Raw genomic sequence first — 64,399 nt, 5'->3', positions numbered from 1 at the left:
AAATGCACGGGATTAGAAACCTCTCAGTAAAACCAGTTGAGTGAACTTTAAACTATGGAAAGCAACTCTGATAATAAATAAGTAACATTACAAACGTAAAACAAAATATATGGAAAGTAAGCATTGACGTAAATTGTGTCACTTACGAAAAGATGATTTCGTGCATTATGACATTCGTTTTTGTTTTGCGAAATCATTCCAAAATTTATCCTCAGATCTAATTGGCTACAGAACGCATGGAAAAGGATAAGATATGATAGGATAGAATTTAACTTATGTATTTCTATCATACATCGTACATCCTCTATTCCATCCTATCCTGTCATTGTCAACATTCAGAATTACAGAACTGTATGAAAAACATATTTACTTAAGCAAATATTTATCTTTATTATTGTTAACTTTAATCCGGATACTTTTTTTAAACAAGTACCATTGTCTTGTTTATTAAAAACTTATTTTTTGCAGTTTATTAACACAAAAATAATTTCGAATTCATTTTACAACAGAATGTGCTGCATGGAGTAAGTTTTGGTTCAAGGTCGATGTTTGCAGTTAATGTTGTATCTGGATCCATGGTTTACTCACGAACTTTCCTATCCGCACAACCGTTTGCAATAACAGTGTATGATACCGAGTCATTGGAGTCCTTAACCGGTAACTGACTCAAGTCTGATAATTTTAAATGAAACTGCTATTTTACTTCTTGTACGTTATTTACTTCAACTAAACATTGCAATTTAAGTGAGGTTCAAAAGGTTATTTCGTTTGTTCCCTGTTTGAAAAGGAAGTGACCGAATGTAAATGATAATAATATAGCACATTTGTTGTGATTACCAGTAACAAAATGGTGTAACAAAACTAATCAAAGTTTATTTTGGAACATTGGTGAATCTAGTTATATTCAAAATTGCATTCCTTTTACAGACCCATGTTTAACCCTTAATTGCCAACACATCTGTGTCAATGAACGATCAGGACCCAAGTGCATATGTTATGAAGGATTTATATTGGGTAGCAATAACATTACATGTATAGGTATTGGTTTTTATGTATTTCTTTGTCTTGCACATAATACTGATAAAGGAAAATCATATGAGGTTATTTGTTTCTAAATTAACATCCATCTCCACCATATCTGTGTTTTAAGAATTGTTTTTATTGAAAGAAAGAATTTATTTCAGACAAATCCTGGATTTTTGAGAGGGGCTTTATCGTAAGCAACGGCTCTATGTTTGCCATGCATGAAGTCCCTTCAGCTAGTAGCGATGCAAATAAATATAATTACAGACGAATTCCTAACAACATTATTGAGACGTTTGCTGTTGACGCCATTTCTGACATCATCTACTTCGTAGACAGTAGTAGTGGTTCGTTAAAGAAACACGACATTATTTCACGGAAAACAAGCACCATTGCATCTGTTTCATCCGCCAGAGGTAACCTAGTCCCTAGAGTACATGACAACATCCTAATACAACCATCTTAATATGGTATCGAAACGAAACAAATGGTGTCATTTTCACATCGATCCTGGACAGGCATTTATATATACCACTTTATATGTTAATTTAATTTTTTTTAAGGGCTGAATTCTTTATAAATTTGAATTAAATTTTTAGATGAAAGGTATTTACAGCCTCAAAATGGTTTGTTATGAATACTTTGGGTTTTTTTTCCATGTTTTATTTCTATTATTACCAATCAATACAATAGTTTTATATATAAGGACAAACACTCCAAAAAGACAGAACACAAACTTTCACTCTCACACTCATTCTAAATGTACAGTTACCACGGTTACTAAGGGGTTATATGATGCATGTCATAGTTACATGAATACTTTGGGGTTTTTTTCCATGTTTTATTTCTATTATTACCAATCAATACAATAGTTTTATATATAAGGACAAACACTCCAAAAAGACAGAACACAAACTTTCACTCTCACACTCATTCTAAATGTACAGTTACCACGGTTACTAAGGGGTTATATGATGCATGTCATAGTTACATGTTGATATAGATATATGTGTAATGCCCATTATAGCAAGTAAGCACATGGAGATGATTAAAAATAATTAAACATGAATGTTTGCAATAAAATTCTCAATAGTTTTCCATCTAATAATAAATTCATCACATCTCATTTTTATTGCAAACAACTTTCTCTCTACCAAATAATATACCAATATGATTTCAATAATTCGCTAATATGCAGATCAGAACTTTTCCTTGATTTGTAAAAAATATATTGTTTTGTTAATAATATCAATATATTAGCAATATCATTTTTTTTCTCGTGTATAGCCAAATATTACTTCACTTAATGAGAATTTTATATCAAAATGACAATAAAATGACAAAAAATGCTCTTATTGCACCCATAATTGTTCACTTTTATGACAATAAAAAAACAAATGTTCAATTGACTCAGGTTCTTTTGTACAAAGATTGCATTTGTTATTGCATGTAATTTTGCAATTATATAAATATTTGTTTGTTCCTAGAATTCTATGGAATATCCTATATTCCAACCATAATAGCTTACAGTCTTTTGTACAATTAAAAAGTGCATTATACTTTGATATCCAACTAAATGTATCATCTAACTCAAGTAAAGTTTCCCATTTATGTTCATGTTTAGCACAAAAATGGATAGCACAAACATGGAAATTTTGTCATAAATTTTAAGAATGAAAAAAATCATTTTAAATGTTTTTCAATCACAGACTTAAAGTTCGATTGGATTGCAAAAATTGTTGGATGGATAGAACCCTCAACGTCGAGTATAAGATCTTTCTCACTTAATTCCCAAACCAGTGCCATGATATATACCAGCCAGTATCAACCAGCTTCTCTGACCATAGATCCCCATAATGGGTAAGCAATAATTGTCTTTATTTCAATTTTTAAACAGATATATAACTATTTGCCTTTTTTTCTTTGTTTTGCGTAATGATATCTGATACTGCTTTTCTAAAAAAGATTTCAATTTTCCAACATTAGCTAAAAAAATCCATGTAATCTAAGTTAAAATAAAATAAAGTTAAATTAAATATATGTTTACTTATAATAGTCTGTCGTGCAAGAAGACAAAAACGGAACACATTCTAAAATAAAAAAAATAATAAAATAAGATTCTTCAGTTTGAAGCAGACAATGGCATTAACTTACCACTGCTTTCATAAACTTTATTTAAGCGCCCTGTACTGGATAACAGGGTTATCAGATAGGTCAATAGTTCGTGGATCCTGGACTAGAGTTACACCAACAGTTCTAATATCGGCGGCAAACCTTAACAATCCAAGTTCTTTACAATATGACGTTACAAGTCACAGGTACCTTTTTATCTTCCTTTTTCTTTCTTTACAATCATGCTGGTTTTAATTTATCTATATACCTTGCAATATCATTTTTTAAAGACTCTACTGGTTAGACCAAACGTTGATCAAAAGCTCGAAGACAAATGGTTCTGATATAAAAAGTCACATCATCACAAATGGAGCTACAAGGGCGTTTGTATATAAGGTCATTTTATTTATTTCAAACACTTGATCAGTTTTTTCAGTATAATTTTTTTCTATAAATTTACTATTTTTTCCAGGATTTCTTCGGATGGATAAACGGAGATAAACTGTTTTTTTGGAAGGAAGACCGATATTAGTGCAACATATGAATTAAACACGTTAAAAACTTTAAAAGATGTCGCTGTGTTTGATTCCTCTCTGGAAAAGGACAAACGAGGTTTTTACAAAGAAACAAAACGATGTCTAATATGATGCACTACATTCTTTAAATGACTCCGTCTTTCTGTCTGTCTGTCTGTCTGTCTCTCTCTCTCTCTCTCTCTCTCTCTCTCTCTCTCTCTCAGCCCTTATTCTTCCATTTTATATGTGCATTATTTATATCTTTTAAAAGTTGCAAACAGATTCGGGATCATGATTTTGGGGTGCTTTGGTGACGTTTTATGAAACATTTAAATTTGATTTAATGACTTCAGGTACCTGCCAAATCTTGAATGGTGGGTGTGGAGAATTATGCGTTCCAGAAGAAAATGGTCGCAGATGTGAATGCGATATTGGCCTACAGCTACAACCAGATCAGAGTTGTGACAGTGGTGGGTACTCATCATTTATTATCAAACTGTACATATGTTTACATTTTACACAATAAATATTGTATATTTTATCATCACGCCATATGTTTACATTAAACTATACAGTGTAGTTTAAAAAACCTTTAATAAAATGCCTTTCTTTTTCACGTCCTTGATGGTGTTTTAATAGTACAGTTTTTAAGTAGAAAAAACAATAAATTAGGTATATTAACACGTGTTTGTTGACTTTTGTTTCCGAAATTCTGATATGTTGACATGTGTATAGACTCAAGTTAGTTCTCTTAAGGCGCTTCCTGTTTCAACAATATTGAATATTGAAATCCGAGATATGTTACATAATGCGTTTTTTATACAAACGTGATATTTTTGGTGTTTTTTTTAGCTATTCTCAGCCGACTTTTTCTTGAATTTGCATATGAAAAATTGAATTATCATGGAGCCCCCCCCCCCCCCCCCATCCACACACACACACACTTTATATGGAATATGTAAAAAAAAATTGAAATGAAATTAAGGAAATAAAGAGACCACGATGGTCGTGGTCAGTTCAAGAAGAATAATGTATATAAAGATATATGAAAATACCAAAATTTAAAAGGAAAAATATATGGATTTTTTTCTTTTCTGAATAATAAATATGCAATTTGAAGCTAGACAATTCATTACTGAGAATTTAAGGTAGATCTGATGGTAAATTTGTTGACCCCTTGCCTCCTTAGGAGTGAAATTAAAGTTATAGGAATACTACGCTACCCCCTCTTCACCCCTTCCACCCAAGGATAAGGATTTTTGACGATTTTAGAAAGTTGTCTTTTTTTCTTTTTGCTTGTCAAGATTTGTTGTCTGGCTCCCCCCTCTCATATACTTTCATAAACGATGATACGTGCCTGTTTTCGTAGTTAAGTGCCTCATAAGACTTAATGCAAACACTACCGACATTGCACACCTCCAAAAAGGAATAGCAATTGTAAGATAAACTATACTTTGACAGAATAGCTCCGAAACGATTTTTGAGAAAATGAAGCTGCATTGAAAATAACCGCCAAATTATTCATAACAAACCATTTTGAGACTGTAAATACCTTTCATCTAAAAATAAATTCTTCACCAACGTACACGTATTTTCTTTGCTACAGAGACTAAACACGGAACGCATTCCTTTTTTTACTCGCTTCAAATTTACACACCGCGTTGACATTCGGAACTTTCGGGATTTTTCATATTAAATGCACTGATTTAGAGCTATCTCCCGTATTTTCTTTGATGAACAGAAAATATAGCGAATTTTCAATGAAAATTTACACGTATTTGTATTATCGTTTTTGAGTTTATTCATGCAAATGTGATATTGTGGAAACATAACCTAAAGAGCCTCCGGTGATTTAGCGTGAATGTAATGCACATGCGCAAGATTGTAAAATAAAAAAAAACAGATGATTTTCGGATTTTTAAAAAGAATTTTCGTTGATTATTAATTAGTGAAGCTTCATAGAGAAAAAATAAAAACAAATTGCTCATCTTTAAGTATCAATGTTTAGATTATATAAAACAAAAGACAGTACTCTTCCGATTTCTCGGTATTAAAGCCCAAAAATTCGAGTCTATTATTATAATAAAGTAGTATAGATGACTACTTTATCTCGGCAAGACAATATTGTCTCATTAGTTAAATGTATGTACCTTATGATAGATATATCATAACACCCTTCTCCAATCATTTGGACTTTGTATCATTATTGTGGATTTTTCAGTAAAATAGGCATATTCCTAGTTAGCTCTTAGTAATCTGAGCTAGTGCTTTTTTGTCCTAGACAGACGTACGGTTTGGTGTACGTGAGTTAGTTGTACCTATCCCGCAGGTGGTTAAGAACAATGCATACATCTTGACATCTGGTAGTGACTCGAGATACTAGCCTTTTCTTGATATCTGGAACACGCCGTTTAAGTTGAATTTTGGCCAGATCTTTTGGATTGTCAATGTTGCCGACAAAAATGTAAAAAAAAAATTTATACAGATCGCCAAATATTTAGAACATTATCAAGGACAAAATAAAGGGTAGATTAAAAGTGATTACAAATTGTCGGAAGAACACTCCATACACCTTCCTTTATTTATATTAATAAGAAGGGTCTTCTCGTTATTAGACATACTTCTTATATTAAGAAATTCATGAAATTTTGACATAGTCAAACAGATTATATAACCTAATGATTCTATTAGTTAAATCAAATTTTACCTTCTTGTTTACGCATAAACGTCAGGTCAAGGTCCCTATCATTTCCCTCAACTTAAAGGACGATAAAATTAAATGTAGTTATCTGCAGTTATGTAGACACCTCTTTAAACCATGAAGTTTCTATTCTTCAATAAAATGATAAAAAATTAAAATGACTATCAGCTGGTGCTACTAAAGCGAAATAAATATTTAAACTTAAATTGATATTGCTTAGCCCGCATTTCCTCTAATGTTCTAATATTTTGAAGATACTTTGATTATTTTTTATGCTTCAAATATTAAAATATTTCCGATATTTACATATTTTGCAGACGTTATATAAATCTATAAATTGACAAAAAAGCATGACTATTGACCATTTAATAAGAGAGAAAATCCGATTTTAGCACTTTTTTGCATGAATTTATTTATGGAATAAGCGTTAAAAAAGCTAATAAAAATGTAATTTGATTGGCAACTCATATTCTAAAAACATACTCTAAAACCCAAGTATCTTATCGTTAGTTCACATTAGTTGAAAAAAATCCAAAATTAATGTTATTGTTTTAAAAATGCTGAATAGACTCCTAAATCTACAACAATTATGAATTGCAAAAACGTGATATTTGCCTACGCAAACGTTCTGCCAAAAATATAGTCATTGCTAGATTCAAAACTTTGATTACTATTTCTATGCAAAGTTTTATGATAGTAAACAAGAAAGAAAAATATGGTATTTTGATTTTCTTTCATCTTGATTTATTGAACATTTAATGAAAGTAACAAGTCGAAAACCAGAAAAGACCCTTTCCTTAACAAACATCCCATGCCAAACTTAATCACACGGTTTATCAAATCTATACTGGTGAAACAGTGTGCATCTTAAAAAGCAAATTCAAGCTCATAAATTGCACATACACGTACCAGAAATTTGCAAGGCTAAAATTAACGAATACCTTGACCTGTAATAAAGCAAATCATTAAAGTTTTTCAATGCCATAATCTTTATACATCTTATACTATTCGTATTTACCCACAATAAAGACCGATTGCATTTGTTAAAGTAAAATTGAATGTCTTTAATGATAGATAGATAGATAGATAGATAGATAGATAGATAGATAGATAGATAGAAGAAAGCACTAAAAATAACCAACGACACGAACAATACGCAAAATATTGTCATATTTTCGGGGCAACCTGTCCCTTCGTCTGGACAACAAAATAAAATTACATATGAAAGGAGAAAAACATCTACAGAACTAAAATACTAAATCCGTAGTATGTAGATTATGTAGTTTTTATTAGTTTTTTTTAGTTTTTGTAATTTTTCTGTAGTTTATGTAGTTTCTAATTCTGACGTTCTGAAAAAGGGACGAGTTGTCGCGAAAATTGGACAATATTTCACTTTAATGTTCGTGTTGTTAGTTATTTTTAGTGCTTTCTTTAATTTCATCTCATAACCGTGTATCTTTTTGATCCAACACTATAGATAACGAGTGTTGTTGATTGTTAGTGCTTGATATATATATATATATATATATATATATATATATATATATATATAAAATCACCGAATATTATTATGACAAAAATGCAAACATTACCCTATCTTTAAGTACTCAGTCATAAATAACTTTAGATAATATATACGTGTTCTCAAATAGGCATTGCATGGTTATATTAAGTATTTGTTATATTTGTAGATGTTTTAACAACAGGCTTCATTATTGTGTCAGATTACACACATGGTCGAATAATTCAGATTGATCTTCATACAGGCAGGGTTGTAAAAGTACCTTTATCAATAAACAAACCTCCTGGAATAGCGTTTGATAAAACAACAAGGACGCTATTTTTCTCTGATTTGTCCACGAATACCATAATGACTACATCGCTGCATGGAACAAACAAAACATTATTCTACACAACAGGTATATATAAAATTTTACAGGTAAAAGTTGTCTATGTGTGTACCATTATGTTTCCTTATTGTTTAGTTTCTGTATCAATGTTTCTGTGTTCGGCTCCACTGATCAAAGTTCTGTCCTTATGAGGCATCTGGCAAACTTCATTATTTGCGAACACATTACGCTTCGCACGAAGAATGACTGCACTTAAGGACATGCGATATTTTCAAGAAAATAAACTTTTAAAAGAAGATTTTTTCTTTCAATTGCAGAAATGGTCAACATCTAAACTGCAACTTTACGTAATTAGGTTAAATGAAAGTATGTTGTTACCAAGTACGAATTTGTTTTCATAGGCGGGGGTCATCACGATTTCTTCAATCTCCATACGATATTGAGGATGCAAACTTTTATACTGACTTCTTACACAGTCAGCGCATGTCTATTGTTCTCCGTTTAACAGAATTTGTATATTTGCATTATTAAAGTTTTGTCAAAGGGAGATTAATAGACAAACATGCGCTCATAGTTTAAATTAGAAAATACTGCTTATTCTTACTTTCGCTTTCCCTTGTTGTAACCAAGGGGTGATGGGTGTTGAATATTATAATTCACCACGTGATTTATCACCACAGGTAACTTTGTGAATACAAAATTTTTATCACGTGACGTGTAAGGTATCATGTTATGTGCTAACTAGGACAATGTTTTCGAACACGTTAAATTGTCAAGCATTGATTTAAAGTCTTCTGTGCTAACATGGTTGTGGTCTAATTGTTGAAGCGATAGTTAATAGCATATTTGTACCATATAGAATAGATGGGGTTATGGTGAAATTAAATAAATAAATTTTATACATGGCATTGTTATTCATGCTAATATAATTTTAGTACTATTCTGATAATGTCAGCTCCACCTCTCATGCATATTGATATCAATCTTATGTTTGATCAAGGGCAGATAAGCGAAATTTCTACTTTTTTGTAAACTACATGAAAACTACAACTTAAGGAAAGGGGGACACTGTTTCAATTCTTTCTATCAAGAATATTTTTCCCCAGAGAAAAATGCATATCGTTATTTCTGTATATGATGATATGACAGAGAATTTGTTCATTTCTTCAAGTAATTGGTAAATATTATGTCAATATATTTGACGGTAAATAGAGAATTCACGTAGTTTTATTTCTAGGTTTTGCGTATGCTGACTGTCTGGCGATCGACTACTCAACGGGTAATCTGTACTATACGGCTGTAGGTCCTACTACATCCCAGAGTTATATTGGAGTAGTTCACAGATCCACATCTCTCCATAAAACGCTGATATATAACCTCCATAGTCCTAGAGATATAGCACTCTATCCTTCCAAAGGGTATTCAAATAAATAATTCTATCCAGTTTGGTTTTGCCGGATATAATAAACAGCTTATTTTTTCTACACGTTAAGTTTTATTGTGTTTTGTATTGTTTTGTTTTGTTTGTTTGGTTGTTTGTTTGTTTGTTTGTTTGTTTGTTTGTTTGTTTGTTTTCTTTGTCTGGCTTTTTTTTTTATTATTTATTTATTATTATATTTTTTTTGTTTAAATGTAAAGTGTTTGCAGTTTGAAGAAAATAAACCTCCATTCTTTTAGATATATGTTTTGGACAGAACTCGGAATCATAACTGAAATAGGCAGAACGAATATGGACGGAACATCCAAAATCTACATTGCAACAACACAGATTGGCTGGCCTAACGGACTGACTATTGATTTTACATGTAAATAATGCATTACACTTACTTGTTTTGTCATATTTGTGATTTTTTAAAATTACTGATACTAAACTTGTAATACATTTACACATTTCTACCATACAGCGAACAGATTGTACTGGACAGATGGGAAAAGAAATCGCATTGAATCCTCTAACCTCAACGGTGGAAATCGTAGGGTTATATCGACTGATAATGATGCCCATTTAATGAGTATTGTGAGCCATGGACAGTATCTCTTCTACACGGCATGGAATAGACAGTTAGTTTGTTATATCAATGCTACGCCAGATAACTGGACGCCTCAGTTTACGGACGATTTTATTTGGGAATTTTTAGTTTTATGCGTTTTCTGTTCTTTTTTCTCTCATTTAACCGGAAATCCGCGTTACGGATTCAAACGGCTAGTTAAACTAAAAAAAATTTTTTAACTATTTAACCGGAGAGTAATACATGTATTTAATGATACCGTACTGAATACGATTGAAAGATTACGCCTATCAATTGAGTTTTACACATTTGTACGTGCTAGACGTGATAAGAAGTAACATCACTTTTTTTCAAAGGAAGAATGAGCTATATAAACAAGCATTCTGAGAGTATTGCATAAGCAATACACGTCCCCTACCGGTTTGTATTATTCTATGAAAGTTTCCAAGCACACAACTATTTCAGAGCTATTGTAAACGAGATGTCATGCTTTAATCAGAGATAAAAGAACAGAGGAAAATCAAACTATATAGTTGATATAGAAATTAAATACAAAATAGGAAAAATAATACTCTTTATTTCATCTCCTGTAATTTCGCCAAGTCTATTCTGTATTCGCTGGTAAAAATTTGTGAAAACAATGCACTGTTATGCACAATATCATTTCTTACCGTCTTCTGTACCCCGAATCAAACCAAACAGTTAAACAGCCAAACCCGACAACGAACCCGATTGTATTGATACAAAAAAAAACCTGCCGATTAAATTTACAACACAATGCTTGACACTATTTTACAGAATTTATACCGAGCGCAGCGGGAGGCGGGCGAAGCCCGCCTCGCGAAGCGAGGATTAATGGTAACACGTATATATAAGACAATCAGGGAAAAATGAAAGTTGAATCAGAGGTTCTAAGGCCAAAAAAATTTTCTTCCAGCCCTGGGCGCCGCCATATTGGCAGCCATTTTGTTTTCAAAAAGTTAGTTCAATTATTGATTGAATGGTACTTATCGATGTTTATCGCCCCTAGACTCGATTAAATAAGTTCTAGTGTTTCAATAGAAGGTGATTTGAATTAAAGAAATTAAAAAGGAAACCAGATAAGTTTCAAAAGTGTTTTAATCAAGAAACACGACTTGTTCTATGTATGTCTTATCAAATTATCAGATGGAAAATAAAAACATTAACGTCAAGGAACTGATCTCTTAGATACTTGATAAGGTAGGCCTATTCAATTTTATTACAGCGGCATTCCGATGAATTAAATTGATGAACAACGAAAAAAGAAATAAAAAAAAGTTCGGAATAACGTAAATCTCTTCGGCTATTTCCGAAGACAAAACTTGAACGTTTTACGTCTGAAATATGACGTCATAATGTAGACTGAGCACGCGACGTTTAGTTTAACTTTGATGAATGATTTGAGTAGGCAACCATGCAGGAGGATCCTACTGTGTGCGTTTTAAATAGATTTTATCAAACAAAAATCAAAATGCACTGTGTTAAATCTGCGCTCGGTCCAACGGTCACACCGTTTACATATTATGTTGGTTAGAAATGATAAAAGGAATGGTACAAGTAACGCACGATATTATTACTGACTACATACTGGCCTCGTTTATTCAATACACACCGAACCCGATAACGAACCCGAACATTAACAAATTTGAATATAAAAATTTATTTTCTCGAAAATATGTCAATCAGACGCTACAAAAGTGTAAACTTGATCTGTAGTTTGACATTTTGAAGCTGTTCAGCAAGTCTCATATTATTCCTCAAATGCTTAAAGAAAAAAAGTGTGGAAAACTGAAGTGGGACAGACAGACGGACGGACGGACAGACCGACGGACGGACTGACGGACGCAGAGGAAAGCTATAGTCCCCTCCGGTGAAACTGGTAGGGGACTAAAAAGAGCTTTGAAGGGTTTTTTTCATAGCTTTGTGGTTAATCCATTCAAAAAGTTATTTTAAATAAAACGAGTTGTTTCACGAATGCCTTGTTCAATTATATAAAAACCGGAAGTACAAGAAGAAAACAAAAATGCAAGCATCTCAACTCATTTAAAATGTATTAGTGGATCTTCCAAAAGTTTTGTTTCTAAACGTTTGTGTATGAAAAAAAAATAACATGAAAGTTTGATTCTTTTTCCTGACTATAGAGTTTCACCAAAAAGTTGCAGATTACTTAGGGAAAGGCTACAGTTGTTTGACCAGTTCCGAATTTTGACCAGTTCCGAATAGTTCGGGGAATTAAAAGCTGATAATTGATAAAGAAAAACATATAAAAATAAATTGATACCTATACTATGTAGGCATATAAATATTCTTCCGATTGATATATAATTATGATTTTTTTCCCGATCAATTTGAGTGCGATATTGGCACTTATTTAATCGACCTACTTTCACTATGCGGCGAATCCTGGTTACAGCGACGCTTTAGAGCGCAGAAAATCGTCTGCACACACATCAGATCTTGTCGAGCAGCAACATTACGGCTATCAGAAGTAAGTATGATATCTATTCTTACAGATACAAAAAGGTTTCGGACAATAAAATTGTAGGTCCCTAATGAATTTTATAAGTTCCACCCGGTGTCATTTTACCAGTTCCGAATAGCAGAAATAAACACTGTGGGAAAACAGCACCACGTGATACATGATTTACATATGTTCCTGTCAATCCTGTGCATGAGTACAGTGTTTCATTAATTGACGATGCCAGTAGTAAATGATTAATTAATGTTTTATTTTATGATATCAGCCATAAATATTTGAAAATAGTAATTAAACTTGCTTTAGCTTTAGAGGTAAAATAATTGGGGAGGGGGTGGTAAGTAATACATGTAATTGTGCATGCAGGGTTAAATTAGCACTCATTAGATTATTCAAGCATTATAGTTAGGCCTATCTGATGATGTAAAATACAACTGCTGCAAATATAATTGATGTCAATTTTTAGTATCAGTTATAGAAATATATGTGATAATTATTTAATTATTTCACTTTTAAGGATAATTATCGGTGATGGGGAAAGTAAAGAGAAAGAAGAATATTAGTACTGACACCCGTAGTCCTGTTGTTCTCACAGCATCAAAAGTAAAGAGAAAGTATAGGAGAGGATTTCCCAAATCCCCATCAAAGGAGTCCAGAGCGAAAAAGGCTCTTTTCGAGGTACGGTCAGGGGAGAGTATAAATAAAACTGCAGAAAAATACAAATTATCTTTCAGCTACCTTCAAAGGAGAGTAAGTGGCACTGTGTCTGTTGAAAGAAGGAATGGTCCTCCCCCTGTGTTAACAACTGAAGAAGAGAATGCTATTGCTAATTATGTATGTGAAATGGCACTAAGGGGGATGGGATTGGGACCATCTGATATCCTGAATCTGGTTCAGAGCTTCTTGAAAAAAGACAAAAGAAAAAATCCATTTAAGGACAGCAGGCCAAGCTATCCTTGGTACTATGGATTTATGGCTAGGCATTCAGATATATTAGAAAAAAGGAAAGAAACGCTTCTTGAAGCCTCTCGCTCCAAAGTCACTAAAGAGATTGTAGATGATTGGTTTCAGAAGTACCAAGCATTTCTTTCAGAGAGAAACTTGTTGGATAAACCACATAAAATTTACAATGCAGATGAAACTGGTTTCACTATGGGGAGTAAAGCTGGAGTGGTTGTAGGACCAACCAGACAGAGATACACAGATGACATTCCACATTTATCAGGTGGGTCAACAAAACAACGCATGACAGTCATGTATTGTGCCAGTGCAGAAGGAATTGTTTTACCCCCCTTTTATGTGTATCCTTCACCAAAACCTACAGCATATGATCCTTTGTTAGGTGCAACAAGAGGCTCAGTTATTCATTACACACCAAAAGGATGGATGGATTCAAATGCTTTTTCTGCATTCATAGACCATTTCGATAACAATGTAGACAAGAATGACAGACCAGTTGTACTTTTGATTGACAGTGTAAGTTCACATATCAACATGGACATATTTACAAAAGCAGGTAGTAGAGGAATTGAAATTTACAGGCTAGTACCAAATGCTACCCACTTAATGCAGCCATTAGACAAAGGTGTGTTTGGGCCGCTGAAAAAAGAGTGGTACAAAACAGTGCGTAAAAACACTCGTGAAAATCCGGGCAAGCCTATTGACAAGAAGAACTTTGCCTTGAAGTTGCATGAAACGTACATCGCATTTCGTAAACCAAGCATTGTCATAGGAGCATTCAAAGGCTCTGGTATTTATCCTGTGAGAAGGTCTGCAATTTCAAATGACAAACTTAAGCCATCCCATACTTTCACTGATACAGAGGAAGTTCATGAGACAGGGGTTTCAACTGTAACCAGGGTTGATGAAAATGATGGGTCAACAGCAGCCAGTAAGGCTTTCCAACTTTACAGTGATACTATAGGAACACCAAGACAAAGATATGAGCGTCGACTGGAGGAGGGTTGGGATATTGAAGGGCTATCTCCTGGCTTTACAGTGTACAAGAAACTGAAAGAGAAAGCTCATCCTTATGCTCTAGATGCTGTGAATCAGGAGACTCATACACATGCATCAATTCAGCATTCCATTCAGAATGTTGAGCAAGGCAGTGAGAAAACTTCATCTACCCCAGGATTGTATTTATTAGCTTGTGCAGCTTTAAATGATAAGGAGCAAGAAGATCATTTAAGCAATGACATAACTCTTTCATCTAATAAACCAGAATCGAGTAAGTTATCACCTGCTCTTGAAGAAGTAATCAGATTACCAAAACTAACAACTACCTGTAGTAAACCAAAACCTAAAAAACTTATAAGTTCTTTGCCATACAGTTTGACATCAGCAGACTCCATTAGACAAATGGCTTTGCAAAAACTGAATTTAGCAAGAAAAAAGGCAGAAAAAGAAAAGGCAGCAAAGATACGTTATCTAAAGAAGAAAGAAAAAGAAGGGAAAGCAAAACCCTCTGCAAAGGAACCTCGAAAGAAACAATCCAATTCAAAGACATCATCAACAACAGCAAAGACTACTAGAAAAGACAAGAGTCCATTCATCATGTGAAACAATATGCCCAGTCTGCTTAGGCAGCTTTGAAGATGAAAATGAGCTTGAATTGGGAACAATGTGGGTAGAATGTGATCACTGTCATAAATGGATGCACCATGATTGTATTCCATTAGGATATTCCAGCGAGAAAACTTTTGAACCAAGTGATGAGTTTGTTTGCCATTTTTGTGCAGAAGAAATTGAATGAGTGTAATAATGTTTTAATTAAACAATATCTCATTTTTATCATTAACAAGATTTTTTTTAACTTGAATGTTGAAAAACATCTACATATACAATGTATTGCATGGTGTATTGCCAAATGCTTCAGAAAATTAAACAAGATATTCATTTATTTTAAATTAGTAAAACCAGTACTGTTCATCAAAACTAGCAGTTTATGTTATGTTTTCTATCCTATGTATATTTATATAGTTGCAATTATTTTTTTTTTACAAATTGTGTATTGTTTCAGAAATCCCTCCATACCAGTGCTGAAGTGTGGATAAAGAATTCTGTGATAAAGGGGTATCACGTATATGAAATACGGCCTCCGATGAATCTTACAGACTCTCCAACAAGATTACCTGTCGATCTCGAGTATACCAATATAACTGACCAACATGCATCTCTGGTTTGGATTCCAGAGTTAACATATTTTCCAACAGATTTACACAATGTTACAACAGATGAAAAGGAATTTAAAACTAAGTGACATTGCTGGTTTGCCAGTTGGCCATGCCCCTAGAGGTCTAAGTTTTGCATTTCGTCAATTGATAGAAAATAACTGCCAAATACATGCCATGACAATAGGAGAACCTTGCCCAAGTTTTCCTCCCTAGCCCCCTGTTATGGAAAAGGGAGGGGGAGTAGTTATTCCCTGTGATTATGTAATCACATGTTCACCAGACATCATCAATTATGCCAAAGAAATAATTTCAAATGCAATAGGACAAATGCCTGAGAGGAATGCCATGGCATTGGAGGTTACATAAAAAAATGAACAATTGTATGTATAGTTAAATGCCAAATTATGGTTTTTTTCCCAATTTATTAAAATTATTAATTGAGAAAATTTCCATCATGTCCATTTTCATTTTACAAGTTTTCAAGACTCATTTTACCTCCTGGTAATTCATTATTCTTTCAGTTAGTACATGTACTATTCTATGAATGATCACATATTCATTTTATTGCTGTTACTTTTATTTATTTACATACACTCATTTGTTTACATTAAATGGAGCACAGGAATGTATTAAGTAATTTTAGTACAATGTTTTTGTTTAGATAGAAAATAAAATTATTGTTCCCTGCTTTTCTCGGTTTATGACTTTGTTGGTTTTTCATATCCTATTTTGCCATTTTTTTCAGTAGAAACACCAGTATCTGGAATGGTTTTATTTTTTATATCTTCTGACAGGTCTATTAATTACGTCCTGGGTCCAAATGTTTAGTCTGGGGTCGAATTGTATGGGAACCGCTAAGGTATTCGGAACTCATCGACTTATTCGTAACCGGTTAAATGACAAGCGAAAAGTTTTAAAATTATTAACAACTTTCCATGCAGTGATGAACTTTATCAAGGGTTCATTTTAAATTGCAGGCATCTGGGCTACTTTGACAAAGAATGCTGATTTCAAAATATCGCTCAAGTATGTGACCAGCACAGCCGATTCGTAACCCTATTCGGAACTGGTCAAACGACTGTACAACAAATTGTTCACTCTTGTTCTCACACTTGTGTTTCGTAGAATGGTAGATGTAATTTTAGTAGCGCAGAGGACCGAATGCTTCGAACCATTTGCAAATATATTTTGGTAAATAATCGTAAAAAGTCATTCGGAGATGACCATTTGATTCGATTACTTTAGATATTCGTTTAGCGATCAACACTGTTTTTATTTTCATTTTTCATGATCTATTTTATCTTATTTGGTTCAAATAACAAGTCACTACCTAAAATCTTATGTTTCTTTTGATAAGCACATTTTCATGTTTCTAAACGTAAATGACTAATTTGCAAACGTCATGTTTTGTGCGCTTTCATAGACCATTAACAGAACCTTCATTAAATCATTAAAGTCATAATTACTTAAGTACTAATTAAAGTATTAAACACCCGCTTATGGTATCGAGATAATTGTAGCAAGTGTTTAATTCGTGTTAAACTATAGAAAATGATTCAATTATGTCTTATGAATCTTATCTATAGGTTTATATTTTTCGTTTTTCAGACGCATCACTAAAATTAACAAATTAACTGGGTTAAAGGCTGTTTTCATGTCGAATCATCCAGAGCTCGGCCGATTAGACAGCCTCGATATCTATGCCGATGAAATTCAAGACGGTAAATGTATATTAATTCCTTAATGTTTCAATGTTTTCCTTTATATAAACATACATCTATTGTTTTCCCATATATTTTTCTCTGTTAAAAGTAAGCTTAAGTTGTTCGAGCAAGAATGGATTCTGCAGTACGTTTTGTTTTCCAACCCCAACGGGAAGAACCTGTGGTTGTCAAGACAACGTTAATCTCCAAGCAGATCAATTAACTTGTCACGGAGGTAAATATTGTCATGAAATTATATGATTTAAAATTAAAGTATTTATCAAAGATATTATATTAATATGCTCTTATAAAGCTATATTATTGCTTTAGTATCTCGATGTCCAACTTTGCTGCAGAAATTGAATTTTCTCGACTGCCTACCGTTCCCCGGTCACTCATGTAGTTTTGTATGTAAAACCGGTTATCAATCAGCAATCAATACTTCTGTTTTCTGTGGGTCTTCAGGACAGTGGAATTTGCCAACAGATACGTTGTGTGAAGGTATGCATTTAATGTTCTAAATATATTTCTATAAAACATATACAATGAAGCGCAAAGTGACAATGACACACAAATTCTCCATATTAGAGGTTCATTCCCACCCCGGCCAACATTTGAACTCTACACCTGCAGAACCCACTCTCTTAGCAGGGCGCGGCAACCGCCCGAATATTTCAGCGATCTAGACAAGCCAAAGACTTGCATTTGATTACAAACACAACTAAGATTTCACACTACATGACCTTTGATATAGATGAGAAAACAGTTAAAAATTCATAAAAATGTCACCTCTGTCTCAAAGATCGCGTAGAGTGCAGCAAACACTGGCGAAAGGATAGGGGATTCAAAGCTCCATTAAGATGATCTTCTACATGATTGGTCTAAAAATATAGTAGTGATGAAAGATTATCAAAATTTGTTTGTTTAATAAGTTTAGCACTTTATTTTTTCACACCCAAAATGCAAACGTTGGTTAATAGCGAGCGCAGCGAGGCGGCGCGAAGCGCCGCTCGCGTAGCGAGCTCCATAGACAACGTGTACGAACGGAGGAAATTCGAGTTGAAATCTGCACATTGTTCAAAGAAAATTTTATGAGGCCACGTGAAAACGTTTTACTATCCCAGTGATCCTTTGCGGTGCATAGCAACATGGTGGAACAGAAAGTGTTTCTACGGAAAATTCTTACCTCTACATCGCATACATCATTTTCATTTAACAATAAAAAAAAATCCTTCTAAAACATTACAGTAAACAACACATAAGCTTACGTAAAAATACTGAACTTTTGCTGACATATGACGTCATTTCCTTCTCCGAATTTGTCCGACAATTTACGAAAACTGTCGAGCGCAAAAGAATGTAAACTATGACGTCAGAAAGATCTCGCGTTTTAATTTCCCGCGATACATTTAGAGGTGGATCAAGCATATGTACTGGATCATGTAGGAAGTACTCAGTATCAGTGTTAACGGTGACTCTTTGGCTGATTAGTTTTGTTTTGATGATTTTTTTTTTTGCTTAGTAAATACACATGCAAGTTCCATGCTAATTTTATTGTCATATTGATCCAATCATATATGCATACGTTAGGTAGGTGACAAAAAATTATTAAGAAAGAAAAGTCTAATCATTATTAGATCTACGTGCAGCCACGTCATTTTGTAATGATAGATAAATGAAAAGAATTAAACTGTTAAAATATCTACCGGTACATGTATTTGTTATATAGTTGCATATGTGGTCAAATAATATTGGATATCACACACTAAGAAAGGGGTGAGGGCACATGTCTACAACGCTTATATAGCGTACAAAAATTAAAAAGATTTAAGACAAAATTAATGTCACCGAGGAAAATAATTAAAACACGGGTTACAACAAGGAAAAAAATGAGAAATAACAAACAAAATTTATTTTTACTGATTTTAATGATCATTATTAAAAGGTAAAGAAAAGATAAAACATAATTGTATCTACATAAAAAAAAACGGCGTTGTGTTTATCAAAATATTTTAATACAATGTAAGTCTGTTTAACATTTTATTAATGCTCAGTGGTAGTTTGTTTAAGTGTTTAAGACTAGGAAGGGGCCATTGGAATAAAAGTTTGATAATTTCGGGTTCCTTGCGATGGTAAAAGTTTTCGAGACAAAGCCAAAGTTTTTTGGTTAGGGCAAGTCCACGGGTTGCATTTAACAATGATGACAGATTTGTGGTTCCTTCTGCGCTCGCCCAAACGGTCACACCGTAAAACATATTATCTTATATATTATTTAATTATTTATGATTTGGATAAACATACGATGAGTACCTTCTTTGCAAAGCAAGTTAATTTGTTGATTTGAACATATTTTTATTGTACAAAAATACAATTGGGATTGGGCACAAGTTCCATAACTTAGACCGCCCTCTCCCAAATTTAATTTGTTACTCAAAGTACAATTTTGATGACAAAACACGTTGATGATAAAACCCTTCGTCATAATCCGAACGCAATCTTGCCCATTTTAGGTTTTTTTAAGCATCCAATGCAAGTTAATATTATAATATATATTATATGATATATTACATATAATAAGTTAACTATATTTTTGTATGCCTGTCTATTATCTAAGAAGGCATGTGATTTTTAAGTCATCAAATTTTAAGAAAACACTGCTAGTTATACTGGCCTTTTATAGCGAGCGCAGCTCGCCGGCGCGCAGCGCCGGCGCGAAGCAAGCTCTACCGGCAAGGCGTGTGTGAATAGAAAATTCGGACTACTTGCACATTCATTCAACGGATTTTTTTGGCGTCAGTAAATCGGACCAGTAATGCCTTGTTTTAATCGTCCCAGTAGTTCCCTGTAATTATGGTTTCCCGTTTCACACTCTCACGAGAACAAGATAAAAGACTATGTACATGCATTGTAAATAACACAACGCCAATTTCCATTACTTTTAAGACTAACGGAGTTATCGTCCTTTCGAGTGACGTCACAATGGATTTCTTGCACATTGATCCGACAGAATTTTTCGGAGTCAGTAAATTTCGACCCACAATGCAATTCCTCAATTTCGGCCGATCTCACTAGACTGGATACCATCTCGCGAGAATCAAAGTAAAACTTTTGAGAAACAGATAAATTGTGTAATTTTCAGAACATCATGCTTTTTAAGTAAACAATCAATATTTTTCGCGTAGTTTTTTCTAGTGTGTTTTCAAAGAGACAGACTACACTAGACGGACGTGAACTTTGACGTCACAATAAGGGGAAACAACTCTAAGTAGTTATTGTAAATCTGCTGAAATATAAATACCAAAATCTTCTCAAAATCTTGCAGAGCTAACGAATCGAGACATTTCTTCAGTATGGAGGGTAATCGTGTTCAAAAATCCAGACATGTAAACTTGTAAATCCGAATATGCAATCGTGTTGATGTGTGAGCCTGAGCATGAATATGTGTAATTCTGATCGTGTAACCTATAAAACTCGGGCATAAACACGTGTAAGATTTGACTCAGCTCCTTCGCATGATGCACATTTTGCAACTTTATTGTTTACATTAGTTAATTAAACCTTCAACCTTGCACACTTTCAATCCGTAGTTTCTGCGTTTGTAACTTCAGGCTCGGCAATAGCACATCTGACATGATACAAGTTGACAAATGTAAAGTCTACAAGTTTGTCGAATTTTGACATGACCTTATATGGAAACAGTGACGTCACTGAGAGAAAAAGGCTAGCTGCATGTAAAGGCATGCCGTAATCGCCGGAATAGGGACTGAATAAATAAAAAAAAAATTTAGGTAAGCCTATAATCATATTATCTCTGGATAACAACATTTCATAGAGTATTATTTTTCGGAAAATTAAATTATGAGATTGGTGTACATTTTATCAAGAGAATGTATAAAAGATGCGAGTAAAGAATTCGATCGGCTTCAGATATCCTCTTAGAACTGAAAAAAATACATTTAATGACTTTGTTTGAATACACGTGTATAAAGATATATACGCATTTTTATTCATAGGCGTCTGAATTCGGAGGGGGCTAGGGGGGAGCCCCCCCCCCCCTCACTTTTTTGCCAAGTTAGACCTAACCATTAGGAACATAGCAACAGGGAGGAATCAACCCCCCTACTTTTTCCTCGCAACAAACAAAAGTGTTCCTTAAAAAACATTAAAGAGAATGAAATATTAATAGTGATATTGAAAATTAGAGTCATAGTAGGTATACTAGCACTCCCCCCCCCCCCCCCCACCACCACCACCACCACGGATTAGGAATTTCATGATTTTTGGGGGGGGGGGATTGGGCAGGTAAGATTGGAGTTATTGGTATACCCTCCCCCACGGATTAGAATTTTCATGATTATGGGAATTCTTGTCAATATTTTTCATGATTAGTTTAGCCCCCCCCCCTTTCAATTTGCTTCCGACGCCACTGTTATTAGAGTACATGCAACAAATTGTTAAAGTATAGGCCTCGGCTGAATTAAGAAAATATCTCCAAATGCATCCTTATCGCTACCACAAAGTTCTGACAAGGACCCCCCCCCCTCCACGCGAAAAATTACACGGGGTCCGTCAGCTGAGTTGCAAAGTTATCGATAAGAAAAACAAACTATTTAAAAACATTGGTTTTGAGATTGTGATTACCCGGTAATATGATACATAAGAAGCGACACCCTCTTTTAAAAAAATGAATAAAAATTCCAAAGATAAGGTTAACTGTCGTGAAATTAAAATGTGTATAAATTATTTTAAGAAATGTTTCTTTGCATTGTCGGCAATATATAGAAAAAAAGCCTATCATGCAGGTAAAAATTGACATTTTTTAAAAAACATTTTAAGCAATTATTACGGGATTGAGTATGACGTCCTGAATGTCGGTTCAATACAGACTCACTTTGTGAAGTTGGCTGATAAAAAATTTCTGGAGAGCTAGTATAATACAGCTTTACAGCCACTTGTGAACTAGCTGCAGGTCTGTAGCTCCCTGTCTAAAAATACAGATGGACGATCTTTGAGCTACAGTGCCTCCCATAGTAAAACTTCAATTTACGGCGCACAAAAAATATGCGCTAGTTTTTTATATCATTATTGAAGATTGTGTTATTATTTATCTTTCACTTACACAACAACAAAAGGTATAAATACATGTAAAGTAACATAAATTTTTCCGCGAAAAATTACCAAATCCTTGCAGGTAGTTTATTCTAACTAATTCAGAAAAATAACAAGAGTAAAAATGGGGTACTCTATATGCAATGTTTTTGCCCAAAAATGACTAAGTTCAACAGCTGATATTTTTATAAATAATCAGAAATCAAAATCCTAGCAATTTGCATACTTCTGATATATACGTATAAATGATCTGCAAAAGAACAACTTCCTATCTTGAAAACTGTTCGAGGAGTTATCGGTACAATAAGGGTACCTTTTTGACAGCCACTCACCCGTCTGCAATTTTTACTATTTCAATAATCGGAAACCCGGTTAAAAATTCACTCTCAAAATTCTTAGAATTCAGAAGCAATGGAGTTACATGGGACCTCACGGCGGTCTTCGAACCCCATGCCGCTCAAAATATATTTACCCCCTTAGGAAATTTCTTGATCCGTCTCATTTCTAGAAAAGAGTACGCATTTACTTATATTCCAGTTTAAATTACATGTCAATTTTTTTAGAGATATATAAGATATTAGGCATTTCCTTTTATAATTCCATGAGAATTATATTACGGAAATTAGCGCATTCGTCACATCGGCAACGATTTTTTTTCTACATGAATTTCTTTCTGTTTGGTCCAGTTTCAATCATACCTCAATTTTTTTTTCTAAAAATAATACCGGTGTTTTCGATAGAAAAGGTGTCGTTCATTAAAAGCTTATTGCAACAGTTAAGCTGAATATTATGTTAATTTTTCGTTCATTCCGGTCCGGCGGTTACGGCATGCCTTTTCCCGCAGCAAGGCAGTTGCCATATAAGGTCATGTCAAAATTCGACAAACTTGTAGACTTTACATTTGTCAACTTGTATCATGTCAGATGTGCTATTGCCGAGCCTGAAGTTACAAACGCAGAAACTACGGATTGAAAGTGTGCAAGGTTGAAGGTTTAATTAACTAATGTAAACAATAAAGTTGCAAAATGTGCATCATGCGAAGGAGCTGAGTCAAATCTTACACGTGTTTATGCCCGAGTTTTATAGGTTACACGATCAGAATTACACATATTCATGCTCAGGCTCACACATCAACACGATTGCATATTCGGATTTACAAGTTTACATGTCTGGATTTTTGAACACGATTACCCTCCATACTTCAGAGATAGGAAACAGCTGTAACTTGCTCTCATTTGGATAAATGCTCACATTTATTTTATTCACTGTATTTACGGTAATTTCCAGGAACGTTTTTTTAAATGGGGCGTGGCAACATCATTCAAAAAATCTTCACAAGCAAAAAGAAAAATAAAATTCTCAAAATCAGGAAAATTCTAATCGGGGTGAGGAATGGGGAGTGCGTGGTATGCCTTTAGCTCTTTAGCTGCTCAAAAGTGTCTTTATTTTCACTACTATTTACGGTACTACATGCTACCGGGGGATCCATTTTCCTTATGTGATCAATAAATTTTTTTATACTTAAATTTGATTTCTTTTTAAACGGGGGAGGGGGGATTCTGTGATAAGTCAATTTTTATTTGTTTAAGAAAAATGTCTGCTGCAAGAAAAGAGGAAATATTATGTTAAAACATTATGTTAAAATCTTTATTATTCAACAACATTTTTTCTGAGATGAATTCTATACTGGCGTGCGACCAGTATATAAACAATCTGATCAAAATCAGATTTTTGATCCGCTCCGACAAATTCTGATGTCGCTACACTTTGTTCAGCGACTATCAGAATTTCGGAGCGTTATTAAGATCTGATTTTAATCAGATTGGTATATAAATAAATAAAAAAATCTTATGAACTATGAATAATAAAAGTTTACTGGAAAATTGGTATATTTATTTTATTTTGCATTCTTCATTTACGTGTACTTTACGTCACTACTTTTATTTTTATTGATTTATCATAATTCATTTTTGATCACCTGCTGCGCTCGCCCCAACGGTCGCACCGTAAAACATATTAGGGAATTCTATAGTTTTAAACAGTATCCTAATAGTTCTTTATAATAAATGATTGAAATTTAAAAGTAATTATTTCTGTTTGAATTGTTATCATTTTATGTTTTTAAAACCAAATAGCGATTTGATATTTCCATCTCATTTTAAATTACCCAAACCACCTATGATATTCGCTTTTTGTCCTTGTTCAAGCATTGCTTTTCGCTTGCCAATCGTCGGTCTTAAAATCTTTTTCATAGTTTAACCTTAACTTTAACACAATAAGTATTGAAACAAAACTAATTTATAATATGTTTATTCGTTTGCGAAAAGGTAGTCAAAAATTTTGAGAATCACAATAATATTTCCAATAAATGTATATGATAATATTTTTGGTTGAAAAAAGTGTCTTTTCTCTCGATTATCAAACTAATAAATTATGTACATGATCATCGTGAACAAATAAGCTAATTCATTAAATGTGTAAACTCCTGATTACAAAAAGATTTGTTACGAAATGTTAATAAATGTTCTCTGCTTCTTGGCGTTCAACAGAATAAGTAAATGGCATATACTTACAAAAGTACTACTACTAGCATAGTTGTTTTGATATTCATAATTTAACAGTCACAGTGTTTTGAATTAAGCTAGGTCCAACTGATTATATAGTACAGCTGCTGTTGTTTCCTCTTTATCTTGTTATACGGGATATATAGGAGGGAAGCCAAGCGTGGATAGATGAGACAACTAACGCTAATGATAAAATCGCGCAAAACTGAACAATTCAATATGATAAAAAAAACTCAAAAATCTTTTGTAGAGTTTTGCTATCAACGTGACGTTTTGTAAATGGAAGTCTTCACTATATTCTTTTCTTTATTGTAAGATTCATTTCAAATCGTCACCTATAAAAACAAGTTTAAATTGACTATTTCTTTTACACAAAATAAGATTCAAAAAGCAACACATGAGATACCTTGTTGAATTAAGAGTTAAAAAAACGAACTACTCGGCTTGGAAAAAATGGTCATTGAAAATAAAATTTATCTCTTACCAAAATTTAAACCCCTGGTTTAGTATGTTTGGCGTATGAAATGCTTCAAATGTTGAAATTTTTCCGATTTTAAAGATTCTGTCAATAATAACTTTACTTTTGCAATTTTTAAAAAAAAAATTCTTTTAAATAAAATACACCGTAATATAAATCGAAATTGTTAACACTTTTAAATATTAATCAATATAAAAAAGGATATTTTTAATAACAACTGTATAAGATTCGATTGTTTCCACAGCGATATTGTGTCCGGTGTCAATGAACAGCGTTGTATTATCACCAAACTGTAGCAGGAGGATCAGAGACTCTTGCTTTTTCTCCTGTATTGATGGTTACCGTCCCACAACATCTACCAATTTGATGTGCACAGCTGACGGGACGTGGAACCGCGATACAAATACACTGTGTTCACGTGAGTTTAATAATCAATTATATAAACATTCCTATTATCAGATAAGATTCGAATGAAAGAGTTCAAGGTTATGTACATAGTAATGTTAATATGTATGACAATTAAAAGAATAAAAGTAGTTAGTAAATGATAGAAATAAATATATTCCATGATTTATCAAAACATTCCAAACATTCATCATAGAAAGAATATCGTTTATTACGACAATGATTTATAATTCTTATTATAACATAGTCATATAGCTGCAGTCAAAAGAATAAGTTTAATAATAATTAGAAAATCAACAAGATATTAATATTTATGAATTGGAACTTTAAAATACTGTTTGTTATTTACATGTAACCTGTTTCTATTAAAATGCGTTTTCTTTCTGTAGTCTCTGGATTTCTAAATCCGTTTTCTAAAATAGCACAGTTGATATGTTACAAATCGAAAAAGTCTACAAGTTTGTATAATTTTGACACGACCGTATTTGGAAACAGTGACATCACCTATAGAAAAGGCTAGTTGCAGGAAAAGGCATGCCGTATTCTCCAGAATGGGGAAAAATAAACAAAAAATATACAGATTTTATCATATGATCTCTAGATAAAAACATTTTTAGGATTTTTCAAAAAGTAAATTATGAACTCGATGCACATTGTATCAAGAGAATATCGAGAATAGGTGTGAGTAAAAAAATTGACAGGCATCAGATCATGTCAGATATCTTCTTAGATCTGGAAAATTTTACGTATCATGACTCAGTTTAAATAAATATACATATGCCCGCATTTTTCATTTTTTAATTCTCGGCTGAAAGAATAATTTAAACTATCACCAATAGCATCCTTACCGCTACCGGATGGTGGGTCAAGACACCTCCCACCCCCAATGCTTCCGAAAAAGAAAACTTACACGGAGTCGTCTGGCTGATCAATTATATGACTGAGATATCATTAAGAAAATAAACTATCTAAAAACATCAGTTTTTAAATTTTGATTTAGATGAAACATGAGTAGCGGCACCCAGCCCTTTAAAAATTAATTAAAAATTCCGAAGATAAAGTTGACTGTCGTGCAATTAAAATGTGTATAAATCATTAAAAAAAAATCATTTTGTCGGTAATATAGAAAAAAAAGTTGAAAATAATTGGCAACACTGTTTTGATTTCAAGCAATTATTGCGGGATAATAATAGCGTACCTAATGTCGATTCATTAGGTTCATCAAAATTTGCTGGAGAGCTATAAAGCTGAACAAACACTTGGAACCATGTACTTTTTACCATAAATCATCTACGTTGTTTTGTAAAAATACTCTCAATACAGTATATATCAAATAAGATTTGATAATACAAACTCTACCAGTAAATATATGATCAAATTTGTCTGACCAACCTGTTCCTGAATTTCGGAAATTTAATTTTCAAAGAAGAAATATAATTTAAAAACATTCACATACCAGTACCCCTTTTTTATTTCTTCGAAGCCTTTCAATTTTCAACAAAATTCTGTGCGTAAAATAATAATTATAAAACCTTTTTATAACAGTACCAGATTGTTTTATTACTTATCATGCATATGCACAACAACGATATTAAAAAAAAAAACATAAATACATACATGCATCTCTTCTTGTTTGGTCCAGTTACAATCAAAGCTTGATATCGTTTTCTATAATTGATTTTTTTATCCAAAAAATGGCTCATTACAGCTTATGATAACAGTTTAACTGAATATCATGTATATTTTGGTTCATTCCAGCGATTACGGCATGCCTTGTCCTGCAGCAAGCATTTGCCATATATTTGACAAACGTGTAGACATTACGTCAGATGTACTATATCCGTGCATGAAGATACAGATGCAGAAACTGTGAAGTGAAAATGTTCAAAATTGAAGGTTAAACTTATTAGCAAAAACCATGAAGCATCAAAATGTGCATCATGCGAAATAACTGAGTCAAACCCCAAAAAGTTTATGCTCGCGTTTATAGGTTACACTATTAGAATTACACAGATTTATTCTCAGACTCATACACCAACATGATTGCATATTCGGACTTACAAGTTCACAGGTCTAAATTTTTGATCACGATTACCCTTCATAATAGTATTCTTAAACATATTTCACAATTTTTATAATTGCAATGTATGTATTGAATCCAAAAATCAGCAAATAATAGAAGCAAACTACATGCAGATTCATTCTTTTATATATATATAGAGAGAGAGAGAGAGAGAGAGAGAGAGAGAGAGAGAGAGAGAGAGAGCTAACGACACAAACAATTGAAATTGTCAAATTCTCGGGAAGACCATTCCCTTTTCAGGACAAAAGAAATAATTTATTTGTGTAAAATACAAAACAAAATCTAGCACAACTAAAAATACAAAAGAAACTATAAAAAGTTTATAGTTTCTTCATTACTGTAATTTTCATGCTTAGGTAATTGTACTTTTAAGTGTATTTTAAAAGGAACAACTCCTGAAGAACAGACTGGCAATTCAGCCTATGTGTACGCTGGGCTATCAGCAGCAGGTGTCGTCGTCCTCCTCGTGACCGTTGTCATTGGAATCTACTGTTTGAAGAAAAGACGAGATAATTCAACTAGGTAAAATTACGTTTGCAAAATAATTTTTTGTTGATTTAATGCTTTTTTAATGACAAAATGTTCACTGGATAAATGTTTTCATTATGTGGTAAAGCACGCACTTCTTAGAATGTATTACTTAATAACGGAGACAAAGGTCATCGACATGAAATGAATCTAGACTTACAATGATGTACATATTTAATATAACTGGATGACGGATATAAATAGACGAACGTTAATACGATAAAGAATGTGATACGTGTATCTAGTAGTATGTTGGATAAAACATAGTAATGCAATGTTGAAGAACATTCTACTATACATGTATTTTGATTGTTATATATTTCATCTTCTATCAGAAATCCTTATGAGGGTCATCACATAAGCAATGAAAGCAGTGGTTACACAACTTTCGGAAATGGTGGATACGATGATTATAGTACAATCGAAGATATTGGCGATCCAAATATAAACAAATATCAAAATTAATACAAACTGTGTTGTGGACTTCGTTTACAAATTTATGAATCATTTTATTTTCTAAATAAGGATATGACGTAAATCTAACGACATCTAAGCCAAACTAAACAACACTGATGCATCATTCATTTATGAAAATATTATGCTTCATATTTTTTTTTTAAGAATGTAACCATTTACCCAGCTATTCTGTACTGACATCATACATTGTTGTTTACAGTTATTGTTTAACCATTATTAAACACAATCAGATTATGTTTTAAAAACATGAAATATGTTTATGTATATTGTTAACATTGAGTGGCTTAAGGGTGTTAGATGGTAATTTTTAGGCTATAAGTAACTTCATATGAAGAAGAATTCTAAACCTTTTTTAAATTCTCTTATCAAATAGTAGTGTATGGCCAAAAATATCATAACGTTAAAGGATTTACTGATAGTCAACTCGCGTTGACCACCTAGCCTCCTCAAGTCAGCTCACGTCGTCGGTCAAGCTGTCACATGGAGGATGACAAGTAACTGCTCCCTTGTCTTGTGCGGAGTATGATCATTTTATTTGATAAAATTAAGTTTTTATATCTTATTTTCTTATATCTTATATATATTATCCTGAATATTTCAATGTAACTATAATAATTGTTTTATGCAGGTTAAAAATTAAAAATGAAAGCCTTCATACCAAATATTCCCTCATTACTTGGCAATGAAACATATATAACTCTGGTTTGAAAATATTTTATTGCATAAACATATACAAATGGTTCGAACACAAGTTCTTACAACTTACAAGGTTCTTACCAAGTATAACAATTTACAACTGTATAGTAGTTTAGAATGGAAAGTACATAGAAATGGATATTACTAATATAGTTAAGTTATTGAACAAACGTACACCTATAATCAGTTCTGTTGAATTTGTTCTAGGCAGTTAAATTGAAATTACAAGAATCTGCCACAATCTCTTATAAATCTTTGAACAGCTAAAAACATATGTTGGTTTAAATTGACACTCAGAGATTCATCTCCCCACAAAAGTAAATGACATTAATAATGTTAATTTGATTGAAGTTCAAAAGGTTTGAAAACAATTCATTTCGTGCATTGGTATAATTTTTACAACCAAAAAACAAATGATAAGAATCTTCTGGTAATCCGCATTGGCAATTGGGGCTTTCAATAATATTTTTTTCTGAAAAGGTCGAAGATTAAGATACAGTTATGTCTAAATTTTTTGTGTATGATGTTAAGTCGTCTCTTGCTGAAGCAAAAATAGGACGGAGGCTTAATTTGGTTTAATTGAATACTGCTTTTGAAACCTGTAAAGGAGGAATTGTTTCTGATTAGTAAACTTAAACTATTCCATTTATTGATCGTGTCAGGAACAAACGATTTCTTGAATATTTCTAGTCTACATTTTGGAATAGTATAGTCATTGTCGATTGCGTGTATTGTAATTCGATTCTAAAGTCCTGATAGAAGGGAAAATTTCTTTTAAATAATCCGGTACCAAATTATTATGAATTTTATACATTGTGCTCTCGGAAAGAGGCATTCAGCCTGTTTCTAAATAAAGGGACTCTCTTGAAGATTATATGGGTAAGCCAGTGATGATTCTTGCTGCATAGAGTTGAACTTTTTTCTAATTTTTCGACATCTTGTAACGAACAACCATCCCAGACAACAGAGCAGTATTCAGTTAAAGGTCGAATAAAAGTCATGTACATTTTTGATAAAGTATTTCTTCCTATGCTAAATTTGAGCTTCCTCAACAAGCCAAGTCTTTGGTATGCATTTTTAACAATATTATCGATATACTCTGACCAGCAAAGGCAAAAATATATAACTCTGTGCAAAATAATTATTCCAAATGACATTTCTGTTCCCATCTAGCGCGCATGGCCCGAAAATTCAATTATGTTATAGGATAGATAACTGCCTACATAGTTTATAACAACTTTTATTGTTGATTTATCTCAGTTATTTACCTTTAGAAAATTAAATTCTAATTGGATTTAAACAAAACTTGAATGTGATTTTAAAATCGGAATCGTTATTATTGTGGGACCTTTAGAAAACATTACATTCATTTTTAATTATCTTAAAGGAAATATTACATCTCGTATAACCTATATAGACATATCACAGGCCAGACACACTTAAATAAAACTAATTTATACCCTCTAGGCAACGGTTAATCATTTGATATAAATGTAATTTTATGAAACTGCATTTTAAGATGGTACGCAATGCCATTCCTGCAGCGGTTTAATTATCCGATGATAGAATAAAAGAAAAAAACGTTGCACTGACAAAATGTTCAGCACTATATATTCGATACACGGTCATAGATAAACACAGAGGTTAAAAAACATCAGGGTTTTTATAAAACTTATAATTATTTCTTTAATAAACTCTTTAAGGAACATGTTGCCGTCGATAAAATCATTTTAATAAAACGAAATATCGTTTCGATCAGAGGTTAGCTAGTTTATGATGATGTGTTATTCCACCTTAACATAAAATTAAGACAACGTGTTATATAGATCAAAATGTTCTTTTTATGACTTTGGTTTTTTAATAGAAATTAATGTTATATTAACTAATGTTGAATTGTATTGCCAGACGATACATAGGATTATAATTAGTTCAGTTTTGACTTTTGACAATAAATAAAATGATAGTGATATTTTATGCATTTATCTTCCATAAATCGTACATGATACGAAACCTGACGTGAGCTTTTTTTGTATCAAATTAAGCAGTATCTGAGTTTCTCCGTAGAAATAACAACATTCTCTGTAGAATGGTGATACAGCAATGGCACAAAAGGTCAGTGACGGGGGCAACGTTCATCAAAATGTCAAAAGTGTTATATGTTATTCTAATGAAAACGAACATGTCAAATGGCTGCATAGTTATTAGTATGTAGAATTTCTAATGACGTTTGAATCATATATAAATAATTTTACTCATTGAAAGATAATGCTGAGATGACGAGCATGGCTGAAGTGGATTAGAAAAGGCTCAAACTATTGTGTAAAATTATTGATATATGATTCAAACGTCAAACAGTGAAATTCCAAATGTATCTTAAAGAAGAATTAAGTTTTAATAACAAATATTTAAAGTTTACCCTACTATTGCTCTTGAAAATCGCAAAAAGTAAGATAATTAAAACCGATTGGTAAATTCGAGATCGAACACAATATACTAACCACAAACCAAGACTGAGGCGCCAGGGATAAAAAAGTCATACTTTGGGGACAATTTAAATAAAGTAAAAATTAATCAAACGGGGTGGCTAATACGGCAAATACAAGAAGTAAGATGGATAAATGAAATGAAATAAAAACTAAATGCCATAATTAACTATATGTAACTATTCTTTCAAAAATTCGAATATGGTTTGAACAATTTCACTATACATATTGATATGAATTGGTCACACTAAAACCTTCAAATAGCTTCATATCCCACAATTCAGTGTTTTCTTTGTTGTTTTTCAGTGTGGGTATCGGCTTCATCATATTTTTAAGGTTTGATTTTTGTATGAAGAAAAACGTCATGAAGTGATTATTAATTTTCACCAAGAGTTGAAATAGTTTAATACATTTACTCAGGAATATATATTCTCTTTATATCTTTGTCTTTCCTTCTCTCAATCATCATGATCATAGTCAGCACTATTTCCAAACATGTTCATGTTTCCACCACCACCTTGAAAATTCCTCGACAAAAATCGGGAACCTAAAGAGACTCCGCCACTTCTCCCGCCTCCAAATTGTGAAAATCTTGACTGAGGAAAAGCTCCGTACGACAGGAAAGGGTATCTGCGACCCCCGGGCCTAACGGAGCCAAAGGAGGAGCTAAACGCAGGACTAAACGAAGATCCAAATGCCGGACCAAGGGAGGAGCCAAATCCCCCGAAACCTCCCCCGCAACCACCCACGCACAACCCCTGACACCCACATGGTCCCCGGACTCTCTGACAGTATGCACACAGAACGTTTCCTCCGGCGAACCCAGAAATCACTGCAGAGCGAAAAAACGGGAATAAGATTTTCTGATGTATTGATTATCAAAGGGTGTAAGCAATTTGAACACTTTTACCTCAAAAATATGTTATACTTATTTCTTATTTACTAAAAATGCGACAATTGATAACTTTGAATGAAATTTGACATGAAAGAGTAAAAGGACACCGATATCGCCTTGAAAGGCGTGGTTTATATAAATCAAACTCTTACTTGGATTATGGATTCTTGTCGTCATGGGTTGGAGGTGATTCAGACTAAAACGTTGAGGCTCGGCCCAAGGGTTGAAGGAATAAGGAAAGGCGCATACTGAGCTCAGAAACAGGACCAGTGCGCTGGCGATCAGTGAAGCCATCCTTCTGATAGCCCAACCAAACAGTGATTCTGTCTCATTAAACGTCCTCAGTTTTATATTTAACCTGTCAGTTGTTGTTTGTGAATTTGATATTACAGATTTTTTTATTGAGTGGTCATTAACTTCCAACTGTACACATGATTAGGTTACAATAAAAAGCATGTTTGGGGACAGATTTTTATAGGGACGCACCACACGGTGTGAGGGGTAAGGTCGGCGACTACAGCGAGCTCTTTGATCCGGTCGGTACACCGGCTGTCAGGGGGTTAGGTTCGTATTGTCGCTCCAAAATTACAGGTAGACCTTACAGATTATTTTTGAAATATCTTCCCTATTCTGCCAGGTAATTCCTGTGTAACATCTTGTTTAACATAATAACATTTTGTGTCCAATAAATCATTTAGCGATACCACCGACTAGCTGATTCAATATCCCCAGATTAAAAATGGACAGAATTATGAGAAACCATGATGAAGTAGTTTGCATTCTTTGTCAATTTAAATTAAAATCATTTGTTTTGAGAGGAATGGATAACACATACTAAGTTGTCTACTATAGCTTGACTTCAAGATGTACCAGCTCCACCCATTCAATAAGATAAGGCACTGTCAGCTATTTGATGTGTTGTTGGTTTTTAAAAACATACAAAAAACAATATGATAGGCTTTGAACACATCTTGGATACATTTTTTTAACCTCTTGGATACATTTTTTTAAAGATCGTGCGATTAAAAGCTTCTTACTTTGTGATACAGAAGATATATAATACAGGATATCCCTTAGTTTTCAATAAGTATAATATACCAGTTTAATAAAGATGATATATTACATTTTTGTGACGATGATCAAATATTACTTATTTTCTCAACAAAAAATGTTTCACCAACTGTACACTATAAATGAATAGTTACATTGATGGCTTGTCCACAATAGTAGGTATTTATATAAATTTGAATGTGAATAAAGGTAAAAAGCTCGATAATGATTAATTATTGTGTTTTATTTTTCACTGTCGACGAGTGTTGATGTATTATCGTATCCATGACTTGTCCTTCCTATGAGCTGTTCATTCTGCGAGTTGTCAATTTTTTTGACGCGTTCTCTTTCATGTATAAGACAACAATACTTGGAATCTAGATTTTGTGAAAGACCAAACACCTTAAAAATTTTGTGAATTATTGTCTACTTTAAAATTTAAAAAACACCAAAAAAATCTGTTTATTTATGCATGAAATTTTGGAATATGTCTGCTTACCTTAAACATATGTACTTTTTTCTAATATTTTTTCTCTAATTTGTACTGTACAAGTACCTCTGACTCTCTCTCTCTCTCTCTCTCTCTCTCTCTCTCTCTCTCTCTATATATATATATATATATATATATATTGTCGTAACATTGACAGTTTGAGTGAAATAAATTGAATTGTCAAGAACTATTCGATGAATTGTGTAATTCAAGTTCATTTATCTTTCATTCAAACCATTTTTCTATAATATTAACAAACATTTATTCTCTAATTGATAGTGATTTTATGATGTATTAATAAAAAACAAAACACTACATAAGTCTCCATGGCCTTCTGGATAAGACAGCGGTCAACGGCTTCAGTGGCCGGGGTTCAAAACCAAGTAGGTTCTATCTCTTTATTTTGATTTTAACTTAAATATAAAAAAATTGTAAAAAAAAAAAAATAAAGTATTTACAATTCGAACCTCACGTGTCAGTAAAACACGACGTTTAATGTTGACAATGAAAAAATATATATATATATATATATATATATATATATATATATATATATATATATATATATATATATATATATATATATCGCATAGCCCCTTAACTCCGTCACTACCCTAACTCCGTCACTTTCGGGAAACTCCTCGCCGTTTGAAATCAAGTACGATTATGACGTCATTTTTTACATGTCAAAAATCTTTAATCAAATGTCAACAATTTGCAATGGCTAAATTTAAGAATATGTCAAAAAATAACATAATTAAACCTTGTTCATTTTATGCACCAGTAATTGTGTGAAATCAGCTAAAACTTTTTCACGGGTGCACTAAAATATCGATATATATTTCTTACATGCGGGCCCATAGGATCATTTACGGTGGTCAGCCATTTTTAGAGAGGTCAAGATGAAACAGATCACATGTAATACATTTTTGATTAAGGTAATTAATACATTTTTTCAGACCGCAATAGCCTTTATGCACTACTCTTGATGATAACGTCAAATCGCTCATGCCGTAACTTTTGCCTAATACAGGGTATAGACATATCCGGTATATCGCTATTTAGAATATGCTACATTTCTAAAAATGTAATAAATAAATAATTTAATAAGTAATATATTAATTAATGATATAAAATATTTGAAATATATAAGGACATAAATCAAACGGCATCAATAAAATCTGAAAAGGCCATTGTGATTGTTGTTACATGGACCCATTTTTTATTCTGGCGATCATTTCATTTCGATGAAATTAAATACAATTTAAATTGTATGCACCATTTTTACTTATTATAACTTGGCCTAGATACAAATTGAGTTTTAACTAAATTGTTAATGTGGCTTCATTCCCTGCCATATCATAGAGCATGTGGGTGACGGAGTTAGGTTCATAAGTTATAATAGCACGTGTGATAAACGTCGTATTCAGAGGGCTTATTTGAATAAAAATAAAAATATTTTTGTTAATAATTTTATAAATTATATTGTTTCAGTTTATATTTAGTGATTGCAAATGATAAAAACCACAAAAAATAATTTACAGAAAAACGCAGGAGGTTGAAGCCAATGGTGACGGAGTTTGGGTACTCGGGGATATATATATATATATATATATATATATATATATATATACCCTCACACACACAAATTTCAATATGACTATCATTTTTATTTTTATTAATTTACTTGTCATTCTCCATGCAATCTACAAATTCTGCCAACATATGGGTTAATAATATGGGTTAATGTTTGTTTTTGTAGTTAATATCGATTTATAAGGACTGACTGGCGTTCATATTTTGCCTATTTTGTAGATTAGATTATTGCTATAATCTTGTAACGTACGTTTAATGGGAAAATTGAAAACAGAAAGGGGTATAACTCTTACTCATATTAAAAAAGCAAAATAAAACCACGTGACTTAGTTACAGAGACGCTTTCTTTCCATTGGAATGGCTAACAATGGGCAACAGTTACACTCGGCCGTAAGAAATAAAGACAAGGAGTCCATAGAGAGGCTCCTGGACAGCGGGGCGGACGTAAACTGCATGGTATATGGGTGGACGCCGCTACAGCTTTCTCTCCAAAGAGGTAGAAACATGGCCATTCCTTAAACTTACTTAAAGGTTCGAATTTCCTCTACATCGCATTCCTATGAAATACTTCTCAAGAACTTACAGTTTTAGAAAAATTTGGAATGATCATTTAACTACTATTTAAGTGATTTATACCCTTGAGACAAGTACAGTACAGCTGTATATGTATAAAGTGCATAATATTTATATAGTAATTGTTTTATAGTGCATGTCGATCAATCAGGGACTTTAAGTTAAACTATAAGTTAAACGTTAAACATATATAACTTTTACAAAATATCAAATTTATGGATAACTATCCTAATTAAAAAAAAACCAGGTAAGACATGAATATGATTTGTCCTTTTTTGGTTTATGTGAGGTTTTAATTGCAAAAATATTGTATAGTCTACATAAACAAAATGTTTTCGCGGTTACTTCTCTTGGAGCGTGGCTGTATAGTTGTGTTGTCACTGTCTCTTGGAGCGTGGCTGTATAGTTGTGTTGTCACTGTCTCTTGGAGCGTGGCTGTATAGTTGTGTTGTCACTGTTTTTCAGGGTATGAGGAGGGGGCAGTAGTTCTGATAGACAGAGGGTGTGATGTTCATCTCCATGACAAGAACAGTGTTTCACCATTTGAGGAATGTCTACGCAAAAATCTGATAAAAGTAAAAATTAATCTTACCTACATTGCACATTCCCTGATTATGCTTACCTCAGTAAATCATCATTTTTCTACTTTAAAATAAACTCTGTCAGTGAATTGGTGAATATCTATATAAGGTAACCCGATCACTGATTTTCATAAAAGCTCCAAAGCAAAATTAAACGGGGGGGGGGGGGGTTAAGAAAGAAAGACTTTAAAAGGACATTGTGTTCAAATAAAAAAAAATGTTTTTGTGGACCAAACACTTTAAAAGAGTGTTATCTGATGGCAAAGTAAAAAAAGAATTCTTAAATCAATCATTTAATTTAAATCCTCTGTTCGGGTTAATAAAGGTTGTTTTGATCTATGCAAAGGTACTCACTAAAATTGTCAACAAAGGGGAGGATGTAAATGCTGTTCTATCTAACGGGGAACCCCCTGTCTGTGAAGCCGTTAAAAACGCCAGCAAAGACGTCCTGTCTGTGCTGATTAAAGGTAAAGCAGGGGATAGTACAGTGATAATAGAAAATAACCGCCTAGAAACAGCGGAGAAAAATGTACGACTGACAACTTTAGTACTTTATGTTATCTATTTGAATGCTTTACTTTACTGAATACTTCGTTTGGTGATATATTACAGTCAGTCTATATGAAGCTGTATTGCAATATGTACAATCAAATAATTTTGTTCATTTTTTATTTTTTCAGTTTAATTTTTGATTTGTGCATTTGTGAATTTCTCATTAAGTAGGTAAATGTAACGTGAATACCGTTGGGAGTAAAGGAGAGAGTCCTTTATTTACCGCCGCCAAATCTGGATACAGCGACATCTGTCGACTACTCCTCGACGCAGGCGCAGATCCAGACTTCATTCTACCAGCCAATCAGCATACGCCTCTCATTACAGCTGCGAGTAACGACAATGATGATGTCATAAAAGTACTTTTGAAGGTTGGTATAATTGCATCCCCTTTCTAAACCACAGCTGTGTGAGTTCTACCTTACAGGGAGGAGCTCGGTATCGTGGCGTGCGAGGATTAAAATTAATCTTGGTGAAGGTTGATTAAATACCTCTGTACTGCATCAGTGCACCATCCCTGACACCAATATTCTGTGCTACTATTACAATGTAATCAAATGTTATACTGGGCCATATTCTGGCATTCTCTCACCAGAGGTCGTGCTGCACAAGCTTCGCTGGTGAGGGAATGATATACTCGGTACCGAGATAACCTTGAATATAATCCAGATCCCATCAGCGTTTCTTTCTATTACGTGTAAAGGGAAGCTTTCAAACAATTACATCACTAGAAAGGCGTTCTAACTCGGTTGATAAATTAGTTCAGATTATAAATCACATCCTTGTTAAGCAGAAAAAATGTTCCATGCTGCGACTTTAATCATGTCTTCTCAATTAAAAGATCAACTGATATGAAATTATTATCTAGAGTGGCAGTGATAGCGCACATTGAGTCCTTAAGTTCTGTTAGACATTGAATACAAAGAACTCTATCAGAATCAATATCTGTTTCTGCGTTTGAGTTTACTTTTATTATGATTGGCAATGATTTAATTTATTGTATATCTCTTCTTTATAAATCAATTAACCATGTGTACTTCATAGGAATACTATACCATAAAAATGGTAATGGACTTGAAAACAAAACACAAATAAGACGACATACATATAGACTGATGTCGTATACAGCGCCATAAATAAATACATTTCTCAATGGGTTTTTTTTATCTACGTAATCCACTTTTAACACAGTTGTCAACAAAATTACATAACAGAAATACTTCGAAGAATTTGATATGCTTTCTTCTTTGTAGCACGGATGTAATGTAAATCATTGTGACGTCATGGGAAAGTCTGCGTTGTGGCACGCTTATAGTAACAGCAACACGGACAGCATGAAACTTCTACTTAGGGCGGGGTCAGACAAGAATATCCCGAACGCAGAGGGACAGACGCTATTGGACGACGCAAAGGACGCAGAAGATGATGACGTCATAGAACTCCTGACAACGTTCACCCAGTCGTGGACTTAAATATTAAAAGTTCACAAAAGCGAGAAGACAATCTCAGATGTGTTCAGTATTCTGTATGTGTTTATTATTTTTAATGTCATGTTTTCATGGCCAATAAACGTTGATAAAGAACTTCCCTGCGAGTGATTATTTTTGGTTTAACATCGATTTGTGGGTCGTCTGATGAATGCGTCAGGTTTTGTTGTAGGTCAGGGGGCCTTTCTTCTGCGGTAACACTTCCGGCAGATTACACAGGACTTCAATCGTGACAGGAGAACTGATACACAGCGGGTAATTTATTGAATCGTGGGGATAAAAACCAAATGTCACGGGTAAAAGAATATAACCTTTCGACAAAATCACTTCTCTTTGTGTGCGAAAAAAAAACTGAAAAGATTTCGTGTAGAACTGTTTGTTAATTATCGTAAATTATCCAAATTGTATTGATGACAATTTTAGTCTGTTGGTCGATGTTTAATGAAGTGAAGACACTTAGCTTTCCTATTTTTATAACCCTCATTTTGTTACAAGGATTCCTGTCTCCGGCGGGACTGGGACCGGATGATACGATTTCTATCACTTTGGACGGTCTGCTCGCGGGCTGCTTAGCTGACAGTCCTGATGATTTATTTATCCAATCCTATATTTAGTAAGAGGAGGGGGATATATAAATATTTAAAAAAATAAATGATATATAAAAGAAAACACAAAAAATATTCAATATGACCAGTTCGTTAAAGACTGATCCTCGGTAGTTTAAATCTATACTATAAGAATAATAGACTCGATTTGTTGTGTTCTTTTACCGGTAAATCGGCTGAGAACTGTCATTTTTCTTTAAATATTATATACATTGTACCAAACTTAATTATGCCAACTGGGGCTTATTTTTCTTTTTAGAGCAAATTAATCAATAATCAGCAAAAACAAGTCACAAAAAACCCGGACTTTGAACAGGAATGAATTTGATTTGAGTCCCATATCGGCGTATGTCGAAATGTACCGGTCATATCACCGGCGTTAAACGGCGAATTGGCAAATGAAGTAAACCGGCGTAAAACAAAAATGGAGAAACATGCTATTGTCTAAGCTATTGGTGTAACCATGGTAACAGATATAACAATTCCAAAAGACATCTTTTTTTATCGGCTTTGCTAGAATCCCTACTTAGATAGAAATAAAATATAAAGAACTGTTAGATATGTAGCAACGCATTTTCATAAGAAAATCGAGCAATACATATTGTTTCAGTGGTTTCTGTGCAAAATTCCAAAAATTTGTTTAACCAATGCACTCATTCAATGAGTATGATGATTTATATTAACAAATATCTACATTTTTTATCTCATTACATCACCAAACCATGAGATTTCGCCGTACTTTAAAAGCGGCGAATTCCACGCCGGTCTTTCCAGACCTGCGAGATCGGCGCACGCCGGCGAACCTTCTTCGGTTAAATGAAGCAAAAGGCCGGGTAACCAAACGTACGCCAGCTTGACAAATGAAGTCCAACCAATGTTAAGTGAATTGAGCAGATCCACGTTTTATGGTGTAAAAGAAGTGTACAAGTTCTTCAAACGATCATGCTGTCAATCAATGTATTGATAATAAAATAATTTTATAGGACGTATGAAGGACCAAGAATATAGCTAGGACAAATCAATTACAGCAATATCTTTAAATTCATGCATAGGCTTTAGATTTGCGAGTGGACGGTGATAAATGTAGTTAAAATCGTAACATGAAACAATTTTATTTTTTCTATTTCATTTAAAACAAATTCGAAATACACATTCAAAACATATAAAATTTCTTCACATCCAAATACTCTAAAGGGCTACTTGTATTTACAGTTGCGTAGTCGCAACCCTTCTTGTTTTAAGGTTAAATTCAAAATTTGATAATTTGACCAATTTTTACATTTAGCATTTGATTTGATTTCTTTAATTTTACTGTGAACATCGTGTTTTAAATCGTATTTGCTTTATACTGTAATATTCCATGGCGAGCCATAAGGCGTGATAGCCTTTTGAGAATCAAGTTTGAAAACTATTTTGGCAGCCATGATGGTTTGCCCTCTTCCTGTGTAATAAATCTACTTCTCTATTGAATTTTCTGACAAAATCGCCAAGTTCTTTGGAAATGTTAACTCTTTTAAAGAAAATGGCATGACTTCATTTCTCTACTTGATGTCATGATGTTTAGTTAGATTGTCTTTTCCCAAATCATCCAGGCAAGCTAATTTGTTCGTAGAAATCAGAAATCTGTCAAAACAATGCACACAAGGCAAAAGGTCTACGCTCGTCTTACTTTCTGAAGAACGACGATGTTCTTACCAGTTTCCCTGCTGAAGGTTTGCAATGGCCTCCCACAGACAGGGAGTGAGGCGAATGAATGCCCCCCGCGATTAATTTGATGACTGCAGGCTCACAAAACAGCTTCTTTTAGTTCTATAATGCCAAACCAATAGTTCAATAGTCTGTGCACCGAGCAACAATTATTCAGTTTTAATACTTCCTGAATTTGGTGCTGAAAGAATGTTTATGACAGAATAAGCACCATGCTCGGAGTGCATTATCATTTTTCTCCTCAAAAAAGTGTTTCAAAAGTACAGCTCGTTTCAGAATCGTTAAGTAGGACTTCAATAATTTCTTCTGAATGACAACAATATGACTCTTCTAATAGTGAACCAAGTAAAAAAAATTTTATTTTTCAATTTAATTCAGACTTCACGATGTCCGAAAAATTGGTTGAAAGGTATAGGTCACATGGTTTGACTGGCTGTCTGTTTTTCGCAGCTCAACCTACTTTGCAAAGAGGAATTGAAGAATAAACAAAAATTCACTTTTCATCAAAGATTGATATTTACATTTCCTCTGAAAAACACCTTATTAAATACATGCATACAACTGTATATGTATATATTATATCACACTGACTATCATCAACACTGTATAATAAACATGCAGTAACTGGGTTATAGGTTTCATAGAAATCAGGTAATGTACAACATACTTACAAGCACATCTACTCTGTGTGTCTTCTTCAATAAATTGAATTTTGATTGGTAAGCAGCCCTCATACCCTTACCGTCAGTAAGCATATGGCAGACTGTGAATGGGTTGCTAACGGTCACCGGTATTTTCGCTGGTATAGACTGAATATGAATATGCTTCAAAAAAGCCGAGACCTCAGGATCTTCAACATACATGTATTCGTCGCCTTTGTTACGGGATTTTCCACAATTATAAATATGAATGAATTGTGATTTATCATTTATGTCGGGTTTTTTGCCTTATCGTAAATCATACTTTTTCTCCCGTGTTTCAATCCGTCTTCTGTCAAGCTGTCCGGGATCGGTTCTGTTTTGTTTGCGTTGTTTAGATTACGTTGCCAAAAGCTATTTAATCGAGATTGCGAACTAAAAAGAAAGAGTTAGAGGCAGGAAATTGTTGCGTAATTTACACGAATTCTATGAAATCTATTCCACTGTACTGAATCGTCATTAGAGAAACAGAGATAAGAAATCTCACGATCTGACATCCACGCCAAGTGCAAACCTGCTCACATCCACATCCACTCCTTTTGTTTATAAATATATCTGTTGTAAGCTGGAGTTTTCGTGTAATTCGTTCAATGCATATGTGCTCTAATAATTTTTTCAAACAATGTTCCTGATATTTAATTAGCTAATAGCTTCTAAGTGGTGTAGCTCGTATCATTTTACGTTAAAACTATTATCGCCTTACGATATTTCGCGATCATCTAGCTATACGTTTCAATTAAAATCAGCAATAATTCAATATTATGCAGTTCCCTTCACTTAGATTTTATATGGCATATAAATGAAATTTTGCTTTGTTGGAACAATATTCATTAACGTTTAACATTACAATTTCCCTATTGCCGTATCAAATATAGCTTTCCACTACCCTACACTATTACGGACAACTTTTATATTGCCGTATAATGCATGCACATATGATACAATATTTGTATAACTAGTCATGTTACATGGCAATAATTTCGCATAACCATACACAACCACATACATGTACACTTGGTCTACCTTTACTATACAGTATGTAGGGGTATATAATACCACACGCACCTGACGTTTAATCAGCTGACCAGTCGCTTACGAACGCTCTATCTGCAGAATTCTCTACCCCAAATAAATGCAAATTCAGGGCTCGCTAGCACATGCTCAACAGAAAAAAATGTAAAACAGTTGTATTTTCGTTTGGACCCCTCTTGAAAAACTCAAATTTATTAAATTCAATTGATATAGTAAAATTCTTGAATGTAGACCTCGAGCCCCTTAGAAAAACAAGATTATCCCTCGTACCCCATCCCCGGAAAATATTTCTGGATCCGCGCATGTTAGATCTGATGACCCCAAGTTCGAGTCCTTTCTGTGTTTATAAGATTCTTTAGTATATTTTGGTCGGGGCGTGTTCAAATCCGATAACGACCGAAGGGCTTTATGATAGATTGACCACGCTCCGACCGAAATTATCAAATCATAATATTCAAAGATGATTCTTTATTACTTATATTTATATTATTTCCAATTTCTACACTTAAAAGCAACATTTCAAAACCACTATTTTTTCATGTAGCACATGCTATGTATTACTGCACGGCGCAACCAATACTGTTTTTTTTGGTTATGCTAAAGGACGCCCATTTTGTGTCGCTCAACGTTTATGAAATTTTTGGGCTATATGCTTCAAAATTGATTCGTAATGTTATCACAGACAAAGACAGTTTAAGATGTAAATATAAACTCTTCGTTATCATTATTACCGTGAGCAAGTTACCTCATTCCTACTCAGGTTTACAGGGGGTACCCGGTACGAGAGGTACTGGCTTTGGTAGTGCAAAGGTTAAACAATTTTAGTTAAGTAGATTAAACAGTGTGTTGGTAGTTTGTGTATTTGTGTACAAAGCAAACAAACATGAAAAAAAGCCAACTAGAGACTACATACACTAAACTAATAATAAAACACTAGTCTAAATAATCACTCCATACATCTATTTTATTTGTAAACAATTAGCTAACACATTACTAGTATTTACAACTTAAAACATTCTTCGAAAATTTTCGACAATTTATTAAAGTTATAGTAGTACACTTTATCAATATTTAGTTTAGCCAGACAATCTGGAAAATAAAACGATCCCCTAAAAATACAGAATAAAAAAATAATATAGAAATCACAATACAAATATTCCTTAGGGCATAAAAAACCCAAATATAATCAGATCTTCTGTGAATCAGTGTGATTGTGGAGAAATGAGAATTCATTTGTCCTCTGCAATTTCCTGCAGCAGTTTACAGAACGTAAAAGTCGAGGGCTCCATTCTGTACATCTGTCACAGTATTCCCATGCTGACGATTCCAGCGATGTCTGTTTACCTTCGACCACGTCAAATCAATCTCAGCAAAACTCGACAGCCCGATTTTCTGCTGAACGATGTCAATAAGTGTTTGATGTATGCAGTTAAACAAATCACGTTCAATTCTCAATAGCATTGACAGATTCAAATTATCCAGCTCTTCTGTTTTCATAAAGTCATCATGCAATTATTTATCTATTTGTATGGCAACTCCTAAATCTAAGTGTAGCATTATCTTCCGTCCGCCAAGTTTGTCAGGAATTTTTTCGTGGTTTCGTATGCTAAAAACAGGGAGCCAGTGGCGGGAAAGGTTCGCACTAACGTTGGACCGAGACCCTTGTACAGCGCCTTGGGACCTGAAAAACAAAGAAGAATGATCTGAACACAGAGATTTAATCTGTGGATTTGTAGTAGGACGTTGGATGCAGGGATAGGGGGTTTGGTTGGGACGTATTGGGGACTTGGGTACATAACAATCCACAAATCATCTCCCAGCAACCAGTCTTAATCTCTGTCACGTACATCACAAATCTGCACTTGATAGCAGAACGATTTTCAAATTTAGTTACTCGTGTCCGACAGTACGGTTTTATAGCAAATCTTTTTGAAATGGGATTTCCGTGCATTCATCAGTATGCAGTATCTTAATAACAGTACAAGATAGCTGATTGTTGCAGAATTTCAGGAATATTACAAAATCATGAAAAAATGTAAAAGTGCATGATAATAAGTAGTACGGTTTTGTTTTATAAAACAGATACACTGGTGAAACAAAATGTTTGCTGGGATACGCTTTACTGTACACGTTAACGAACAAATACTTATTAACACAACATGTCAATAGTAATTAGGTAGTAATTACAAATCAATGCCAGCAACTGTTGAGAGCAAGAGTAGAGAATGTTGACAATGACGCGTCACTGGATACGTGGTCCATGGAACGTTTTAAAGCACTTCCATTTATCCTCAATGAAACCCAATTCTGAACGAGATCTATCGCCTTTGGTGGAACTTAAGTCCCCAGAAGTACTCCCTTTACGCAATGACCCTATCATTAGTCTCAATATGTCAATGCAAATCCATACAACTTAGCTTTATATTGTTAGATAGCACGTGCTCAAATATCAGAGGCTTATTCAGGGTCAAACTATTGCCCTTGTTCGATGAAATAGATCCTGTTCTAAAAGAGTCTGACTACTGTCAGCAACAGGCATCAGAGAGAACGTGTCAAGATAATGGAAAGAACCATTCAGTAACATTAGCCATTACAGGGAAAGAGGAGTCCTGTGAATAATTAACACATTCTTAGCTTACAAAGCCTGATAAAGGACAGAGGAATAGCAGGAAGTTGTACATGTTGGATTGTACAGCATCAATAGATGGGTTTTACGGATGTTGTATTGTACAGCAATGCTAGGAGGGGTTGTACAGGTGTTGTAATGTACAGCATCAATGGAGGGGATGCACAAGTGTTGTAATGTACAGCAATGATAGGAGGGGTTGTACAGGTGTTGTATTGTACAGCATCAATGGAGGGGATGCACAGGTGTTGTAATGTACAGCAATGATAGGAGGGGATGTACAGGTGTTGTAATGTACAGCAATGATAGGAGGGGATGTACAGGTGTTGTAATGTACAGCATCAATGGAGGGGATGTACAGGTGTTGTAATGTACAGCATCAATGGAGGGGATGTACAGATGTTGTAATGTACAGCATCAATGGAGGGGATGTACAGATGTTGTATTGTACAGCATCAATGAATGGGTTGTACAGGTGTTGTAATGTACAGCATCAATGGAGGGGATGTACAGGTGTTGTAATGTACAGCAATGATAGGAGGGGATGTACAGATGTTGTATTGTACAGCAATGATAGGAGGGGATGTACAGGTGTTGTAATGTACAGCAATGATAGGAGGGGATGTACAGGTGTTGTAATGTACAGCATCAATGGAGGGGATGTACAGGTGTTGTAATGTACAGCATCAATGGAGGGGATGTACAGATGTTGTAATGTACAGCATCAATGGAGGGGATGTACAGATGTTGTATTGTACAGCATCAATGAATGGGTTGTACAGGTGTTGTAATGTACAGCATCAATGGAGGGGATGTACAGATGTTGTAATGTACAGCATCAATGGAGGGGATGTACAGGTGTTGTAATGTACAGCATCAATGGAGGGGATGCACAGGTGTTGTAATGTACAGCAATGATAGGAGGGGATGTACAGGTGTTGTAATGTACAGCAATGATAGGAGGGGATGTACAGGTGTTGTAATGTACAGCATCAATGGAGGGGATGTACAGGTGTTGTAATGTATAGCAATGATAGCAGGGGCTGTACAGTATTACTTATTAGGTTTGTTACTGACTGTTTACAGAAATTTGTGGGGTCGCTAAAGTCTATAGAAGGCGAGGCGGAGATGAGCCTTCTATGGACTTTACCGAAACCACAAATTTCTGTAAACAGTCAGTAACAAACCTAATAAGTGTTTTGTTTTGTCGAGGACCTAAAGTTTGGTATGTAAACAACAAAAGATAATATATAACAATTTTCTACCTTTCTCGTCAGTCGTCTGTGCAAACCTGGATGCCATTGTATATATAGGATCGTTTTATTATGTCACGGGCAAAGGGGGGGTCACTCTAAAAATTTTTGGGCTTAAAAAAATTAAAGGTATGGTTGAACGTTTGTGTAAAAAATCAGCTCAAATAACGTTTCGTCCGCGATGTTGCCGTATAAATTTTGACGCTTACCGTGTAAAGAAATTTATACGGCGATCATGTGACGCGATTCATCCAATGGTGTAGAGGCATTCTAGTCCAAGGCAAAACAAATGTTGTATTGTACAGCATCAATGGAGGGGATGTACAGGTGTTGTAATGTACAGCAATGATAGGAGGGGTTGTACAGATGTTGGATTGTACAGCATCAATGAATGGGTTATACAGGTGTTGTAATGTACAGCAATAAAAGTAGTAGGTTGTAGGGATGTTGTACTGAACAGCATTAATGGCGGGGTAGTAGATATGTTGTATTGTACAGCAATGATGGATGGGTTTAACATGCTGTATTGTACATACAAATAGTACTTGCAAATACAATGTAAACTACATGTTGTATGTATGCATGTAGATATATCTACACATTTGTGTACATGCTGATGTGTGTACATGTAGATGCGTGAAAATATGAAAATAGGTATACATTAAAATGTGTAGATATAAATGATATAGATGAAGATACATGTAAATATGTATACATATAAAATGTAGGAAAATAAAGGTATATGTAAATAAAAAGATGTATAGATATCTGTACATGCAAATATAGAAACATATTGATGAAAACACTATGTGTGTGTGTGTGTAGATATGATAACAGAAAAAGTTATTACCTTAAAACTTGGTTATAGTGAATTCCTAGAGACCATTGGAATTACTTCGTTATATCCGTACTTCGTAATATCCGTGTAACAAATTCGTTGTACTAACTAGTGCAAATTCACTATATACATGTTTTCTTTCACCAGACTATAATTTTTGCTAATTTAAGCTTAAAATAAAAATTCATTACTTTGGTACCTTTAATAATCGAATTGTGAATTGATAAAAATATATGAAAATAAATTTATTCAAACTATTTTATTAATTGGTAGTGCATACTTTTTTAAACTGTAAAGAAATTTGTTATAAAGTTGTTAAATTTCATTATTATTCACCTCTACGGGACTCAAAAACAGTTTGCTATATCCGTTAATTCATCATATCCGAATTCGTTATAACAGAAAAATTTTGCAAAGATTTGCTAAGAATTTTACAGGGGATTAAAAAAAACTTTGCTATATCTGAAAATTCGCTATATCCGTGTCCGTACTAAACGAGATTAACTGTACATATAGAGGTGTTTATACAGAGACCTGAGTGCATCAGTTGAAGATATGTCCTAGGAGATGTGTGAACAGGAATATGTGTACACATATAGGTATGCTAATCTGTCACAGGGCGAAAAACCATCTTTAAGCAAGTCCTTAAAGGTGGCTTAAAGGTGACTTAAAGGAGCTTAAAGGCTATACAACCTTTAAGCCGCCTTTAAGTCACCTTTAAGCAAGTGCTTATAGGTCCTTAATGTCCAAACTTCTTTAAGCTACCTTTAAGCCACCTTTAAGCCACCTTTAAGCATCTTTAAGTGGCATTTACGCTCTCTTTACACTGCCTTTACACTGTCTTTAAGTGGCCTTTAAGTCAATATTGATCAAGCTGAACAATAAAAACATATATTTAATGCAAAAGCTCTTTTATAGAGATGGGAGGGGGTCATCCGAGTGATATTATAATTTCCAAGGAAGGGGGGGGGGGGTTCCAGGCGGTTTTAATCGTCGCTCCATTAAACACAGATCGCTATCATCAGCAACGCTCCGATTGACACAGATTGCCGTTATAAAATTCTTTATAATTTTTTGGGGGTTTCAAAATTATTCAAAATTATTGTAGGGATGAGCGCAGTCTCCGTATCTTAATATGTGCATAAAACTAATTAAAGTATGTTTGTTTCCTATTATAAATTAATCGGTGAAAAAAATTCAAAATTATTGTAGGGATGAGCGGATGGGATGATGAAAAAATTCAAAATTATTGTAGGGATGAGCGCAGTCTCCGTATCTTAATATGTGCATAAAACTAATTAAAGTATGTTTGTTTCCTATTATAAATTAATCGGTGAAAAAAAGCGCTCTCTCTCTCTCTCTCTCTCTCTCTCTCTCTCTCTCTCTCTCTCTCTCTCTCTCTCTCTCTCAGTTCATCTGGTTATTAAACAAAATAAAGATAATGAACCAAAAATGCATGATTTAATTTGTTAATCGGTTTAAGGTTTGTATTTTTTTTTTCAATTTTCATTATTTCTAACTCTAGATCTGCTAGATACATGTTAAAGATGAAAAGACTCTCAACTGCCTTTGTTATATCGGGCAGGATATTACTGCTTTGTTTGTCTAGACATAGTTTTGTTCGTTTGTGTATATCTAATTAGAGTCTATTGTTTGTCCAACTTAAGAAAACCCCTGGAACTAACACAGAATATACAAGATATACACAACAGTTGTGTCGTGTGCCCAGGTGCATGTTTGTGTATATCTAATTAAAGTCTATTGTTTGTCCAACTTAAAAAAAACCCTGGAACTAACACAGAATATACAAGATATACACAACAGGTGTGTCGTGTGCCCAGGTGCACGTCAGGGTTTCTAAAGGCGTTGAATCTTAGTATGTACGAGTATACGATAAGTCTAGTGAAGAAAAGTTAATTTACATTTCTAATTCATTTTCAAAGTATTATTTCCTAGCTCTGGGTTTCAAATATTTTACGTCTACAAATTAACGATACATGTATGTAAGAGTAAAATCTTGAGGCTAATTAATTAATGTACCGGTGATCATAAATAGGGGTTGATTATTTAAATATATGTATAAGGGTAAATATGTCAAATATACCCGGCCTGGCACATCATACAATTGTATGTACAAGTCATTTGCAATTGCCACATGCAGTAAATACGTCACCGGTAATTGGTAATTTTTTTTGTTATAGAATTGATAGTTTAAAAATCATGTACATACAATTACATGTAAATATTTAAACATATTGGAACGGCGCCGCGATCATGAAAACCGGGAAATTGCGGGAAATTGAACAAATACCCTAATAGTATCAATGCATTTAATAAAAGAAATGATTTCATTTTCTTTCTTACATTTTTATAGCTATAAATTAGATGAATTACGTATATCTACTCGGTTTAAATGTATTAACTAAGAAAGCCTACTATAGTGAACCTAACGGTTTCCATTTAGGTATAATATATTTTTGTTCACTGAAGACCAAGTTCCGTATTTCATTCTAAATACATGCGTGCATGTAATTTATAAATTAGATATAATTGATTGTTACAAACTGAATGGTTTGTCAAAATCTTTTCAAGTAAACACATTCAATACAGTGATTCAATATCCACTGATATATAGCATATAAAAACGCTTATAAATATGTAAGTTGCCGTGGCGTAGAGGATGTGTGGTGATGCTAGTAAACTAAGGGTCCCGGGTTCAATTCTCACCGCGGCCGTTTTTTTTTTGTGTTTTTTTTTCATTTTTCTTTCTAGAACAAAAACCGTTTTAATACCTTTTCTTTCATAAAGTTAATACATTTTGTTGGAAATTAAGCACAATATTGAATTAATTTTTTTTAATGGCTTAAAGGTGGCTTAAAGGTAGCTTAAAGGTGGCTTAAAGGTGGCTTAAAGAAGTTTGGACATTAAGGACCTATAAGTTGTCCTTAAAGGTGGCTTAAAGGTGGCTTAAAGATAGTCTTTAAGCTGCCTTTAAGCCATCTTTACGCTTTCTTTAAGCCACCTTTAAGCAATACATATAGCTTAAAGGTAGCTTAAAGGTGGCTTAAAGATCGTCTTTAAGCTACCTTTAAACACCTATAAGCTATCTTTAAGGAGGACTTAAAGATGGTCATTCATCCTGTGTGTAAATAAGTATGTTTGTAGATGGGTATACATAAATTAAAGTTTACATTTACATGTGTGTAATGTAGATGTGCACACATGTAGAAGTGTGTATATATATATATATAGATGTGCTTATGTGTATATAATATACACGCTATGTTCTGACCTTCTGTTTTGAGGATTTTGTTGAATGTGGTCAGGAATCCTGGGGCTATCTTTCCAACTGTGCTCTCCACCTGTATCCGAGACTTGACCACATCTGTTGGGAAGATGGATGACCAGAGACACAGTCCCCCAACACCACCTGCCACCACTGTCCTTGCAGCCCCTGAAATATAAACAACACAGACACTGCAACATTCACTGATACATCAACCACACAGACACTGAATCATTCACTGAAATATCAACCACACAGACAATGAAAAATTCACTGATATATTGACCACAATGACATTCACTGATTGCAGCAGTCTGTGTCACACTGACACTGCACAATTCACTGATATATCAACCACACAGCAGTCCTTGTCACAGACACTGCAGCAGTCCTTGTCAAAGACACTGCAGCAGTCCATGTCACCCAGACACTGGAGCAGTCCTTGTCACACAGACAATGGAGCAGTCCATGTCACACAGACAATGGAGCAGTCCATGTCACACAGACACTGCAGCAGTCCATGTCACCCAGACACTGCATCAGTCCATGTCACACAGACACTGCAGCAGTCCATGTCACACAAACACTGCAGCAATCCATGTCACACAGACGCTGCAGCAGTCCGTGTCACACAAACACTGCAGCAGTCCATGTCACACAGACACTGCAGCAGTCCATATCACACAGACAATGGAGCAGTCCATGTCACACAGACAATGCAACAGTCCATGTCACAAAGACACTGCAGCAGTCCATATCACACAGACAATGGAGCAGTCCATGTCACACAGACACTGCAACAGTCCATGTCACACAGACAATGGAGCAGTCCATGTCACACGGACAATGGAGCAGTCCATGTAACACAGACACTGCAGCAGTCCTTGTCACAGACACTGCAGCAGTCCATGTCATACAGACAATGGAGGTCCATGTCACCCAGACACTGCAGCAGTCCATGTCACACAGACACTGCAGCAGTCCATGTCACACAGACACTGGAGCAGTCCATGTCATACAGACACTGCAGCAGTCCTTGTCACACTGATACTGCAGCAGTCCATGTCATACAGACACTGCATCAGTCTATGTCATACAGACACTGCAGCAGTCCATGTCACACAGACACTGCAGCAGTCCGTGTCACACAGACAGTGGAGGTCCATGTCACACAGACACTGCAGCAGTCCATGTCACACAGACACTGCAGCAGTCCATGTCATACAGACACTGCATCAGTCTATGTCATACAGACACTGCAGCAGTCCATGTCACACAGACACTGCATCAGTCCATGTCACACTGATACTGCAGCAGTCCATGTCACACTGATACTGCAGCAGTCCATGTCACACAAACACTGCAGCAGTCCATGTCACACAGACGCTGCAGCAGTTCTTGTCACAGACACTGCAGCAGTCCATGTCACATTGATACTGCAGCAGTTCATGTCACACTGATACTGCAGCAGTCCATGTCACACAGACACTGCAGCAGTCCATGTCACACAGCCACTGGAGCAGTCCATGTCATACAGACACTGCAGCAGTCCATGTCACACTGATACTGCAGCAGTCCTTGTAACACAGACACTGCAGCAGTCCATGTCACACAGACACTGGAGCAGTCCATGTCATTCAGACAATGGAGGTCCATGTCACACAGACACTGCAGCAGTCCATGTCACACTGATACTTCAGCAGTCCATATCACACTGATATTGCAGCAGTCCATGTCACACAGACACTGCATCAGTCCATGTCATACAGACACTGCAGCAGTCCATGTCACACTGATACTGCAGCAGTCCTTGTAACACAGACACTGCAGCAGTCCATGTCACACAGACACTGGAGCAGTCCATGTCATACAGACAATGGAGGTCCATGTCACCCAGACACTGCAGCAGTCCATGTCACACTGATACTGCAGCAGTCCTTGTCACACAGACACTGCATCAGTCCATGTCATACAGACACTGCAGCAGTCCATGTCACACTGATACTGCAGCAGTCCTTGTAACACAGATACTGCAGCAGTCCATGTCACACAGACACTGCAGCAGTCCATGTCATACAGACAATGGAGGTCCATGTCACCCAAACACTGCAGCAGTCCATGTCACACTGATACTGCAGCAGTCCTTGTCACACAGACACTGCATCAGTCCATGTCATACAGACACTGCAGCAGTCCATGTCACACTGATACTGCAGCAGTCCTTGTCACACTGATACTGCAGCAGTCTATGTCACACAGACACTGGAGCAGTCCATGTCATACAGACACTGCAGCAGTCCTTGTCACACTGATACTGCAGCAGTCCATGTCACACAGACACTGCAGCAGTCCGTGTAACACAGACACTGCAGCAGTCCATGTCACACAGACACTGCAGCAGTCCGTGTAACACAGACACTGCAGCAGTCCATGTAACACAGACACTGGAGCAGTCCATGTCATACAGACACTGCAGCAGTCCTTGTCACACTAACACTGCAGCAGTCCATGTCACACAGACACTGCAGAAGTCTGTGTCGTACAGACACTGCAGCAGTCCTTGTCACACTGATACTGCAGAAGTCTGTGTCGTACAGACACTGCAGCAGTCCACTGCAGCAGTCTGTGTCAGACTGGCGACCTTACCCCTAGTGAACAACAATTGTCTGCCTAATCCTCAAGACATCTGGTTTCATACAATGTTAACATTCTTTATCAATAAGAGAGTCTGACCTATCTCATCTTTTGTCTTTCCTTCAGGTGTCAACATGTGGCGGGTGAACTCATAACCCCCAAAAAAGAAGAAATACCCAGGCATTTCACGGGCCATTGTGGCGGTCAGCCCCTTGAATAGCCCTCTTATACCCTCCACCTGAAGAACCTCTTTGGTGATGCCCCATGGTCCTCTACAAAATACAAACAACATTCAATCGCTACAAATTGGTCTACAATACACAATATAAAATTTAGTTATAATAAAATTAAGACAAATAGTACCAGTTCAGACACCATTTATCATCAGATAATTTTGTGACAGCTTACATAATTATACTTGCTGCTTTCCTCAAACAGAAATTCATGTAGTAAAGTATCAATGATATCTTCCAAGATAATTATAGATTGTACTTTTTAAAAAAACCTCAGTTATAAATTTCTATGTAAACAAATGCAAAACCAGACAAATGGAATTAAGTTTTGTTTGATTTTTGTTGTTGTTGCAAAATTTGATATTTCAAGAGGATAGTAATGAAAAACTCCCATGAAATACTTAGGTATAGGGACTAATACTATCTAAACAAATGCAAAACCAGAACAGTTCTTTTCGATTCTATATTGATCATGAATATAATTTAATCTCCCATTGATTTTAGGGATGCTTTTAAAAAAAAACATTATACACTTTTCAAATGGAATTAAGTTTTGTTTGATTTATTTCTGCAAAATTTGATATTTCAAGAGGATAATAATGAAAAACTCCCATGAAATACTTAGGTAAAAGGACTAATTTCTGTAGCGAAAACACAAAATAAATGTTCAGTGGTAATATATTTGACATGTACTCTTCTTTTCTTGCCAACAATCTTACTTCATTTGTCAGCTGTTGGTGAATATGTTGGGTTTTTATTTTAATGTTTTGTGTGTTATTTTGGGGTAGGTGTGGGCCAAGTTGGTTCTCCATTGGGATTTTGGAACACAACTAAGACAAAACTATTCATCTATGGACAGGACACAATTTGAAATTACATTTTATTATCTAGGAAATAAAAATTAAAAACAGGGATGTGGTAATCAAAGATTCCTCTGCATTGCTACTAGTTCCTGTTGCTGTCATAGGTTTCCAGAATCGGACACCAACAGCTTTCAGGTTTCCAGAATCGGATACCAACAGCCATCAGAATCATTAGCTTAGTTGTCAACTTGATTCATCACCTATAATACTCTTGTACCAAAACTTACAAAAAACTGTTTATTCTCCACCTGTCCTTTGATTCTAACATGGATTAAATATTAGGTTTACTTCCAGTTCGTAACATTTCATTAGCTTATCAATCAGCAGAAATATCCATGATCATATTTTTATGATATGATACTTTGCATTCCTAAAAGGCAACTGAAGGACAAAAGTTCTCTTCCATCATCAATAATGCATTTCTCCCCTGGTACACAAAAAATGCAACTAAGCATTATCTGATGCTTCCGGTCGCATCCTATCACCGTCACAGCTCCCGAGACAGAGGGGACTTAGCTTACCGTGGTGAGTGGGAGCTATCTACACCAGGCGCTGAGCTGGGTGACATTCAGGTGCCACTGCCAGCTTTAATTTTTAATTTGATATTTACATTTATCTCCTAATGAAACTGTTATGTAAATATAAAGGAAATGTTAGCGGTTTTTGTGCTTCAAGGTTTTGCTTTCATTTAATACTCATTGTCATATGCAGACGCCCACAGTTATAATAAAAAAAGGCTTCAAAGACAGAGATACTCCAAAATAAGTCAAAACACAGCTCTAAGTGCTCTTGTTATGCACAAGAAGACCTCAATCTAGCAGGTGCCCCAAGCAAAAGCAAGATTGTAGAAATACTGAAATAAAAAAGATACTAGGACAAATCCATAGAGGTAGAGAATGGACTATTAAGACCCATTGTGATCCTTTGTTACTTCTGATCACTTGTAAAAGGAACATCAATAAACATAATTTTATTAATTTACTCTTATGTTATTTAAATCCACTTGCAACCATTAATTATCTCAAAGAACTAGATATAGCAAACTCCACTATCTTTTAAAATGGAATCCATGCATCAGAGGTCCTTCAAAGCTAGTTAAACAAACAGTGCTAACAAAAATTAAGACTAAATATTCTCAATCAAAGAACCAGCATTAATCCTTTTTTAAATTTAAAGTTTCTTATGTCCAGCATCTTCTGTTTTGCAATACAAATGTGTTTTATTTTAGCAAATCAGAACAAGCTATTGATTTCTTCTACACAGCTTTCCTAAATGCTTATACTGCAAAGAAATTGATAGTTATTCCTCATTCAAAATCCAGAAGGATGATCACTTACAGTTTTAACCTTTCTAGTCCTCCTTCAAGCTTTCCCTGAGAGGCCATTTCTCTCATGGCTTGCAGTCTACATTTGACCAGCTCTGTGGGGGTGAGTGTAAATGCACAGAAGAAGGCTGCTCCACTCCCTGAGAAGGCATTCTCCACAGGGCTCAGCTGGGAGACCTCAGCCCTACCCCTCAAGACCATGACTGCCTTCTGACAAAGGCCGTAGAACAGGAACAAGACTGAGTTCTCGGCTATGTTCGCCACCAGGGCGGGGACTGTGCCTGCGTACAGGCCCCGGGCGACCCCGTCCTGTCGGTAAGTCTGTAGGAAGCAGTCCAGGGCGTTCCTGTACAGATGGGGAAAAGTCTGCATCTTGACTTTCACTGTATCTAAAGACTGGCCCACATACACAGAGGCAATGGCACCTGTACAATAAAAAAAATACATCTCATATTGATTTAAATGGTTTTAAGAGAAATCATGTCCATACAGTAGTTTTTGGTGGTTGCAAAGGACAATTTGTAAAAACATTCTTCAAATTTATTCTTCAGAGTTTCCAAACCCTTATAGCCTTGGAACTGATATTGACTTTAAGTTAATGGTTTCAGGATAAGAGCAAGCATTTCCTTTTAAATCTAGATTTAGATAAAAGAGAACCAAAAATATATGAATTTGTTGCATCTGAGAAAAGGTGTTTGGTAATTATTCACTGCATCAGAAAAATCTTGCCCTTATTAGGCATGGTCACATCAAACAGCAATATACACATATCTTAAACAATTATGTGCTTTATCATAGATATCACTTTACCTCAAAACTAACATTTTATAAGGTCTGACAATGAAATGGAGACAAGAAAGGAAGACTTAATGAAATATCTCCATATTCACATTTTTATTTAACCACAAATGACCTAATAATACATACATCTAGCCATATACAATAGCTACATCTTAACCCATATAATACCAAATCATCCAAATAAATAAAATACATATTACAAATACAGGTGTAAAACCTACATCTAAACATATCTAATAACTAAGTACATTAATTTAACACATCCAATGCCTACACATAAACTCTGATATTTGATTGTTGAGCCATAATAAACATATGGCAAGGTTAACCCTACTTCAGAATGACTTCTAATTTTTGTTACACAACTCTGAAGAGATAATTGGACAACTTGTAATTTATCGAAATTAGGAGATTTTTGGCAGCCTTGGCCCCATTGAGAAGATTTGATCACATAAGCTGATAATGATTGCTGGAACTAGAACCAAGTTTCTGCTAGTAATTACACAGATAGAGAAGGTACAAGAATGGCCAGCAAAAAATACCAAACATTTGCAAATTTGTGAAGGCTTTTGTTTGTTTCTTGGTTTTGTTTTAAATTCCACTTCAGGCGTTTGTACATTTAGAAATCACCACAAAAAGTATAAAGTATATCTGATATCATGAAAATACCTTCTGCATTCCGTAAGATCCGGGTACAGATAAATCATAATGACAATTTAATGATGACCTGCAAAATATGGGATGGATGGATACAGTATTTTGCATTGATAAAAATGTAAATTTGACAGTATCTAGCATCAACAACTGGGCAAACTTAACTTTGAGGTAGGATCATTTTTTCATAAAATTAACTGTTATCACTTTGACAACAACAGAGATATCTATCCAGCTAGCCGGGTAGGGAATGTAATTTCCGTTCATGATTTTTGTTTCACAAGCCTTCCCCATGCAGATACACTGTACAGTTGCAAATTACGAATAGAACCACATCATTCCAACCTTCTTTATATTGACAAAATTTAAACTCTACATAATATGAACATATATATGCTCTCTTATATTTTAAAGAGAGGTAGATGGAGATGATGGGTAGTTAACACAGTATACACACTGTACTTTTCAATTTTTCGGGAATTTTATATATCTTCATCCATAATAGGTTCCTTTTCAATATCACCACTGTAAGTCCATACATTGTGGTTTAAATGACCATTTATACACTGTCAGTAACCTTGATCACCGACCTATTTTACTTGATTTTAATTCAAACCATTTCTAATAAAGCAAAAAAACAACAACTATTACTGCCTATATATGCACAAGGTATGAAAAGGTTGCTCTAAGGTCACCAATTGATACTGGGGTTTCATTAATATTCATCAAATACCCAATTTTGTGGATTAAATTCATCCATAAAATGTGTAATTATAAGTAACATATTGTATTGATAGTATCATTGACCATAAATTTACTAATCCTTGAAACTGTGATTTCACTAAATCCATGAAAATTGATGGACACGAATATTAATGAAACCACTGTATGGCATTTTTACCAAAAAAAACATTAAAAGTCATTGTTATTATCATTAAAGACATTTTATCTCAATACTTGTTTACTTTACCATTTGACAACCCTCATTATTAAACACAATACATAATTTACTCAACAACCATCGTAATTACATATTAATCCTTTCACAATAATTGTACTACTCTTTTGCAGGGAAAATTGATATCATTTGGCAATGATTGGTAAAATAGATAATGAATGGTTTACATGTGTTATAAGAGACAACAGTAACTTTTATTACATATTTCATCAAACTATATCAATTTGCTCTGCAAAAGAGCAGTATCGCAGTTACTGTCAAGTGGGTTTTACATCATTGAGGGCATAAGAACCAGGTCTGTTTCCCCCTTAGAAACCTTATAATACCCAGATACCAGTACATTGTACCATTCTATATGCAAACAATTCTGCATTTTCACCTAATTTTAAGACTCTTAGTCTAAATTCATTTCAAACATATAGGAAGTTTTTGCTAATAATATACTTTTGGAATTATAGATCAATGAGTAAATCACTGACTGGCTATTTGTTGTTTTACATCTAACCAAGAATATTTCCCTTTTGATAAGATACCATTGTAATATTTTTTTACTTTTGTTTTGATGTTCAAAGCCATTAGACTTTATTATGCAAGTCTCAGTCTCCAAAGTCATGTCTAGCTCCTATGTCTTTCCCTTTTAATGCTGATTGGCTACAAGTATTGTCCAATGAATGTTGAACATTTTAAGTAAGTTGAAGGACACTCGTTTCAATATGTTCTATGATTATGAACTTGGAGGCTAAATATATTGGCAATTTAATGTGAACATTGAAGGGATCAAGTAAAACATTTATTGCTCATTTAACAAGATCCATTCAATACATAAATTGCCCCATTGAACTCTGAAGGAATTACTATATATAGTACCTTTATTTACAAAATACAAATCTATATTTCATCCACTGAATACATTTGACAACAGGGTGAACATTATCATCAAAAACAGAATATTGAGGGTATAAAGTTTTTGTCCTAACATCCTGTTTTTCTGCCTCCTAAAACTAGTATTTGGCTATGCCTAAATTGAACCAAATCAAGTAAACTCTATACTTAGAATTTGCACACATATTCAACTATTAATGTTCTGATTACAATCACACAATTACTTCATAAGAATAAGCATTCACCCTCTAGAAATGTAATGTTCTCATATTTTCAACAACAAAAATTTAATGTAAATTTGAGATTTGTTCAGGATTAGAATTTGGTGGGGCCAAGCAGAGATCAATCTTTATCCTGAGAAAATGCATAAAATAAAACTGGTTAAAATGGCATTTCATTGGAAAGCTATACTTCTGACCATGCTCATTTGAAAATAGGATTTGGGATTATGATTTTGAGGAAGTAATCTGAGCAATCCAGGGAGCTTTTTGGTACCCAATGTGTCTTTCCAAATTTATTGTTTGGCAATCCAAAATATTTCATTTAAAAAATGATTTAACACTGCTTTGATCAAAAATATTAATAAAATCAGAAATGTTTTTTCATTATTTTTTTTTTCAATATTTGCTTTCATTCATTATTTACGTTGGCTGCAGGTCTGGATTTTGGTCTAAAAATTTAGATGGACGACCTGGGAGCTTCAATTCTGTACAGTTTAAAAAATTGCATTCTACGGCGCACAAAAATTTGTACTAGTTCCTCCACACAAAAACCTTGCAATTCAAGGCATCAATAAGGAAAATTTACAGTTTACAAATTCTATATGATTAAAAGAAGAGTCTTATGGAAAAATATCAAGATAACCACAGTAAAATGTCAAGATAACCACAGTAAAATATCAAGATAACCACAGTAAAATGTCGAGATAACCACTGTAAAATATCAAGATAACCACTGTAAAATGTCAAGATAACCACTGTAAAATGTCAAGATAACCAGAGTAAAATGTCAAGATAACCAGAGTAAAATGTCAAGATAACCACTGTAAAATGTCAAGATAACCACAGTAAAATGTCAAGATAACTAGAGTAAAATGTCAAGATAACCACTGTAAAATGTCAAGATAACCACTGTAAAATGTCAAGATAACCACAGTAAAATGTCAAGATAACCACTGTAAAATGTCAAGATAACCACTGTAAAATGTCAAGATAACCAGAGTAAAATGTCAAGATAACCACTGTAAAATGTCAAGATAACCAGAGTAAAATGTCAAGATAACCAGAGTAAAATGTCAAGATAACCACTGTAAAATGTCAAGATAACCACTGTAAAATGTCAAGATAACCAGAGAAAAACGTCAAGATAACCACTGTAAAATGTCAAGATAACCAGAGTAAAATGTCAAGATAACCAGAGTAAAATGTCAAGATAACCACTGTAAAATGTCAAGATAACCACTGTAAAATGTCAAGATAACCACAGTAAAACGTCAAGATAACCACTGTTAAATGTCAAGATAACCACTGTAAAATGTCAAGATAACCACTGTAAAATGTCAAGATAACCAGAGTAAAATGTCAAGATAACCAGAGTAAAACGTCAAGATAACCACTGTAAAATGTCAAGATAACCAGAGTAAAATGTCAAGATAACCACTGTAAAATGTCAAGATAACCACTGTAAAATGTCAAGATAACCACAGTAAAATGTCAAGATAACCAGAGTAAAACGTCAAGATAACCACTGTAAAATGTCAAGATAACCAGAGTAAAATGTCAAGATAACCACAGTAAAATGTCGATAACCACAGTAAAATGTCAAGATAACCAGAGTAAAATGTCAAGATAACCAGAGTAAAACGTCAAGATAACCAGAGTAAAATGCTGTCTTTGGTCTGTCTTTTTTAATTAAAATAAAATACAGAATCCAGTATTCAGTGGTTATGTATACATGTATGTTCTGCAATGCTCATCCCCTTCATACCCACATGAATCACAAAAGAAGGCATTATGCTATCTTTTCTCTCTCTCTTCTTTTTTTTTTACTGTCTTAAAGCAAAATATATAACCATCTACCACAAATGTTGGAGAATCAATGTACATTTACTCATGTGTGGGTGAAGTATACAACTATAAAAATTATAATAGCTTCATGTCTTGATTTATTAATTTTGTATGTATGAAAAAAAAAACAATAAGTCATAAAAAACAAATACACATTCTGAGCCTGAATCGTTTTAAACAGATTAAGATCTGACCAGTGGCATCAAATATGAAAGGTTCTCAATTTACTTTTCACACACTTATAAACAGAAATAAATTCCTATCAACTCTAAGTTTCAGCATACCGGTAGTCAGCAAAAGGCAAAGCAAACAATCTTTTTTAAAAAGTGGTTTTTCCCTATATAAGGTTACATACATGTACATTCAAGGATTTTCCATCACTTGCCCTAAAATTCCTTGTTGTTTTTAATATTGTCAAACCACAGTTGCTGTGAGTGAAATCTGTACATTATTGCTGTGAGATCTGAACAATATTGCTGTGAGTGAGATCTGAACATTATTGCTGTGAGTAGGTTCTGTACATTATTGCTGTGAGTGAGATCTGTACAATATTTCTGTGAGTGAGATCTGTACATCATTGCTGTGAGTGAGATCTGTACAATATTTCTGTGAGTGAGATCTGTACATCATTGCTGCTAGTGAGATATGTACATTGTTGCTGTGAGGGAGATCTGTACATCATTGCTGCTAGTGAGATCTGTACATTATTGCTGTGAGTGAGATCCGTACATTATTGCTGTGAGTGAGATCTGTACATTGTTGCTGTGAGTGAGATATGCACATTATTGCTGTGAGTGAGATCTGTACAATATTTCTGTGAGTGAGATCTGTACATTATTGCTGTGAGAGATCTGTACGTTGTTGCTGTGAGTGAGATCTGTACATTATTGCTGTGAGTGAGATCTGTACATTATTGCTGTGAGTGAGATCTGTACATTATTGCTGTGAGTGAGATCTGTACATTATTGCTGTGAGTGAGATCTGTACATTATTGCTGTGAGTGAGATCTGTACATTATTGCTGCGAGTGAGATCTGTACATTATTGCTGTGAGTGAGATCTGTACATTATTGCTGTGAGAGATCTGTACGTTGTTGCTGTGAGTGAGATCTGAACATTATTGCTGTGAGTAGGTTCTGTACATTATTGCTGAGAATGAGATCTGTACATCATTGCTGCTAGTGAGATCTGTACATTATTGCTGTGAGTGAGATCTGTACATTATTGCTGTGAGTGAGATCTGTACATTATTACTGTGAGTGAGCTCTGTAATTATTACTGTGAGTGAGATCTGTACATTATTGCTGTGAGCGAGATCTGTACGTTATTGTTGTGAGTGAGATCTGTACAATATTGCTGTGAGTGAGATCTGAACAATATTGCTCTGAGTGATATCTGTACAATATTGCTATGAGTGAGATCTGTACTTTGTTGCTGTGAAATCTGTACGTTGTTGCTGTGAGTGAGATCTGTACATTATTACTGTGAGTGAGATCTGTAATTATTACTGTACGTGAGATCTGTACATTATTGCTGTGAGCGAGATCTGTACATTATTGCTGTGAGTGAGATCTGTACATTATTGCTGTGAGTGAGATCTGTACATTATTGCTGTGAGTGAGATCTGTACATTATTGCTGTGAGTGAGATCTGTACATTATTGCTGTGAGTGATATCTGTACAATATTGCTGAGAGTGAGATCTGTAATTATTACTGTGAGAGAGATCTGTACATTATTGTTGTGAGTGAGATCTGTACATTATTGCTGTGAGTGAGATCTGTACATTATTGTTGTGAGTGAGATCTGTACATTATTGCTGTGAGTGAGATCTGTACATTATTGCTGTGAGTGAGATCTGTACATTATTGCTGTGAGTGATATCTGTACAATATTGCTAAGAGTGAGATCTGTAATTATTACTGTGAGAGAGATCTGTACATTGTTGCTGTGAGTGAGATCTGAACATTATTGCTGTGAGTGATATCTTTACAATATTGCTGTGAGATCTGTACATTATTGCTGTGAGTGAGATCTGTACATTATTGCTGTGAGTGAGATCTGTACATCATTGTTGTGAGATCTGTACCTTGTTGCTGTGAGTGAGATCTGTACATTACTGCTGTAAAGGAGATCTGTACATTATTGCTGTAAGTGAGATCTGTACATTATTGCTGTGAGTGATATCTGTACATTATTGCTGTGAGTGAGATCTGTACATTATTGCTGTAAGTGAGATCTGTACATTATTGCTGTGAGTGAGATCTGTACATTATTACTGTGAGTGAGATCTGTTATTATTGCTGTG

The 64,399-nt window shown here is 34.4% G+C and overlaps 3 protein-coding genes across 5 annotated transcripts in view; 2 read left to right on the top strand and 1 right to left on the bottom strand.

Annotated features, from left to right (window-relative positions):
* Window positions 1–3,681: 3,681 nt before the first annotated feature.
* Window positions 3,682–29,898, top strand: LOC136272610 (low-density lipoprotein receptor-related protein 6-like). Its single transcript, XM_066074376.1, has 12 exons — window positions 3,682–3,747; window positions 4,004–4,120; window positions 8,043–8,270; window positions 9,439–9,619; window positions 9,879–10,006; window positions 10,106–10,262; window positions 17,492–17,604; window positions 17,696–17,821; window positions 17,917–18,087; window positions 25,982–26,155; window positions 28,612–28,747; window positions 29,089–29,898. Exons 3-12 carry the CDS (start codon window positions 8,222–8,224, stop codon window positions 29,216–29,218), a joined length of 1,365 nt encoding a protein of 454 aa, XP_065930448.1. The 5' UTR covers window positions 3,682–3,747; window positions 4,004–4,120; window positions 8,043–8,221; the 3' UTR covers window positions 29,219–29,898.
* Window positions 29,899–35,155: 5,257 nt separating this feature from the next.
* On the top strand, window positions 35,156–39,965 carry LOC105326066 (2-5A-dependent ribonuclease). Of its 3 annotated transcripts, XR_899810.4 has the most exons (7): window positions 35,156–35,227; window positions 36,771–36,936; window positions 37,479–37,588; window positions 37,941–38,061; window positions 38,315–38,517; window positions 39,400–39,671; window positions 39,806–39,965. XR_899810.4 is itself a non-coding variant. In XM_011425909.4 (6 exons), exons 1-6 carry the CDS (start codon window positions 35,171–35,173, stop codon window positions 39,616–39,618), a joined length of 873 nt encoding a protein of 290 aa, XP_011424211.3. In that variant the 5' UTR covers window positions 35,156–35,170; the 3' UTR covers window positions 39,619–39,733. The 3 variants fall into 3 exon arrangements, 2 of the variants coding, with proteins under 2 accessions (XP_011424211.3, XP_011424210.3); XM_011425909.4 differs by lacking the exon at window positions 39,806–39,965 and having other exon boundaries at window positions 38,318–38,517; window positions 39,400–39,733; XM_011425908.4 differs by lacking the exon at window positions 39,806–39,965 and having other exon boundaries at window positions 39,400–39,733.
* A 4,655-nt stretch (window positions 39,966–44,620) lies between these two features.
* LOC105326068 (mitochondrial ornithine transporter 1) overlaps window positions 44,621–64,399 on the bottom strand; it is a 21,513-nt gene continuing 1,734 nt past the window's right edge. The window contains exons 3-6 of the mRNA XM_011425910.4: window positions 56,746–57,157; window positions 54,412–54,584; window positions 51,685–51,846; window positions 44,621–45,356 (exon numbers count right to left, since the gene is read on the bottom strand). Of these exons, the coding sequence (XP_011424212.1) occupies window positions 45,232–45,356; window positions 51,685–51,846; window positions 54,412–54,584; window positions 56,746–57,157 (872 nt within the window). The 3' untranslated portion in view covers window positions 44,621–45,231. The remainder of the gene's footprint in view (window positions 45,357–51,684; window positions 51,847–54,411; window positions 54,585–56,745; window positions 57,158–64,399) is intronic.

Source organism: Magallana gigas, chromosome 2 (genome assembly GCF_963853765.1).
Source record: "Magallana gigas chromosome 2, xbMagGiga1.1, whole genome shotgun sequence".
NCBI classification, from domain to species: domain Eukaryota; kingdom Metazoa; phylum Mollusca; class Bivalvia; order Ostreida; family Ostreidae; genus Magallana; species Magallana gigas.
The sequence above is the reverse complement of the archived record's forward strand: the minus strand, read 5'-3'. Positions and strand labels throughout refer to the sequence as shown.

Coding starts and splice junctions, on each gene's coding strand:
- LOC136272610 (XM_066074376.1), top strand. CDS start 8,222: ATGACTACATCGCTGCATGGAACAAACAAAACATTATTCTACACAACA. Junction 17,822..17,916: donor TCAATTAACTTGTCACGGAG/GTAAATATTGTC, acceptor TTATTGCTTTAG/TATCTCGATGTCCAACTTTG. Junction 28,748..29,088: donor AGACGAGATAATTCAACTAG/GTAAAATTACGT, acceptor ATCTTCTATCAG/AAATCCTTATGAGGGTCATC.
- LOC105326066 (XM_011425908.4), top strand. CDS start 35,171: ATGGCCTTCTGGATAAGACAGCGGTCAACGGCTTCAGTGGCCGGGGTT. Junction 36,937..37,478: donor ACAGCTTTCTCTCCAAAGAG/GTAGAAACATGG, acceptor ACTGTTTTTCAG/GGTATGAGGAGGGGGCAGTA. Junction 38,062..38,314: donor CCTGTCTGTGCTGATTAAAG/GTAAAGCAGGGG, acceptor TTTCTCATTAAG/TAGGTAAATGTAACGTGAAT.